Source organism: Peromyscus maniculatus, chromosome 9, assembly GCF_049852395.1.
Source record: "Peromyscus maniculatus bairdii isolate BWxNUB_F1_BW_parent chromosome 9, HU_Pman_BW_mat_3.1, whole genome shotgun sequence".
NCBI classification, from domain to species: Eukaryota; Metazoa; Chordata; class Mammalia; order Rodentia; family Cricetidae; genus Peromyscus; species Peromyscus maniculatus.
The window spans coordinates 44,871,866-44,943,954 of NC_134860.1; the positions used below are offsets into that span (position 1 = coordinate 44,871,866).

Sequence of the window (72,089 nt, forward strand, 5' to 3'; positions counted from 1 at the left end):
GCTCAAACACAAAAGGATGAATGCTTTGAGGGATTCACAATGAGAACCAGGCAAGCTCCAGCCCAGCCTCAGAACTGTGCTTAGCATGAGCTGAAGAGATAAGGTGAGCAGTGGGTCAGGGAAGAAGGACCCTAAAAATCAATCCAAACCACATGAGATCATGGCACAGGACTTATAAACAGAACCGACTTATAAACAAGAACTTTAAAATACCACAATAAATAACCATATACACAGGAGTCACTTTTATATGAAAACACACACACACAAGCGCACACACACACACACACACACACACACACACACACACACACACACACACACACACACGGGGGGGGGGGGATAAAAAAGCTCCCAAAGTAGAATTGCTAGAACAAAGTATATAAAATTACTGTTGTTTTAAATGGCATGTATACAACATATATGTATAAAGACATTTTAGACTCTGTTCTTTGTCCATACTCCATCTATAATTTCTTGATCTAAAATCTACATGACTACATGGTTAAAATTAAAGTGTATCTTCGTAAGTTAATTCCTCCAGGTTAGCTGGGGATTGACTCACCCTAAATTAAATATTTGATCAAAATACCTCTCCACTTACATTTGCTTGAGGACAGTCTTCTGCATGCCATCTACACTCTACACCACACAGGGTGACATCCTCTCTATTCCAAGTTCATTCTCCAGTCTGTTGTTTATAACTGCCTCAACTCCAATTTCTTCAGCAGAAATTTGAACTCACAACACAAGTAGATCCCCACTGACACCACTGCAGACCAGTAAGCATTCTGACCCCACAAAGGAGACAGCACTACCTACCTTACCTAGCAGAAAAAAAATATATACATATTTTCAAAACAGGGAAACTGAGCCCTGCGTCCCAGAGATGTCTTCAAACAGGGAAACTGAGACACACACATACACACAGACACACACACACACACACACACACACACACACACACACACACACACACACCGCCTCCCGGAGATGACTTAAACTTCAAGAAAATAAATTTTATTAAATGTTTTTTAAAGTATCTTTTTGAGTTAGATAAAACTCCTTTAACAATGTTAGCAAAGTTTTCCAGTTTGCTTATCCCCAGAAAACCCAGTAAGAAAATACCACTGCTGGAGGAAGCTGCGGATGTAATTTAGTCAGCAAAATCTTTTCTAGCACACACCAACCCTGAATTCAGTCCCCAGTGCCACATAAAACCAGGGAGGTGGTACACATCTACAGTCCCAGCACTCTGAAGTGAAGGCAAGAGGATCAGAAGTTCAAGGTCACCCAAAGAGAAAGAATGGAAAGAAGGAAGGGAGGGAGGGGAAGAGGGAGGGATAGTTCATGGCCTGGGAATGTCACTCACTGGTAGAACATGATCAGCAGGAGCTTAGCATGTGCTTAGTGTATACATGGCATATGTTTAGTGTGTGTGTGTGTGTGTGTGTGTGTGTGTGTGTGTGTGTGTGTGTGTGTGTCATGTGCTTAGTGTGTCTGTATAGCCTGTGCAAGGCTTTTTGATTTTAGTTTTGACCCTCAACACCAAAACCTGAAATGCACACATATTGCCTCAAGCCCACAAGCAGTGTTTCTAAAATGTGCAGCAGCTTTGTTAAAATGGAAATCCACATGCTATTGCACTTGGCAGCTTCAGTAATTTGGTTTTCACTGAAAACAATCTTTCCGAGTATTGGACAACCAGAGAGGTGGAACATCTGTCCCTTGCCTTGTAGGAGAATGGCTTCAACACACTCGGGAAGCAGAGCTGATGGTCTGTGTTCCAGAACTTTGACGTAAAAATAGACATCATCAGTATTATCTGAGGCGGGACAGGAAGACACAGAAAAATGTGAGGGCACAGGAAGGGAAGAAGCCCCTGACCATGAGTCCAGGAAACCCCTCACCTGCTGGGAATCGGGAATTCCAGCACGAAAACAATATTCGCTTAGCGGTGGTTCTCAACCTGTGGGTCACAACCCCCTTGGGGGTTTAACAACCATTTTACAGGGGTCGCATATCAGATGTCCTGCATATCAGATATTTAAATTATGATTCATAACAATAGCAAAATTACAGATATGAAATAGCAATGAAAATAATTTCATGTTTGGGGGTCACCACAACATGAGGAACTGTATTAAACGGTCGCAGCATTAGGACGATTGAAAACTACTGACTTATAGTCTTTCTCCCTTCCGGCTGGAAAGCCTATAGTCTTCTAGTAAGACTCACCTGAAACCGCATTTATGGTGAAAGGACATGCCCTAAACCCCCTTTGCAATCCTGGTGTCTCCTCCCTTAACTTATCTGATTGCTATATTAATCTCATCCAAAGTACCTCCAAAGACACACTGTAATCTCATTTCTCAAAAAGGGGGCGCGAGTGGAATTTCTTAGCAACCCTTTGAGACATACTTGAGGGCCACCAACCTGGACATGTGGCTGATGCTCGTCTCAGAGAGACGTGTGAGAGACCCATTCTTTCTTCCTGAGAGCCTTTCTATGAACCCTCATTCATAAAACCCATGTCAAAAACATCTCTAATAAACTCCAACGCTACTTCATACTAGTTCATCCCCAAATTCTTTTCTGCAGTGAGGTCATGGATCCTGTATGACCGGAGTTGAGGTTCCTAAAAGACTAAAGGAACTCCTCAGCGTTGGAGGAGAAAATACAGACTTGAGCTGGTGGCCAGCCTTCTTGACACACTGCTTCTAATAAGGAGCGTGGCACGCCATGCTCCTGCGGATTCCCAGAACACTGAATTCTGGAGTAGCTGGCCTGCTGATGATTCCGCACTGTCTCCTTTTATATATTTCTCCTGCGTGGAGACCCTGGTGGTGGAAATGCCCATTGTCCAGCCGAGGTAATGACTAGCCAATCATGGGCAGCAGGCTGCCACTATATGACAATGGGTGCTGTTCCTCAGACTGTCACCGGAGTGGCTCATCTTGGGACTCTACCGACCCACAGACACTTTGATATCATGGGGTGGGGGGTGTCTGGTAACTGTTACATTTCTAACCTGGGACAAACAGCTGAGGTGCCGATTTAACATACCAAAGCTGGACAGGGCTGCCAGGTTCTCCCAGCATCCTTCAGTTCCAACCTGTCACAGGGTATGGCTTGCATACGCTGCCATCTCCCCTGAACTAGGGGGCTAGGCTGCCCTTCCCCCAGCAGCTCTTCCCTGTATAATCCAGCCATGTTGGTTGCACGCCCCTCCCTTCCCTTTTGGACCTTTGTCCTCCTGGCCGCCACACCTGGTTCCCCTCCCTCCCTTCTGATTCTTCTCCCTGTCTCCCCACGCAACCCAGCTCAGTCTGCTCATGTCCACACTGGACTCTCCCTGACATCCCTGCCTCTGACCATGCTCTCCCACATATCTATGATAAACTTTCTCCTTGCAGGGAGGTGGCAGTGCACACCTTCAGTCCCGGCATTTGGGAGGTAGAAGCAGGCAAATCTCTGTGAGTTCGGGGCCAGCCTGATCTACAGAGCTAGTTCCAGGACAGCTAGGACTGTTACACAGAGAAACCCTGTCTCAGAGGTGGTGGGGTGGGGGGTGGGGGAGACTTTCTCCTCCACCATACCTAGGAGCGGTCATATCCTTTCCTTTTCTTTCTTTTTCTCCCCCCACCCCATTCAGTAACAAAGGTCAGCTTGCTGTGAGTGACAGCATGGACCTGTGCCTCTGCTCTGCTGCCTCTGACGTCACCCATTGCTGGGTCTCACAAGCAGTCCATATATCTAGAAATGAGCTCAACTTGGACTTCAGAAGGGTTTCTGGAGGGTTAGATAAAAGCCATCACTCCTCGGGAATTTGTGACCCAAAGGGGTCCTTTCTCTTACTTCTGGCAGAAGGGACTATGGCCACCTGTAGTGCCTATCAGCATACCAAAGCGGTAGTAGCTGGCAGGCTCCCTCAGTATCACAAGTACCTGTTACACATTTCAAAGTCCACACTAGTCTCCTGGCCTTTCCCTCCCCATAGCTACTTATCTTCCTTACAACCCACTATTTTCTATCTCTCTCTCTCTCTCTCTCTCTCTCTCTCTCTCTCTCTCTCTCTCTCTCTCTCTCTCTCTCTCTCCCTCCCTCCTTCCCTCCCCCTCCCTTCTCCTCTCCAACCTCACATCTCTCTATCTCTTGCTAGCTGGCTATCTCCACTATTGTCTCCCACTTCCCCAGGCCTGGCCAAGTCCAGTCTCTTCTTTGTCTGTGTTCTAGACTCTTCCAGATGCTTCTGGATAGTTTCTCTCTTTTATTCACAATAAGAACTTTACCCTAATAATGGAGTGGTCATGTTGACACCCCCTCGAATACATCTAGTGCCCAAACCCTTGCATACACCTTCCCAATAACATAGTACACTTTAAAACCGACACAGTCAATGCTGGTGTGTCGTGAATTTAGTAATACCTTGTCAGGAAACAATTTGAAGTATGGACCCAAAGTCTTTGAAATGTGAAGGGGCTGGTGGTGGAGTCGTGAATGAAATAGGCAACTTGGTAGGTCCCATGACTGGAACTGCTCAATATAGTCACTGTCCGTGGATATATGACTTACCCAGAGTGAGTTAATCACAGAATGTAACACACACACACACACACACACACACACACACACACACACACACACACGGGAGATACAAACAATCTCAATATTAGTGTGTTGCCCCAATAAATCTGTGTGCCATTAAAAGTTTAGCTATAAGACGGCTAAGATATATGAGAACAATTATACCATGCAAGAGCCAGAGGCAGGCAAATAGCTCATCTGAAGACATCCATTGTTGCTACTTTAGGGAGAGAGACGGATGAGTTATTTTGTTTCAAGGACTCCACACTAGAATCCTACCTTCTGGAAATAGAGGTATTCACTGTAACATTATTTGTCACAGAAAACAATTAAAAGTTTGTCATTGTGAAAATAATAGTTGCCTGTGTTATTTATACCGAGGAATTCCATGTAACTCTTTAAACAAAGCTATAAAGACAGGAGACCAAGGAAGGGGAAGGAAAGCTTCTTAGGGTCTCCAAGGCTGTAGATAGTTACATCAAAGAAGATAGGGCAGAGACCTGGGGGGATAGAGGTCAAAGTCTGACTCTAAAAGAAGTTTATTTATTTATTTATTTATTTATTTTTGTTTTGTTTTTTGAGACAGGGTTTCTCTGTGTAGCTTTGTGCCTTTCCTGGAACTCGTTTTGGAGACCAGGCTGGCCTCGAACTCAGAGATCTGCCTGCCTCTGCCTCCCAAGTGCTGGGATTAAAGGCGTGCGCCACCACCACCCGGACTTTTTGTAAAATTTTTTTTAATTTTTTTTTTTTTTTTTTTTGGCTTCTAAAAGAAGTTTAAAACCATCTGAGAAAGGCCAAGGCGGAGTCAGAATCAGATGGGAATTAATAGTATCCGTTGGGGGTGGGGTGGGGTTTGTTTAACTCTTTACTCCTTATCCATCAGTAATACATCCTGAGGTAAATATGGGTGAAATAACGTCTGGATGAAATTGCCTTAAATCACCATATATTTTTAAATATATATGTACTATTTACACAATTAATAAAATGAAAGAAAACAAATATTAACAGTTGTGACTTCCGAGGTATACAATTGAGTAACCGGTATTTTTTTTTTCCCTTACTCTGTTTTCTAAGATTTCCATGATGAATGAGGGAGTGGAAAGTATGATAGGTTCAGAAGAATTAGACCAGAGGAATAAGTTACTCACACACAGCTAATTGTGGCACTGATTGTATTAATCTGGAGACAGTCTCTCTTAAGGGGCAATTTACCTTTAGACTTATCAGCTGAGCGATTGCAGCCCTCGTGACGGCCTAAACCGGAAGCTGCAGCCCATTCTCCCACATCCGGCTCTCTGTCCAAGTTGCCCAGGCAGCAGTGTGCAAGCTTCCTGGTGGTCTAGTACCATGGGTCCAAGGAATTGTAATCTAGCTAGTAGTTCTCAACAGAAGGAGCTCACTGGAATAACCAAGGGCTTTTTTTTTTTTCCTTCCCCAAACACAATTATAGGATACTGAGTGGTTCTCCATAGGGTGCAGACATATGTATTGACAAAAGCTTCCTAGGTGATTTGGGGGAGGCACATGTGGCTGAGAATCCCTGATATAAATAAATGTGTGTGAATATGCTTGAGATCCTTTTGGAAGAATACACAAGAAAATGGGGGCGGTAGGGAAGAGGGCTGGGTGCCAGGAAGAGGGGGGATTTTTTTCTCTGTCTTTCCCGTCTTTCAGGGCTCTGTGCAAGTGTGTTATAAGATCAAATAAAGTGAAGGCAGAAGGGAACCAGGTTTCTAGAGGGTCTGCCGTGGCACTCAGTTCCCAGAGCCTCTTTCTCTTTAGCCAGGGTGTTAAAAGCTCTGCAAAGTGGCACCTCTTTTTATGCAGATAATTTTGCTTTTCCATTTTTCACAGTTAACATACACTAACCTTAGAAGAACTCCATAAAAATAGTCAGGAAGAATTTTACACTCTGATTCTTTTTTTTTTTTTTTTTTTTTCGAGACAGGGTTTCTCTGTGTAGCTTTTCCTGTGCTCCTTTCCTGGGACTCACTTGGTAGCCCAGGCTGGCCTCGAACTCACAGAGATCCACCTGGCTCTGCCTCCCGAGTGCTGGGATTAAAGGCGTGCACCACCACCGCCCGGCTGTTACACTCTGATTCTTACAGAAACCACCCCTCACTCTAGACTCACACATTCTACCGTTGGGATGTTTTGTTTTATCTGAACTTTGTGCTAAGCACAGGAACAGCCATAAAAGTAATCCTAGGACAATTTGAGAATTTAATTAAGACTAGATGAAACTACAAAGTGCTGCAACATTTTTTTTTTTTTGATGTTTTGACATAGGGGATGTCACTATACAGCCCAGGCTGGCCCAGAATGTGTCATCTCCCTGCTTCCAAAACTGTTAACACACACACACACACACACACACACACACACACACACACACTCACGACGTCACACCCCGCCCATGATTGCTTTTCAATATTAAACTAATAAAGAGATTCTGCCAGGATAGTCAACACTGCCACAGAGGTCAATCTCCTCTTCCCCCTTCAGGAAGAAAGTTATTAGGACAACTGGGCAGGAGGTACTCAGATGAGCCTTGGCTGAGGACTTTATACGCCCATGCTCTGTGCTTATTATATGCACATCAACATTCAGAAACCCAGAGGCAAGACTCTAGTGAGGAAATTTTACCTGAGATTAGCGGCCCTTGGTTGGTTAGGGGAACTTCCCAAATGACTGCCAGAAAATAACTCTGGAGTCCCTGCTACTCAGAACTGTTTTAAGCTGGGGTGTGTGTGTGGTGTGTGGTGTGGTGTGTGTGTGTGTGTGTGTGGTGTGTGTGTGTGTACACACACACAGGTTCACATGCTTGCTTGTGTGCCAAGGCCAGAGGTCAATGTCAGGTATCTTCTGCAATCACATTTCACCTTGATTTTTGAGACAGGATCTCTTACTGAACCTGGGCCTCAGCAGGACTGGCTGGCCAGCAAGCTCTGGAGAACGGGGAGGAACCACCTTCAAGAACTGGGGTTACACGGGTGTGCTATTGTGCCGGGCTATTCCATGGGTGATGGGATCTAAACTTAGGTCCTCATTCTTTTTTTCCTGTTTTTTTTTTTATTATTATTATTAAGAGATTTTCTATTCATTTTACACACCAACCACAGATCCCCCTCTCCTCCCTCCTCCTGCCCCCAGTCTCCCCCCCCCCAACCCACCCTCCATTCCCACCTCCTCCAAGGAGGGGGTCTCTCATGGGGAGTCAGCAGAGCCTGGTACATTCAGTTGAGGCAGGTCCAGGTCCCTCCTCCCTGCACCAAGGCTGTGCAAAGTGTCCCATCATGGGCAATAGGCTCCGAAAAGCCGGCTCATGCACTAGGGACAGGTCCCAGTCCCACTGCCTGGGGGCCCCCTAAACAGTTCAAGCCAAACAACTGTCTTGCCTATCCAGAGGGCCTAGTCCAGTACCATGGGGGCCCCTCATCTATTACTCCACTAGTTTGGATGGTCGTCTCTGTACATTTTCCCATCATGGTCTCAATGTCCCTTGCTCATAGAATCCCTCCTCTCTCTCATCGATTGGACTCCTGGAGCTCGGCCTGGCACCTGGCCGTGGATCTCTGCATCTGCTTCCATCCATCACTGGATGAGGGCTCTATGATGACAGTTAGGGAATTCAGTCATCTGATCACCAGAGTAGGCCCCTTCAGGCACCCTCTTGACTATTGCCAGTAGTCTAAGGTGGGGTCGTCCTTGTGGATTCCTGGGAACTTCCCTAGTACTCTGTTCCTCCCTATTCCCATGATGAAGACATTTATCATGGTCTCTCTCTCCTTGCTCTCCCACTCTGTCCCTGTTCCAGCTCAAACCTCCCACTCCCCTATGTTCTCATCCCCCATTCCTTGCCCTCCATCACCCCCCCCCCCAGTTTGCTCATGTAGATCTCATCTATTTCTCCTTCACAGGATGATCCATGCATCCTTCTGAGGTCCCCATTCTTATGCAGCAAGCACTTTATCCACAAAAGTATCTCCCCAGCCCCAGCTTTCCTCCATGCTATTCAGTGTGTCTCTGTTCTACAAGGAAAAAGCTCATCAAGAGAAAAACAAACAAAAAAGAAAAAAGAAAAGAAAGGAAAACCTCCATAAAGAAATTTACAGTCAAGACAGAACAGGCTACAAAACAAAACAAACAAACAAACAAAAAACTAGCATCATCACATGTGTAGAAAAATAAAAACACACAAAAAGACACACCAAAAACATGTCTTATTTGTCTACCTATTCAGAGTGTTTTCAAGTGTGAAGATCCAGCAAGGGGCAGGAGAGGAAGAGTCCCACCTCCTAAAAGTCAGAAAAAAATAATGAACCACCTCTGGAGGTTTTCACCAAGCCCAGGCAGGCATCACAGCACAGGATCCCCTCAGTCCAGCCTTTCCAGTGCTCACCAACCATCAAACCTGCTTCCCTGGCCAGCAGAGTCAATTCCAGAAGCTAAGGGAGTTCCCAAAAGGACATAGCTGTGCAAATGTTGCTCAAAACAAGTGGAAGACTAAAGAAAGGAAAGCAGACCATTAGGAGGACCACACATGGAGGCGGTCCAGCCCCCGTGACTCACAAGGGCGTTGTTATCTTGCCAGGGAGAGACTGGGAGAGGCTACTGCAGGGCTGGCGCTGGAGGCCATGAGTAAGAGGACACATGCACCCCGACACAGAGCAGAAAAGAGAGCCAGCAAAACCTTTTGCATCTCACTCACCCTGTGCACTTCCTGCCCTGGCCACCTTCCTTCAGCGTCTCACACAGGAGCAGTGCCTGTCCCCAGGAGGCTGCACCTGCCCCAGAGCCCCCCCCCCACACTCCCCAGTACCAGCAAGAGGCTGGAGTTAGTAACACCATCATACACCAGAGAGGAAGTATCAGAGCCTCACACTGCATAATCATGGAGATGTGGACTCTCACCCTTTACTGGATAAACAAAGCCTTCACCTTCATGATGGGTGTTTTAGCTAAACGGGACCAAAACAATCAAATTACTTGATACGCTATATTTATACTGGTGATAGAAAAAGAAGCATTCACAGGAACAAAATTATAATACTTTAATCATTTAAATAGAACCAACTTCAGGTACATACATACGCATACAGAAAATCCAAACCATGTAATTGAACAGTACATGTAAATACATCAGCGTCTTAAAAACCCCCCAGATGGACTCAGAGTCACGGATGTGAAAAGGAATTTTGAAGCACTACAGACCAGAGTGAAACAGACGAGGTTGTCACTTAGCAGGTACTGAGGAGTCTAGCCTGTGGACACGTCAGGCTCTTTGTTAACTTCTAGGGAATGAGCCAACAGAGGCGTTCTGAAGGGATAGAAATGATCACCCCAAAAAGATGTAGGTATGGCGAACAATTTCTTTGGTCCTGTAAGTCAATTCACACTAGTTTTGTTTTATTTGATATACCAAACATGAGTTGATACTTAGCATTCTACCTAGAAATGTCTGAATAGTAAGTGGGCTGACATTGTAATCAGGTTAGATTTGAAAGGGAACTCCAAATCAACCTGACTGTACTTTAGAAACCCTAAATATAGAAAGTGCCAGGCAAAGGTAGAGATAAAAAAAATAACGATAAAATAAAAAGCCAGCTCTGTCATCTTGCTTCATCATAAGCTGATGAGTGTCCAGGCGGCAGCGGTAGGGCTGCAGGGACACACTGAGAGAGCACTGTGTCAGCCAGTGGGAGAGAGACCTCGTTGTGGAACAGCTGTGCTCATGTGTGTGTGTGGGGGGGGGGAGCCAGATGCTGCGCTTTCACTTGGCCCACGCTGCTCCCATGGAGGATATTGAAAGTTAAGTGGTAAGAAGCCAAGCTTCCTGAACAGCTTCACCATCAGAACCCACTTGTTCTGAAGACAAGACACGCACGGACAAGAAAGAAACGAGACTGAAGTCCCCAGTGCATCCGCACAGACGCCAGCAGCAGCAGCAGCGTGGCTTGGCCGGTGCAGTGGGCACAGCTCCCATGCAGGCCTCCCTCGGCCCAGTCCACGCTCCTTCCAGTTCTGAGGAGCTAAGAGTCTACAGAGCAAACAGGATAGGCAGTTGCAAAAGATCCTGGAAATACTTAGAAAAAATACTTCTTAAGAGTTTTTGAAAATGCCTTGAAAGCATCTCCTTGGAATAGACAAAACAAACTCCCAAGACCTTCGAACAGGAAATCAACAACGGCTAGTTATGTGCAGAGTTGGCACTTATAAACTTATGAAGTCATGGCTTTTCCTAAAGGATGGAAAAAGTACCTACACTCCAAACGGTGCAATATTCTCCTCAAGGCACAGAGTCAGCCCTCCACATCCATGAATGCTGACTCCAGGAATGAATTCCATCTACTCCAAACTTAAAATATAGAAGGTGCCTTTTTAACTCATAGCAAAGTTAAGACAGCTATCCTGCCACCTTCCCTCAGAGACTAACGTTACAGGCAGACAGTTAATAACTTTATCAAGAGTAAAATGTCTTTTACATACACACACGATCAAAGCAGAGTGGAGTCTGTGGTCTTTGAATGCAGAGAGCAATGCTCCCTGTAAGCCACTGTCCCAGCACGTCCTTCCACATTCTACTGTGTCCACTGGAGGAGAGAAGACGGCACAGTGGCCACAGCTCCTTGAATGTCCAGTGCCCTCTGCTAATGAGTCAGCTATGGTTTTGAGCAATGCATGAGTTCTCCTCCTTGACAGCATCCTGGGGGATCTGATGCCAGTGGTCAATGTGGATAACCCATGCTCTCGGCAGCTCACTTTAAACATGGCCACGAAGGAGGTGGTAAGAAGAAAGCAGAAGGCTCACCCCTTAATTACTTTTATTGGACATATCTATAAATAATTATTAAATACAATTCATGGTGAGGAACAAAATTCGCATCTGTACCAATTGAAACTGGAATGCATGATTGAGACAGATAAGGCCGGTAGCAGTGGGGTCTGCGAACCAGGTCCTATGTGCACACCGAAGTTCAGCTCCTGATGAGCGTGAGGAACTCTTCCCGAGTCTTTGGGTCTTCCCGGAACACCCCTAGCATGGTGCTTGTAACAGTCTTGCTGTTCATTTTCTGCACGCCTCGCATTACCATACACATGTGTCTATAAAACAAAACAGGGCGGGTTGAAAGGCACAGACAGTGCTGTCTTATTTTCAGTTAATAAAAAGACTAACTCCAGTTCACCGCTATCAACCGTGTCAAAACATCCCTTCTTAGGAAAATATTAAGCATTTTCTTGAATCATTTTTATGTCATACAGCTCTTATTCCTATTTGTGGTTGAGTCTAACCAGAAGGGAAAAGCTGGATGTTCTTCCTGGGTGAAGAAGTATGAAAGTTCTAAATCAAAAGAGATTCAGAAATGCTTGATCCACCCTCAGGACCACGATGGCACCATGCCAACGACAGTGTCTGTAGTGAGCAGCCATTCCAGCTTTGATCTGGAAGTTCCAACCCCCATTGAGGCTTCGGTAACTGTCATGCCTACAAGGTGGGGCCAAGAGAGGACCCTGAAGACCTGAGATCCGGATGCATTGCCTTCTCTTGGTTCCTGGACCCTGGACGCTAGAGGTGGACCGAGCAGAGTTCTCCAGAGAACCCCGCCAGACTGTGCTACGTCTTCCCCAGACCCTGCAACCTACCTATCCCTTCATTTGTAAGTTACGCCACTAAATAAATCTCCCTTTAACTACGTGGCGTGGCCTTAATAATTTCACCAATAGTGTCTCCAGAGATAGATACTCCAGGACACTGATCTTGCCAGCAGAATGAAGGTAAAAAGTGGTCAGTGTCTAAGCAGCATGGTGAAGCTGGACAGCATAGACAGGGCTGAGCTCAGGCACTGCCATAGCATGGGGAGGACTGTCCACACAATCGAGCAATTCTCATAACTCACTCCAGCTTCAAGAGTGTCTGCAGATCCTTACGGGAGGGGACATAGAAAGCTTGCACTCCGAGGTGGGAGCTGAGAGAGTTGATCTCATGGAACAGAACAGCAACAGCGCTTCCCAGAGGCCGGAAGCACAGAGCTGGGTAGATGGGCCTGAAGTCACAGCTAAATCCAGTGAGAATCCTGACCTGCTGCCGCAGAGTCGGGTGAGTGGAGATGACAATGGTGTTTGCATTCTTTCAAAAGCAGGAGGAGGCATTTGAATTGCTTTCCTTATAGAGGGATGATGGGTGTCTGGGGAGTGAGGGGCAGTGAACCCCAATTTAAACAGTGCAGCCTTACAGCTATCAAGACACCATGCTGTAGATCATCAGCAGATTGTTTCCGTGTTTTCTAAAACCTCAGTTAACAGTTAAATTTAAAAATATAGTTCCAGGAAAGGCGCAAAGCTACGCAAAGAAACCCTGTCTCGAAAAACCAAAAAAAAAAAAAATATATATATATATAAAATATTTGTTCTTGTTTCAGTGTCTTTGGTTGCCCTTTGCATGAATTCTTACTTTTTTTTCTATTTGGCAAACATGCACTCACAAAAAAAAAAAAAAAAAAAAAAAAAAGCTAAGGAAAAAGGCAAGACACAAAAATACTTACTGCACACACAGAATTTTACAATGATACACATGACTCCCAAGAGCTCAGAAGTTCTCACAAAAGGGAAAAACAAAAACCAGGGGCTGGAGAGATGGCTCAGTGATTAAGAGAACATCAAATGACCCGAGTTTGGTTCCTAGGACCTATTTCAAGAGGCTCCCAACTACCTGTCACTCTCCCTATGGCCTCCACAAACGCCACCGGCACACACGTACACAGGATTCAAAGAAGACTAAAAACAAAACAAAAATCCCCTTTCTATCCACAGTGAGGAAGGAGAAAAGCAGCTGTGCAGGCCTGGGGGTGGGGGCCACCAGCAGCAGCAAGTGATCCTTGCTTGTCCTAGAGAAGCTGAGCGGCGCTAGAGGCAGAGGTCGCTGCTGGTACTACTGAGACATTACCAAAGGCGGTTTGGACTTACGTTGCTTCAATCACCACCCCAACGCCGGCAGGCTGCAAGGCTTCTGTGATGGCCACCGCAATTTGTTTGGTGAGGCGCTCTTGAACTGTGGAGTGTGACAGAGAGATGGGTTTAGAAGCCAGACACCAACAGCTGGAAGATTTGTGATCTTACAAAGCAGACGTTCGTGGGATTTAACATCCAAGACGTGCCAGCTTTCTCCGTGATTATTCTATCTGCTAAGTCTTGAAGAAGTCCCTGGTCTGCATGCATCCTCACAAGCACTACAGGTCCTGGGGAGATCCCTGGCCCCCCAGTACCTCTGCAGGGGAGGGACTTGAGCATCAAGTATCTCTTCCGTGTGCATCAGGAAGAACCGATACCGGCTCACAAGCATCTCTATAGATGTAGAGTGCAGTGAAGAATTAATTACGCTTCAGCAGAGTTAGTATGGAAGCTAACTGCTGGACTGTTGAAAACCAGTGTTGGGACCTAAATAATTCAATTTCTTATGCTGACAAAAACAGCTTGTCTTTGAATACATACAAAGGTGTTCTGAGAAAATCGTGCCAATGTTGGAAAACTGACAGAAATCCCCAAATGTCCACCAGGGCAGAGATTGGCTAGTGGATGAGTTCACACAGTGGAATTTGAAACAGCCACAGAAGTGAATGACATGGTTGGGGGTATGAGATGTGGAAGTTGTTCAACATGTGTTAAGTGAGAAGGAAATGGGGGGAAGTGAGGCCGATCACATAGGAGCCCATCCTTGTTCAAATGGGGACGGTCTGATTTGTTACTGTTGACGCGTGCATACACATAGTAGGAATAGAAAAGCATGACAGGACTTCCTCTACAGGCTTAAACAGACTCTCCTGTACCTCCCTCGGAGGGCTCCTTTCTGACCTTTGCATTTATTACACTTCTAACAGAGTAAGGGTCTTTGTTCTACAGGGAAAATGGTTTCCGTAACTGAGGATTGTAAATATTTACCTTGTAGTCTTCTACTGTAAATTTCTACAATCCTAGAAAAGAAAGAATCATTTCAGTTAGTCACACACTTGAAATGAATTTGGCAAACCTTCCTCGTGAGACAAAACGGGACTCTGTGGCAGCAATGGGGGAACGCAGACAGGAAGAAGAAGGGAGAGACACCTTCAGGCAGAGACCACCAGTCACACCTCGGCTCTGCTTCCTCTGTCCCGGAAGAGAGACAGGGAGAACTAGCAAGTTCTAGTGCGGCATTCGCTCAGGAAAAACGTAATTACAGGAGAGTAACAAGCCTTGAGCTCCCCGCCTGTCAACTTCAGGCTAAGTCTCGAGCGCTCTAATTAATCATATTGTCTTATCAGAGCTTAAAGTTCAAGTTAAAAATAAAAAGGCATTTGTTAATTAATAGTAGGCCAACTACTGAACCAGCTAAATCTATTACAGTAATCAGATTATAGCAGATTAGATTTCTTCAGGCATTTCTTTATGAAGGTTTATATAAGTATTTCACAGGATTAATGCTCTCCTAAATACATGAGAGGCTCCTGGCCTGACAATGAGACCTGCCAGGTGGCAGAGAGAAGAGCCCACGTGAAGGTGGTGAGTCAGACACAGACCTTTGCCTTAAAGCATTACTGATTGCTCAGGACTTGAACTCCATCTAAGAGTCACTTCTTCTATGAGACATTTTATCACACACACACACACACACACACACACACACACACACACACACACACACACACACATCTCTACCTAAGAGTCACTTCTATGAGGCATTTTCTCTCTCACACACACACATACACATATACACATACATACACATACATATACACACACACACACACACACACACACACACACACACACACACACACACACCCCTCTGGCAAATTGCTTCTTTTTAGCTATCATGGATACACTCAGTTGCAGGAATACCATCAAGTTTACCACCCAATCTGGGGACCCTTCATGGCAAGAAGCATTCTGATTCTTAGGCCCAGTAGTTTAAAATGTTGAAGAGATAGGATATTGTTTTAGTTTGAGCAAAAAGAGTGTTTTTTAAAACCAGAGACAGGAGCTACTGAGCTAAATTTTTGTATATATTACTTCTGACGGTGTTTTAGGTGATTAGTTCATCAAATAAGTAGGAGATGTCATTGATTTATAGTTAAAAGCTCTTTTAGCACTTCTTTTCCTTAAGCAGAATTGAGGATGTAATATTAGGCAAATGGTGGTAACATTGGGTGTCCATGTTCCACTCTACATTTTAACAGGACTGTCTCTGACATGTTTTAAATCACCTAAAGTGCTTGCCTATTTCTAGTGGTGAGTTGCTTTCATATTAAGAGGACCATCCATATGGCTGGATGTATAGGTCAGTGGTAGAGCATTTGCCTAGTATGTACAAGGCCTTGGATTCCATTCCCAGTGCTAGGAGGCAGAGGGTAGATCATTCATGTAGATGTTTACTGAGTACCTATGTGGTTATGTGGCAAACATGTTCCCTGTGCTCAGAGATCTTATAACTATTAATTTGTTTTTCAAGTAAGAAGTGTGTGTGCTCTTTGATTTTCCTTAACTTGATATAAATATGGATATAGCTGGGAAGAACTTGATATAAACATAGAGATGGGAAGAGAGAATCATGATTGAGAAAATGTCTCAAGTTTGGCCTGTTGGCAAGTCTATAGGGCATTTCCTTGATTAATGGTTGATGTTGGAGGGTCAGCTCATTCCGGGCAGTGCCATCTTTGGGCAGGTGGTCCAGGGTAGTAGTAAGAAAACAGATTGAGCAGGTCATGGGGAACAAGGCATTAAGCAAGGTCCTCCAGTCTCTGCTCCCGTTCCTGCTTCTAGGTGCATGCCTTGAGTCCCTGCCCTGACTTCCTTATGTGATAGGGTATGACATAAAAGTTCCAAGATGAAACAAACTCATTCCTCCCCAATTTGCTTTTAGTTATGGTGTGTTATCACAGCAGTAGTAGCCCTAAGAAAGACCAAAACTGGTCCCTGAGAGTGGACTATTACTGTGACAGACATGACCGTGTTGTCATAGGAAGCTTGTGAAGGATTTAGGAACTTTGGCCTGGAAAAGCCAGTGAGTATTCAGTGCCTCATGAGCCGTTGTGGGAACTGTGAAGACAATGTTGAGAATGATGCAGACAATGGAAGCCAAGTCTGTGAGGTTTCAGAATGAATCCGTGTCTATCGGGGCCATTCATGTGATATTTTGAATTAAGAATCTATAGTGTCTAGTAAGCTGGAGTTGAAGAATCAGCTGTGACCAACAAGAGACTAGACCCACTGAAGTGAAACCTTTTCTTTTCAGGGACAATCCACACAGGTCAGCCAGCGCTGAAGAAAATGAGTTGTGATTCAGAAGAGACCAGCGTCATTGAGGGAAATGTCCTGAGAGTGTTTCCTTAGGGTCAGCACACAGAAGCCATAATCCAGGCGGGCCCGAGGCTGCATCTCGTTCTGGCAGCCAAACTTGGTCATGTGTAGGAGCCTCCCATGTGCTACTGGTTTTGAAGGCATGAAAGGGTCTTGGAGGGCAGCTGAGGCTCGGCACTGTGAGAGGCCAGGAGAGGCCACTGATGAAGGTACAGCCTCAGTGGCAGTAGAAGCCCCAGGATTGGGGTTGAAAAGGTCATGGAGAGAAGTTGAGGCTTGGCACCCTGTAACAGGGTCAGAGTCCCTGAAAGGAGCACAGGAGGCCATTGGTGAAAGTGCAGCCCAGCCTCAACAGAGACCCCAGCATTTTGGAGATGCCAGTACCACAGGATGACCACCAAGGACAGCAGCAGCTTCGGAGTGGAGCCACAGGGCCTGTTAGACTCACATGTGTGCTGTGGAGTGGACGGATGGAGGATGGATGGAGCTGCTCAAGCCTCTGAGGTCCATTAGATGTGAGTCCCGGACACCCGACACTGAACTTCACACTGGTGCACTGTGCTTTGCTTTGATCTGAATGCCCTGCTTGTGCCCTGGTTCTTCCCTCTTAGAGTATGAAAGTATTTATCTAGTTTTTGATTTTTTTTTCCCAACCAGAGTCCACAGTTGAGAGACATTGAACTTTTAAAGAGATGTTGGATTTGTAAAGAAAACTCGGACTTTTCAAGTATTGAAATATTTAGAGACTGTGGGACAGAGCCATCTCTCCATCACCATCAACTGCACCACCTGCTTTGGGCCTTTTGAAAGCTGCCCAGGGCTTTGGGAGCATGAACCTGTGGGTGCTTCTTCCTGCTCTTCCTAATCAAGGATCACAGCCCTCCTCTGATGTGCCGTGTGGATGGACTACGGCTAGGTACTAAGTCCTACACATTCTCACTGCAGGTGACTGTGCATCCCCAAAGCACGACCGCCCAGGCACAGGGCCCGGGAGTCATCCACAACCTCATTCACCGGACCTCTGTGGGAGTGGTTGCTGATGTCAATGTAAAGCACTTACATAAGAATGAGGCTCGTGGGGTCTGACAACAGCAGTGCAACTAACATGTTAGAGTCAAGTTTCTACACTCAGAATTTGTGCAACTATATTTGTAAATGAGCTCAATCTGTAACTATTACTGAGTCTCATCAGGCTATGTTACCAGGACTAGGTGACATCCCTTTATTCAAGCAACCTTACAGGTTCTTCTATGAATTCTTCTTGGCTTTTTTGAGAGAATGTGTTTCTTTATAACCCTGCCTGCCCTGAAACTCATTACATAGATCAGGCTGGCCTTGAACTCAGAGATCTTCCTGTCTGAGTGCTGGGATTAAAGGTATGCACCTCCACACCATTCTATGAATTTATTACTACATCAGAAATGTGTGGTTATTTTGGTTAGTCAACAGGGAAGGACTGATCACAAAACTGAGCGGCTCTGACCCTCCTTTACCGAAACATTAATCTGACTTCCTCTGTCGTCATTTTCGTGTGCAGCTCTCCTGGCTTCCAATGTACTGCATCCTTACCCATCTTTGAAAACTCATTCATAATGCTTTTGAAACTCTTGTTGGACATGGTGACTGAGCCCTACAATCCCAGCACTCAGGAGGCTGATGCAGGAAGACTGCCATGAGTTCTAGGCCAGCCTGAACTACAAGTAAGACCCTGCCTCAAGAAGAACAAGAAGATTTTTGAGGCTTTTAAGGTATCTTTTTGTTACATTGCTCTCATTACTAAATATTATCATGGATATTATTATTATTTGTAACTATTACTGAGTCTCATCAGGCTATGTTATCAGGACTAGGTGACACCACTTTATTCAAGCAACCTTACAGGTTCTTCTAATAATAATAAATATTATCCTCTCAGTAAGGAATCTCTGATTCAGTATTTTCAATGATTGGACTTGTAACATCAGTTCTCTGGGAGTTTTCTCAATTATTCCAAAGATCTTGAACTTTGTCTTAAAAATCAATGGACAGTCACAAAAGGGACGGCATAATTAAATCTGCACTTGGGAAATAACATTGCAGCAGCACTCATGACCAGATTCAAGGACCCTTAGAAGAGGCAGAGTAGAGTCAGGACCTTCATAGACAATCCAGAAGGAAGAGGAGGGAGGCTCAGCAGAGGGTGGCAGAGAGGACAGCAAGCAGGAAGCCCCGTCAGGCAGAAGAGGAGCTGGAGGAGGCAAGGAGCATCCGGGAGCAATGAACGGCTTCTTTCTCATTCCTGGCCCCAAATACATCAGGGTGTAACAAAGATTTGAACATAAAATAAAGCCTGAAGCCACACAAACTAGTACAGAGCTTGTGACCAGAGAACAGTTTATAAAGTTTCTTTATGGAAAGAGAATACTGCAGAGCCAGCAAGCACAGCAGTGCAGGCCTGGAGTCTCAGCACTCCAAGGCTGATTCAGGAGGATTCCAAGTTCAAGGCCAGCCCCAGCTACACAGTGTGAGGTTAGCCTTAGTTATGCAGCAAGATCCTGTCTCAAAAACAAAAAGCAAACACCAACAAACAAAAACCTGTAAAGCAAAACCAAGAGACAGATGAAAAGCATTGACACACGTGAAAAGTTAAAGAGCCGTAGAACTCAGTGATAAAAAGGAAAACCATTGAGGAAATCTAGACCAAAACTACAAGGAGATTCCATCTTGTTCTAATCAGAATGGCTATGATCAGAAAAACAACAAGGACAAAAATAAAGCCTTAGGCAGATGTAGGGAAATGAGGACCCTTCCACAATGTCAGTGGGTATGCTGACTACTACATCCACGATGGAGGACAGAATGGAAGTCCTTCAGAAACTCCACATACACAATACGATCCAGCTAGGAAATACACCAATATACAAGAGAGATACCTCTATACCGTGTTTATCATGGAACTATGTGTAATAGCCAAGTTATGGAATAAGCCTAGGTGCCTGTTAACAGATGAACAGACATAAGCAATGTGGATATACACATGTACATATATATATACATATATATTCATATGTATACACACATATGACAGAGTATTATTCAACCTTAAAGAAGACTACAATGTTATCATTTGCAAGAAAATAGATGAAACTTGAAGTCATCATATTAAATGAAATAAATTATATACAGAAAACCAAGTGTCATGTTCTCTCCCATATGTGGAAAACAACAACATGTATGCAAACCAATGGAAAATTAGAGCCTTTCTGGAGGGGAAAAAAAAAAATCAACCATATGCAATTAAAGAAGTTCAAAATGGGCTGGGGTTAGCTCAGTGGCAGAGTGCTTGTCTAGCATGTAAAAGGCCCAAAGTGCAGTCCCCAGCATGGCAAATGGGGTGGGGGTAGAAGAAATCATAGTTTTAAAAAAAATAGATAATGCCAGGCAGTGGTGGCACACTCCTGTAAGCGCAGCACTCAGGAGGCGGAGGCAGGTGGATCCCTGTGAGTTCGAGGCCAGCCTGGTCTATGAGTTCCAACATTGCCAGGATTGTTACATAGAGAAACTTTGTCTCAAGGGAAAAAAAGTAAGAGAGAAAGAGAGAGAACATCTTTTTCTTTATCTGTTGGTACAGATTTCAAAGTGTTATGGAGGGTTTTGAGTCACCGTGTGGAGTTAGACGATACTCCCCTAATCTACTATCAGGGGATAAATTGGTGTGACCTTTTGGGGAACAATTCAGCAACACCAAAACTTCAGCTACCTCAATCCAGAAAGTTCTAGTAACTTATCTTGTTGGTAGATTAAGCGTGCAAAAATAATATATTGAAATACATCACCAAATGCTCCCTGATTTTGACGACAGTCTCAAACTGCCAAGTATACTCACCTGTGTGAAAAGCTGGACAAGTGAATGAATCAGGTCAAAGAAATGCAATGTGGCCCTGAAAAGGAAGTCGGTTTTTTTTTTTTTTTTTTTGGCAGGTTCTCACTATGTAGCCTTTGCTGGCCTAGAATTTGTTGGATAGAGCAGGCTGGCCTGAAAGTCACAGAAATCTGCCTTGCTGGGATTAAAGCCCAGTAAAGTTAGGTTTTTGGAACTAAAAGATGTCAAGGAATTTCAAAACACTTTTTAAAAAAATTCTTTAAGGAGCCAGAAAGATGGCTTAGTGGTTAAGAGCACTTGTTGGTCTTGTCGAGGACCCGGGTTTGGTTCCCAGCACCCACATGGTGGCTCAAAACCATCTGTAACTCCAGTTCTTGAAGATCTGATGCCCTCCTCTGGCATCCATGGGCACCAAGCATACATGTAATACACAGACACAAATACAGGCCCAACATTCTCAGACATAAAGTAGAAATAAAGAAGGCTTAAATGTTTTTGAAGAAAGTTGTAGTGTTGGGCACAGTGTCACAGTTTTTAATCCTTTTGTAGACAAAACCAACTTTACAGTGTCTCCGCATCACCCGTGAGTTAGATCCCCTATTTCTGTTAACGAATCTGACTGCACACACTGCAGCATGCCTCTCTCCCACTTCCTTATTTGCCTTGGTCTAGGCAATAACCACACCTTCGAAGGTCTCCCCCATTTAGGATTCTGTGCATCGCTCTGCCTCTGGCTCTCTTAGCACCGGCACACGACTGTTACCATGGTTCCTCTGAACTTAGAGTATCAAAGCAAACCTGTTTGGGGCACTTTGGATTGAACCCAGGACCCTGGGCATGAGGGTGGACATTTCTGTGGCTACAGCTACCTCGTCACATTCACTCTCCTGCTGCTTCCTTCTCTCTGGCCATGGCAGTAGCTGGCCTGGAGAGCCCTTCCACACCAGGTAACTCAATACACAAGTTAGCCAAGGCTATCCCCTGGAACTACAATTCCAAATTCAAGATTTGATTATATTCATTCAATTGTTCTAAGGTAAGAAAACAGATTTTTAGCAACAAAGCGAATTTCTATTTGATGTGAGCTTACTCTAGACTTCCCCTAGAACCAAACCAACTCACTTCTGGTGTCTTCCTGTTACTTAAGGCTTCCCTGCTTGATATTTGACTTTACAGGAATGGAAAGGTCATGCATTTAAAGGTGAGCACACAACAAACTTCACACGCAAGATTAAAATTGTTGGAACAGTAAGGTTTTGCTAAGATGTAGCTTTCTGTATTATTCCTCATTCTCCGAGCATTCTTACTTCCTAAAAGAAATGGGCAGCTGGATAAACATCTCAGTTGACTTTTCTCTTTAACAGACTCTTTCTTCCAATTTTTTACAAAACATGAAAGTAACACACACTCAACAACTTAGTTTGGTGCTCCATTTTATTCCTAAATTTTAATCCTATTAGCACAATGGCAAATCCTCATACAACAATCAGCTTCTTTGTACTGCTTCATGGAAGAATTAACTATTTAACATCTTTTCGCTGGGAAAGGACAGAATCAAGATTGTCCTCCTGTGCCTCTGACTCATCATTTATTCCATGACCCCACTGGATCGCCCTAGAAACCATTGCTCATACTGTCAGTCATGATTAGAGGATGGTCATCAAGGTCTTCAGGATTTTTGGGGGTGTGGCTCAGTGGCAGAGCCATTTACTTGCCTAGACTGAATGAAGCCCTGGGCTTGAGCCTCAGCATCCAAGAGAGGGAAATAAAAAGACCACACCTAAGCTTACAGTGCTCTGTGAAACTTCTTTTGAGTATGGAAGCTATCCCCAACTCCATCTTCGCTGTATAGACAGTCTGTTACAGTTTCAACAGTGCTGGAATTCCCACGATAAAAGCAGAGAGTTAGCATTCTTGATGGAAAAGAGAACACTAGAACATTGGACTTATGACTGTGTACAATAAGCATGCTGATGGCATTATTATTCACAGTTGATATAAATTTGTTTTTACTATTATTTGGGAGTAAGTGACTGGGGGAAGACTGCTCTTACTTTTCTGTTGCTATGATAAAACACCATCACCATGACAACTTATAAAAGGTAGGATTTGTCTGGCCTTTTGGATGCAGGGGGATAAGAATCCATCACCATCTTGGTGGGGAGGCATGGCAGCAGGCAGGCACAGAAACTGGAACTGAGAGCTCACATCTTAAACCAAAAGCCCAAAGCACAGAAACCACACTGGAAATGGCAAAGGCTTTGGAAACCTCAAAGCCCAACCCCATTAACATACTTCCTTCAGCAAGGCCAGGCATCCTAGACCCCCCCCCCAAAAAAAACAGTACCAACAATTGGGGACCAAGTGTTCAAACACATGAGCCTATTGGAAACATTGTCATTCAAACCACCACAGGTTTATGTAGATTCCAAAAATGAAATGAAAAATATGAAGGCTACCACTTCAGGACTATGGCGAATCTCACTATAACCCATCAAAGCCAACAGTCAGTCATGGAGATTTATTTGTTCCAATTGTGACTGAGGTCACTGTAACATCAATCAAGTGATTCAAACTTAGCTTTAAATGCAATGACTGCACATTCATTACCTACCTCCTCATTTGGTTCTACACACACACACACACACACACACACACACACACACACACACACACACCCCCCTCAGTATTTCTCCAGATAACCTAAGATTTGCTAACTCCATAAAACCAAATTAAAACACAAGAGGACATTTAGGGGAAATAAAACACTGATGAATAGGGCGCAGCAGAGATATATGAACACAAACCCTCACACTGACTTTCAGTTAAACACAAATTACCATATATACACATCACCTCTTCTCTCCAAATCCCAAATAAAAGTGGGAGAAAAAAAAATTTGTTATTGTTTTATTTTTTGAGACAGGGTCTTTTCTATATAGTCTTGGCTGTCCTAAAACTCACTATACAAACAAGGCTGGCCTTGAACTCACAGAGATCTACCTGCTTCTGCCTCTTGAGTGATGGGATTAAAGGTGTGCGCCACCATGCCCAGCTCAAAAATGGTTTTTTGAAGTCATGGACGTGTAAGGAAAAAAGATGAGAGTAAACAAAGTAAAGAGTGATTTGCCCTGTATCTGAGGAGGCAAATGACCGAGAAGTGAATGAAACACCAAGAAACACACAAGGCACAGATGCAAAGAAAATCAAGTGGAAGCCAGAGCCCCATGTGCAGGTTTGCTAAAAGTTTAAAAACACACAGTTCACATGCTAACAGAGCTCCCAAGTGGCTTGGCTCCCATTACTGTGAAATCTCCAAGAGTCCTGGTTACGATACCACAACACTCTAAAAGCTTGGAAATAGAAAATAATGGAAAGGCCAGAACACTGAAAATACCACAAAAACCCCAGAAGAAAGCTACGAAGAAGTGGTAGAGAGACTCAGAACATAAAAAAGTTGATCCATGCAGAGAAACCTTTACCTGATCTCCTGACCACACAGTGAACAAGAAAACTCCTCCTTATGTAAAACCATGCAGGAGCAATGAGAACACAGAGTCCCACTTGGCCATTCACCCCTCAGTATGCCTGCCCATTGGAATTCAGGTCCATGAATACCAGGAACACGGACAGAAGACATAAATGCAAGGAGGGTGAGAAACCCTCAGTTATCCTCAGTGCTTTCTGAAACATGAAATGAGTCCCACCAGACAGAAATACCATGTATCTAAGGAATGGGGGAAAACCTTCACTGGTTATAATTCTTTCAATAATGTAACAGAATTTATACTGGAGAGAAACCCTATGTGTAAGCAAAAGGGAAACCCTTCACTTGCCCCGGCTCTTTCATTCACATGAAAGGGTTCACAGTGGACAGAAATCCCATGAATGTGTTTTATGAGTAACGTCCCAGTACATAAATGAGTGTGCAGTAGAGAGAAACCATATTGTACAGCAATGTGGGAAATTCTTCACTTCGTTTTGTTTTTTCTTTTTGTACCCTTACAAACATGAATGTACTCACACTAGAAAGAAAACTTATCTGTGTCAGCAATGTTGGAAAAAGTTCAGTTCTGTTGATAACATGAAGGATTCATAATGGAGGGAAACCCCAATAAAGAATATATGAAGGCTGCATCACCACAAGCCCTTTCTAGCACCCATGAGAATGGAGAAAATTCACTAATATGAAATTTGTAGTCTCTAGTTGTTTCTGTTCAGCTCATGAGCATAAAAGAATACACCTGGCAGAAAATCTTGAACAGTGAGATAACCAAACGCCTCTGCTTGCATTCATTGAGAATCAGTGTAGAAGGCATGTGACATGTCTTCACAAGACTAGGCCTTACTGTGAGTAAAAACAAAGCCAAGGGGTTTGGGATTTAGCTCAGTGGTAGAGTGCTTGCCTAGCAAGTGCAAGGCCCTGGGTTCGGTCCTCAGTTGGGAGGGGGGAGGAGGGGGGACAGTCTTCTGGATGTGCTTTTTGCCTACATGACTTATATAAACTCAAAAGTATTTCCTACAATACACTTGACACTGTTCTCCATGTATGTAGACGCTCTTCTATTCCCTGCCCCCCAAAATATAAAGATCCGTTATCTTTATATTTTGCACATGTTTCTTCCCCTCACCATTAACTAACCTCCCTTTAAGACCCAGGGCTGGACTGGGGGTAATCTTGGATCCTTTCCAATTAGGGAAAACACTGCAGAGAAAGCTATGAGCTCCTATGTCAATGATGCTCAGTGGGAGGGAGGAACAGGCAGTGAAAGAGAAAAAGGCAGAGACATAGTGTTTCTGGTTTTGAAAATAGGGCTGTCTATGCAAGTACAGATTTTTAAGTTACAGTATTACTTTCTAAGTTAGATCCACAGAGGTAAAGGTAAGAAATCATGAGGGTCTCAGCAGATAGGAACAATTCTATTAGCTCATTCTTACCTGGCAAGTTTGCTGAGGCCAAGGACTTGCTTGTTGGGGAGGTAGCCAATGTGGACCTTCATGGAAGAGAGAAATTATCAGCTAAATGAAGAAGAGCATTTCTTTGTAACAACACAAATGGGTATAGGAAGACCATAGCATACATATATGTAATTTTATCACTGTAACAATGTATTTCTAAAACTTGTGAATCAGTTATACACATATTTTCAAATTATGAACACAGTAGAAGGAAACTATATAAGAACAGACTTGGGCTGGAGAGATGGCTCAGCGGGTAAGAGCACTGGCTGCTCTTCCAGAGGACCTGGGTTCAATTCCCAGCACCCACATGGCAGCTCACAACTGTCTGTAACTCTAGTTCCAGGGGATTTGACACCTTCACACCAATGCAGTAAAAGAAATTAAAAAAAAAAAAAAGACTTATTGCTGAAATGACAAAAGTGAAGTTGTAATGCTCCTTGATGAAGTTAGTTCTTGATTCAAATCTGAAAGTCTTTCCTCTAAGAAAGATACTCGGGGGCTGGAGAGACGGCTCAGAGGTTAAGAGCACTGACTGCTCTTCCAGAGGTCCTGAGTTCAATTCCCAGCAACCACATGGTGGCTCACAACCATCTGTAATGAGATCTGGCGCCCTCTTCTGTATATATAATAAATAATAAATAAAATCTTAAGAAAGAAAGAAAGAAAGAGAAAAAGACACTCAGTAGAGGGGAGAGACTCCTTTAGATGGCAGAAACTATATATAAGTGTCGCTATTACATGTGTCACATAGAGCCCTGCTGCCCCATTGTTTCCATGTCCTTTTACTCTTAGTTGTCCCTTCTAAGCTGCTGGAGAGCTCCACCATCTGACAGAAGAAAAAGGACACTCACCGTGTGATGACTCTTATTAAAGAACATGAACTTATGACCCAGGTTCTCTTGTCTTGTGGTTTTGTTTCTTCGAGAGAGGGTTTCCCTGTGTAGCCCTGGCTGTCCAGGAACTCACTCTGTAAACCAGACTGGCCTCAAACTCACAGAGATCCACCTGAAACACTAGCATCTTAAAATCTATCAGTGGATGGATAGCTATGGTGTAAATGTTACTGCTTCTTGAGCCAAGAATTAAAGTATGAGAAAACATACCTTTAAAAGTACTTAATAAGCCGTGCAGTGGTGGTGCACGCCTTTAATCCCAGCACTTGGGAGGCAGAGCCAGGCAGATATCTGTGAGTTTGAGGCCAGCCTGGGCTACCAAGTGAATTCCAGGAAAGGCGCAAAGCTACACAGAGAAATCTGTCTCGAAAAAAACCCAAAAAAAAAAAAAAAAGTACTAATAAAGTAAAAGGTCATTTGTTGGCAGTCGACCAAAGTTGTTCCAATACAACTGCATCCTAAATGCCAGCATGAAGCAGTTTTCACGTGTTCACTTAATATTGATCATACATTTATAGAGCCCATGTAGTAGTACTTAGCACTATGCTGTAAGAGTTTGAGAACGGTCTTCCTGATAGACAGCAGAAATAAAGCAAAGTGGTACAAACACAGGGATTATCACAGAAGGCAGCAGGATACAACAGAGAAGGGCTGAGAACAGGAGAAAGTGCCCTGAGTCTAGCCCAGCCAGGCCACTAATCCTTCCCATCATCTTGGACAACAGACTAGCTTTCTCATCTACAATAAAAGGCAAGGATGATGCCGGGCGGTGGTGGCACACGCCTTCAATCCCAGCACTCAGGAGGCAGAGCCAGGAGGATCTCTGTGAGTTCGAGGCCAGCCTGGGCTACCAAGTGAGCTCCAGGAAAGGAGCAAAGCTACACAGAGAAACCCTGTCTCGAAAAACCAAAAAAAAAATAAAAAATAAAAAATAAAAAAAAAAGGCAAGGATGAGCAAAAAGGTTCCCTCAATATTAACTGTAGATGGCCAGACATTGCATGCCTCCTGGTGTGATATAATATGAAGCCTTCAGCACTCTGAACACTACTTGGATCAGAAATGTTCAGCCTAATTAATACTACAAATCTAGTCTAATTTATAGGTAATCCAGAGGTTGCATGAACAAATCCAGAAGGTTGGACACTCTATAGAGTAACCAGCTTTGGCTCTTCAATAGGAGGATGTGGAGATACTACAAAATAAACAACACTCAGGAGACATACCAAGTGCAATGTAAAAACAGACAGGATTCTCTCGTCTTCTGTTCAATACTGAGGATTGAACATAGGCCCTTATGTATGCCAGGCAAGCATTCTACCACTGAGTCTCTACATCCCTAGCATAATGCGACTATTAGCTGGGTCCTTCTTCAGGCAGACCAACACTAAAAATTTTCTGAAAGAGCTGGAAAAACCTAGACATGGGTTACTAATGCTACTTAGGACATACTATTAATTTCTGTGGGTTTGTGAGTAAGAAAATATTTTAGAAATACATGTTAATTATTAGCATGATTTGGTACATATTTCAAAAATGCCAATTAATAATTAGTGCTATGCATAATGCATGATACATTCTTTAATATGTTGAAAGGCTAATTGATAACTTACCAAAAAATTTATCTTTTACAGAAACATAATAGAAGATATTATGGAAGAAATAAAATCTGAGATCGGACTTAATGTAGTACCATTGAGTGGCTATGTATAATATGATTGGTCTTGTATTGATAACTGCTGTTGCTGGTTGATGGGAACATGGAACTCCATAATACTAGTCTTTCTGCTATTATATATGTTCAATTTTTTTCTTTTATAAAAGTGTTCAGAGATAGATAAATAGATAGATAGATGGATGGATGGATGGATGGATGGATGGATGGATGGATGGATGGATGGAAAGTGCCAAATGCTGTTAGAATATTAAATATTGATGACTTCCACATGCTTCTGGGGAAGCAAATTGGTACAACCACTTTGCAAAGCCAAAGGTCAGCAGGGAGTAAGGTGAATATGGACACAGACACACTTATTACCAATAAAAACTCAGGAGTCAGAGATTGGGGTGAAAATCTGATAGATCAAAAAAACAGTGGAGGAGTGGCCAGCTGACCTTCTCCCTACGCTGCCCAGCTGGAAGAGGAAGTGCAAAAAGCCCATGAACCTCCAAGTCCCTCCCCATCCCTTCCTGTGCCTCTCTATCAGTATCCTGGGTCCTCAATATATTGTCTGACAGATTCTTGTCAACTAGGCCCTGGCTCTACCCTCCCGTTCAAAGTTAACATTATTAACACAGTCTCAGGGTGTCACTGTGCTATCAAATATCCTACAACACACTTACGATCCTACAGCAGCACTTCCTACATACAAAAATGATGCATATGTGCACCAAGAGAAAGTTGGCAACCATATTGTCTTTAATTGCAAGAAAAGAAACCACAAGTGTTCCCCGGGTGCTGAATTGCCGTTTGCACAATGTAATAATGTATAACAACGAAAATAAACACATCTTTGTGTGTTGTGCTACTTAATTCTGTGTTTTACAATCATAAGAAAGTAAAATAAAATATTTTAACAAAAAGGCAAAGCAGATATTAGTACTTGTTAAATTTAGAAAATGGATAAATATTGATATTATTTCCTACAAGTCTTCTGTTGGAAAATTAATAACAGAAAGTCAAAATAGAATTAAGCCATGATGATAGTAGCCTAACAGGACATTCTTTGTTCTCAAAGGTGTGTTGAATGACGACTGCATGACTATTATTATCTTGCTGGCAGTGGATTCTCTTTTCCTAATATAAAAAGGGATAGAATCCAATTAAACCCGCTCTTTGCAGTCTTTGCAGCCATCCCTGCTCATGTCATGACGTCACACTCTGCACACATGGATCTTAGATCAAACAGTTCACTCAAAATACAGCAGAACTTTTCAGAGAGGCAGCAACTACCTTTAAAGGATTAAAGTTTAACCTCGTTGTCCCAACATACTAGCACGGTGTTAAAGGTAAAAGTCTGGTTCTGGACATCTTTGGGTTTTGTTCTGTTTGTTTTTTGAGACAAGGTCTCTCTGTGTAACACAGGCTGGTCTCAAACGCCCTACCCTTCTGCTTCTCCCTCATGAGTACTGATGTCATGGGTGCGTGCCACTACACCTGGCTGGTTCTCTTTTTAAATGTCCTTAAAAAAAAGATTTTTCAAGACAAGGTTTCTCTGTGTAGCCCTGGTTGTCCTGGAACTCACAGAGATCCACCTGCCTCTGCTTCCAGAGTGCTGGGATTAAAGGCGTGCACCACCACCATCCAGCTTAAATGTCCAATTATTAGGTTAGCCAAAATTGATAAAATAAAAATATCTATGTAAACTATAAACTATATTAAGAATTGGTGGCAGTTTTAAATACAACTATATTAAAACATTTACTATACATTCTTAAATGATTAGGCAACAAGAAGAATCTTACCCTTCCCACAAATGGAACGAGGTGATGTTCACACATGGAGAACATATCTATGTCCTTCACAATCACCATCTCATCGTGATCCTCATCAAATATGGCATCATTCAGGACATCTGAAATCAGGAAAACAGAAAACCAACTTGGTAAAATACAAAAAGACAGTAAATATTTTCAAACCTTCATTCAAACATTAAGAAAATAAAAATTAAAACTAGTCAAATTTCCCTTCTAAGTGAGCAGTCTTTTTCTTTAATTGATATAAAAATCTTTGGGACAATGTTTCATGAGAAATGTAGACTTCAAAGTATATTTGTATCATGAGCTGGAAGAAGGGAGGAGAGGACCAGGTATGACAAAGTATTGGCTGCTTCTGGAGGTAGAGATGGGTCGTTCTTTCCACCATTACATTTTCTAACAGATATGCACAAAGCCACCAATGAGAAAAACATTATGCCTTAGCCCTCTGACTTCTGAGGCCAGATCTAATATGCCTATAAACTTGGCCTCTATTATAGCCAAATAATTCTCTACACTTCACAAAGTTCTTCAAAGTTATTTTGGGAAGCATTGGACTTACACTAAATGGTTGCCTTCCTAAAGAAATAAATCCTATAATCTGCACATGTATGCCTCTCTAGGGAGCAGCAGTCCTATGTAAACTGTGAACCTCAGACATAGGATCGGGGATATAAGAGACATTTCAAACAAAATGCTGTATGTTTAAAAACTGCACTTAGTAAGTGTCCCTTGCTCATTTGCAAAGGAGAAGATTGACCAGAGGGAGCACTGAACTCAACCTGTGACAGCAAGAGCATCCTGTTCTGGCTACCGAAAGATAAAGGAATATAAACCACAGCCATCACCACTGTAGCATAGCCATGCTACTGACAAACTGATTGATGGATGCCTAATATTGTACACAAACGTTTGTCATGTGTCATTGTCAACGAAGAAGAGATGCTACACAGAGGGTGTTTTCTCACTTTTATAAAACAGGTACATGCACAGGAAAACCCTGATCTCACAGCTTGGCCGACCAGAGACCACCAAGACAGCTAGTGTGTAACTCCAAGGATTCAGGGAATACCAGATCCACACAGTACAAAGAGACAAGAGTGGAGAGATGAGCATGGCTTTGAAGCTGCCCACAGCTATTTCCCCCTCAGAGAGGCAGGCTGAGTCAGAGATGTGCAAATGCCCACCCCCACTGCCTGACCTTCAGGAGCTCAGCTACTACTGAGTCATGCATAAGCCTCTGTTCTCATCAGGCTACTCGGACTCGCCTGGGATTGATTGTGTGGTAGGAGAGTCACTATGTGACCAGCAAGAATGGACGTGTGTAGGGTTTAAACACATAGAACAATAGCGATAAGAACAGGCAGGGACAAGCTCTCTGTCATCCCCTAAGTAAATATTCCTTTTCCGGCAGCAGTCTCCTATGCAGAATCCTCTACCCTAACCTTTGGTTGGATTTCTGAAGGCAGTTTAAATACAGCTCCTTGAGATTCCCAGAAGTACTCTGAATTTCTCCAAGAGTTCAATATCATGATAAGGACACGTACAGTTCACTAAAATCTTTAGTCACATGAGAAATATGACTGAGAGTGAAAACAAAACATTGTTTCTAAATGAACAAGAGAATCATGGGATGTCAGTCATTCATTTTCTCTGTCGAAGGAAATCTTGAAAGTTCTCATGACTACAGAGCGCACCGAGTCGGCCTCAAGTCAGGCTAAGGTGGAATCTGGTTCTATCACCGGCTGCCTGTTGAACCTTAGGCAAGGCACACAGTGAGGGAAAGAGCATCTTTTCAGTGGAGAAACCTGGCAGATCGGGGCAGATCGGCCATTTCTAGGACATAATGACATTGGATACCACCTGTGTAGTATTAAAGCTGAGGAATATGCTACACTATAAGATCCCTTTAAGTGGAGTTTTCTTTCTTACTTTTTTTCCTAGGGACAAGGTCTCATTAAGAGATCTAGGCTAGACTTGAACTCCTAATTCTCTCAGGTCAACTTCCCAAGTGGCTGGGATGGTAAGTGTGCCATCAGGCATGGCTCAATAGGTATTCTTTGAAAAAAGAAAATCATTAAGGTCATTAAAAAAAGAAGTTGTGAAATTGTCAGAGTTGAGATTAGTGAAATATAACAACTAAGTGCAATTAAAATTAAAGTCAGAGCCTGAATAAAGTATGTAGTTAGCAGCATTATGCCAACATTGACTTCTGAAGTGTTACAGCATATAAGGCTTTTTTTGGTAGAAGCTGGTGAAATGGTATATTCGTCATGAGTCTAAAATTACTTCAAAATTTAAGCAAAAAGATATCCAGCAACTGCGATGTATCAACAACGGAGTATGATCAGTGAAAAACACCATGAACTACAGACACATGACAATTTTTCCAGCCTCTTAGTGGCATAAAGTCACATGGAAACAGGGAAGGGCTACCCTGTGCACTGCACCGTTCAGCCAATGACAGGTCACGGATGCAGCGGTGCTCTGAGAAGACTGTGTCTCCTAGTCAGTTACGTGCAGTCTGAGGAAAGCGCATAGTGACACATGATTGTCCTAGGGATGAAATTCTAGAACAGACGAAAGTATAGCAGGAGAGAGAAGACAGATGGCTACAGGGGGCAGAGAAGTGGGAAAGGATCTGACCTCAAAGTGACAGGAAGGAACTTTTGGGGTGATAGAAAAGGCCCACATCGTCATTGCCCTTGTAGCTTGATAACTATATATATATAGTTATACACACACACACACATATATATATATATAGTTATATTTATACGCACACACATGTATATATGAAATTTTAATTATGTGTATGGGGGCAGGGTGTGTGCCCCTATGAACACAGGGGCCTGTGCAGTCCACAGGAGGGTATTGGATCCCCTGGAGCCGGAGTTAGCAATGCTTGGAACTGAACTTGAGTCCTCTGGAAGAGCAGCAAGTGCTCTTAACACTGAGCCACCTCTCCAGCCCATGTCATGTAGTTTTGACTTTGAGTTCATAAAAATGTTTATATACTCAAAAATCAAACCAGGAAGAAACCCAGTTAGTTGTCCTCCTAAGGCTTAATGCTTTGTGTAGAACTGAGACACTGGTGTGTTGCCTGTATCCCATTTCATTAAAACGAACCCAGGCTATAAACTCGACCACACCAAGTCATTTTTCTTCAATAATGAAGTTTCCCAGCTATATTTACTTATATTTTGCTCCCACATATCTGAAAGCTGCCATCTGTGGATAATAAGAACAAAGTTTTATCACAGATTGTTTTAATTTCCTGCCTGTTATCAGTAGCAAGAAGGTAACCCTGGAAACGGGGTTCACAGCACTCTCCCTTCCATGGTCTGTTAGTCACAACCACAAAGGAAGCCAGAGCAGCCTCCCGAAGTTAAGGTTTGTCCACACCACCACTGCACTTACCAGTTTGAAACAACGAAGCAACACAGCTCAGCACCCATCCCTCAAGCTTTTAGCCTGCTAGGATCCCTCCTGGAAGTACAGTAAGGCCACAGTGCAATGCTCTCTAAGCATCTTTTACAGCAGGGATTGCCAGACCCTTCCAGTGGTTGTGTTAAAACACAAATTGCTGGGTCCCATCTGCACACAGCTCTCTGTAGTTCTGGGTGGGCTTGAGAATCAATCTGCTTTCTGAAAAGGTCCCAGACCCATGATGCTAACTGGATCCACGCTCTGAGAGAGCTCCTGTTCTGAAGCTGCATTGCTACCCAGAACCCTTCACATCTCCTAGATGCTCGAATATGGACACGCATGGTTAGGACAAACAGACCTGTTTCTGCCAGGGAGGAAGGCAAAAGGGAAGGACTCTGCCCCCTAGGCAACTCCTGTCTGTGGAGCTTGTTTTTACTATTTTCATTGTGGGCATGAGCAAGGCAGGCAAGGCCAGGGTGTGATCCTCGATGCATCTTCCAGCATTCAAACCTGATGAAAGATGGCTTTGGAAACCTTCGGCATCCATCCATCCTAGGGACAGGAAGGACATTATAGGGTCTGCCAACAGAGAGAAAGGTAAGGGGCGGGGGACAATGGAGCCCAGGGATTAGGAGGGCAGCCATGCAACCCAGCGCACGGGGACTCTTTGCTCTTGTCCGGAATTCAATCATTTAAAGTCACCATCAAAGATAAGCCTATCCTGTTTGAGGGGAAAAAAAATCTGTATCACAGGCCCAACCCCCCAGTGTTACTAACATCGGAAAAACTGTCAAGGCTCACAGCACTGTGTCATTGGCCTCAGGCCTCCACAGCTACTTGTACTGAGAGTGTGGGGTTCCAGACTGCCAGAGTCAACGCTCCATCTTCACGCTTTGACGTTTCCATGGTGCCCTTGCAACACCAAGCACTGAGAAAAACTTAAACACAAGGTCCCTTCCGAATTAGCTTGGGAGTTCTCTCACACCTCACACTAACAGTTCAGACATCTAAAGCTCCCTCCCCTCCTTCAAGTACTCAGGCACTCTCCCAGGATCAGCCTTCCACTCGTAATCCACACCTTTAAATCTCTAGTCTAAAACTATTTTAAGACGCTCCCTTTACTCTGTACAAATGCAAATTCTATGTAGTCTCATCTCAGAAGCTATTCCAGATGCTTCTGCTGCATAAGCAGAAGTGTTCTACAGGTAGCTTATGAGGTCCATAGGTTCTGTAGATCAAAAATGAGACAGGACCCAGAGCAAGTGTCTGGCCGCTACTCCTCTCCACCTGGGTCTTTTACTCACATGGGCAGTGTTTCAGCCATGTCTCAACCACCAGCAAGCGGTCTCTCCACATGGTCAAGGTGTCCCCAGAGAGCAGAAGCCTTGGGGTTGTTTATATAGTGACTCAAAGCCCCGAAGTGGCTCACATTCTTTTTTTTTTTTTTTTTTTTTTTTTTTTTTTTTTTGGTTTTTCAAGACAGGGTTTCTCTGCATAGCTTTGCGCCTTTCCTGGAGCTCACTTGGTAGCCCAGGCTGGCCTCGAACTCACAGAGATCCGCCTGCCTCTGCCTCCCGAGTGCTGGGATTAAAGGCATGCGCCACCACCGCCCGGCTAATTTTTTTTTTTTTTTTTTTTGGTTTTTCGAGACAGGGTTTCTCTGTGTAGCTTTGCGCCTTTCCTGGAACTCACTTGGTAGCCCAGGTTGGCCTCGAACTCACAGAGATCCGCCTGGCTCTGCCTCCCGAGTGCTGGGATTAAAGGCGTGCGCCACCACCGCCCGGCTGTGGCTCACATTCTTAAGACACATTGTAAGCCAATATCCCATGGTTCTCTCTCATCACAAAGTGGGGAGTATATCAAGCATCCAGTGCTTTTTGCAGTTTAATTCTTCTAGGAGGTCAGGTGAAGCAGTATTGCCACCATATATAAAATGAAAAGGAGGACAAATTTATAGACATGCCAGTAATCAGACAGCTAAGGGACAGGGTCATGTGTAAGCGCTTATCTTCCTGTATTCAATAAAGTTAAACTTGGCTTTGCCTAATGATGGGGATTTTTTTTAAATAGAGTCTTGTGTAGGCCAAGTGCTGAACTAACAAGGATATGCCACTATTCCTGGTTATGATGGGGCTCTGCTCTGAGAAATGAATCATTAAGCAGTTTGTTACTGTATGAATACCATGGAACATGCTTACACAACCTGCTATCACTTAGACTCCATGCCATTAATGGTGTGTATCTGTGTGTGTGTACTTACATATTTCTGCATACATTCTATTGTTTTAAGGCCATGACAGACAAAACAGGCCATTACAGCAAGCACAGAGAAAATAATGTAATCAAGTGGTATGGTGAACGCAAGATGAAGAGGCTCTGCAGGCACAAGGCAGACTGTTGCATAGTTACGTGTTTTGAATAAGTAGGAGCACATCCTGAAATAATAATTATTAATATATTAATATAATAATAATAATACACCACCCTGGAACACGGTGGCTTGTTACTAATCACATATTGGTGCTGTACATAGCTGTATGTGCTATGCTCTTAATCTCTTGAAACAGAGGAGCTTGACACACGTCGGCAGTGGGTTGTCCTGATCCTCAGGGGGTTTGGCTCCATTAAAATCTTATGGGGTTACTTCAGTGTAGTGAGTGATGCTGACTGGGGCATCAGGAGGCACAGCACTGCATATGCATCCACTTCTCTTTAATTCCAGGGCAAGGCGTCCAGTGGTTCACATGGTCTTGCCATAATGACTGTTTAAGTAGCCAGCGGAGAGGACCGCAGCTCTTCCAGCCTTGGGTTTGAACTGGCTTAGTCAGTGTGTTTCTCACCCTGACCTGTTTCCTCACAACAGCTAGTTGGACTTTAGGTGAAACCTCAATGCATTTGTTTTGAAAATGCAACTGACTCAAAAAAAAAGAGCTGGGCTGTTGAGCCCCTCCCAGGCTGCCTGTCTGGCCCACTGCACTTAGTCCTCCCTGTCCCCCATTTGTCCTCTCTCCCAGCAGCCAACACCTGAGTCTAGACAGCCACATCACAGTCTCCTGTTGTCAATACCCACCTCTGCGCCCCCTCACATCTTCCTCATCCTCCCAACTTCATCTGAACCCCTGTGAGGAAGCTGTTCAGGCTCAGGCTCCTATAATATTGAGGAATTTTTATGAAAGCAAGAATTTTATAATTCAAATTACATTTCCTTACTCATTATCAATTCTGTTCCTTGAAACAGAACTGCTGTCAGGTGTGGTGGTACACACCCTTAGTCCTAGCACTCAGGAGGCAGAGGTAAGTGGGTCTCCATGAGTTTAAGACCAGCCCGGTCTATACGGTGAGACTCAAAAAAGAAATGATAAAAGGAAAAGAGATGCCACAGAGATGTTTTTATATATATATATATATATATATATATATATATATATATATATATATATACACACACACACACACACACACACACACACACACACACACACACAATTGAATAAAAGAATGCTTTTCCCAAAATAAAATATTTTGTGGGGGTTTGTTGTTTTTAAGTCAAGTAGTATAGAACTGGCACTCCTTGCCAGACCTGGCATTTTCCTCTTTAAATTTTGCAAAGTTGCCAGGCAGTGGTGGCGCACGCCTTTAATCCCGCACGCCTTTAATCCCAGCACTTGGGAGGCAGAGCCAGGCGGATCTCTGTGAGTTCGAGGCCAGCCTGGGCTACCAAGTGAGTCCCAGGAAAGGCGCAAAGCTACACAGAGAAACCCTGTCTCGAAAAACTAAAAAGTAATTAAATAAATAAATTTTGCAAAGTTTTCCTAATATATAAATTTTGGTGTTTAGATATTTTTCTTTGGCAAAGCATGCCATTCTATTCATGGTCCCTGATCAATTCTAACAGCTGAGCAGCATGGCACTGCTAACTGCTTCCTGGGCAGCCTCTTGAGCTTGAAGCGTTTGCAGTCTACCCATCAGCCAAGGCTCGGAGGGACTCTGGAGACTCGACCATATGACGTGGTTCCCAGTCATCAACCTCCAACAACACGCCAGTGACCTTCCCAGCAGGAGTCGGGTGTGTGGCTTTAATTAGAGAAGCAACTGTTCACCCGACTTCTGCCTTTGCTCTTGGTGGGGGACGGATGCCAACATGGAAGCCGTCCAAGGACCTTGGCCTTGTACATGAACAGCAGGCTGTTGCATGGTGACTGTGTATAAGACACTGCTGTGGACCGGGGACTCCTGCAGCATATTTTTACTGGGAAACAGTGTGAACAACAAGAACAGCCACAGCACCTGCTGGTGCAGGGCTGGACCTGCTGCCTGTGTTGTGTTAGCTACATGTGTTGACATTGTTTGTGCAGCCTGTGAGGACACTGGTCTCACAGTGCTAAATGGTGGTCTACCGGCAACCGGGTAGAGAGCACTGGAGATATATTGGAATGGATGAGCCCTGAGCAGTCCGGTGAGGGCCTGGTCTTGATTGAACAACCTGGCTCGGCAGTGTGGAGCCAAGTTTGGAGTCTGTGGGGCGGCCACCATGGAGTGACTTGAGGAGGTACTGGCTGGCAGAGGTTGATTACAGGGCTGGGCATACTTCATACACTTGCCATTTTCTACATACACTGGATAGTGAGATGAGCGTGGAGCTCTTCTTTCAACGAGCTAAAGCTACATTCCATGGCTGTCACAATGTTTTCAGTTTATTTGAAAATCCAAACATGCACTTAGAAAATTAAATGTATTAATGTACAGTTGACCCGTAAAATTGAACTGTGTTAATTTACTTATATATAGGTTGCTTAGGATATTTCTGACGGGGGGTGGGGGAGTATCAGAATCAGCTAGCTTAGCAACACTTCTAAAATTAAGGTATATATAAAATATACACTGACAGCAATCTGCTTTAATCATTTACTTCCTTGACAAGATGCACAAATCCATTTTGAAAGTAAATACTTAGGGAGGGGAAATAGCTCAGTTGGTAAGGTGCTGGCTGTACAAGCTTAGAGACCTAAGTTTAGATCCCTCAGAACCAATATTAAAAAAAAAATGAGCATGGTGGTCATAATCCTAGCACTGGGGAGGCAGAGGCAGGAGGATCCCTAGAGGCTTGCAGGCCATCTAGCCAATCAGAGAGCTGTAAATTCAGAGAGAGACACTATCCCAAAAATCAGGTGGAGGAGCAAATGACAAAGACACTCGATGTTAACCTTTGACCTCCACACACAGCCATATACATGCACACAAAGTGAAACTTCCTCCAGACGCATGTAAGTATAGCGCACATTGTGCCATTTGTAGTCAAGTGTAAATAAACATTTCAGTATTAAATCATAAGTGGAAAGGCATTAACTGGACTGGTGATAAGCTCAGTGGTGGGGCCCTTGCCTAGAAGCACAAGACCCCAGGTTCAATGCCTGACACCGCCAAACTATTAACTGTAGAACCATCATGATTTCATAGCTGCCTCCCATTGCTACTGTCATGAGTTTGTGTTGACTTATCTGCCAATCTTTTCTTGAGCAACCTTCCTCTTTCTAGCAAGTTGTATAACCTAGTAAAACTATGATCTCTCATAGTTTATAAACATTTTACTGTGTATAATACATATAACATATCACCTCTGGACTAACCTGTTTGTTATTAGTAAGGCTTCTTGTTGATAGCAGATTATCAACTTTTAGAAGATTTCAAGGTTAGACATGAACTTGTAACTCTACAGGGGTTGGTGCCCTGACACTAGCATTGCTCACCAGACAACTATGGAGTGCTATTGAGCATTTCTATCCCTGCCCTTATCCCTCAGTAATATGCAACTGCTGGTATTCAATTTCTTAACACAACATTCTGTTTCTATACACACAATTTTCACACAAAATTCAACCTCTGCACTATTTAGCTGCTGTGGGATGTTCTGTATGCTGTGAATGTGTTGCTCTGATTGGTTTATAAATAAAAAGCTGATTGGCCAGTAGCCAGGCAGGAAGTATAGACAGGATAAGTGGATAAGAAGAATTCTGGGAAGAGGAAAGCTGAGCCGGAAGACGCCATCCCGCCATCCAGGGAGCAGCATGTAATGGCACACAGGTAAGCCATGGATCACGTGGAAACATATAGATGAACAGAAATGGGCTGAGTTTAAGTGTAAGAGCTAGCTAATGGCCAAACAGTTTTAATTAATAAGCCTCTGTGTGTTTACTTGGGTCTGAGTGGCTGAGGACTGTACGGGATGCAGAAAAACTTCAGCTACACTTTAGCCATTATAAGACAATGGGTAATAAAGTCATTTCTAGATAGTAACTAACCTTGAACATACATTATGTTTTCTTATAATTTCAAGTATCAAATTTCTGTATGTTCGTCAATCCCACAAAGAATAATGTACCTATATCTAGGACTTGTGTGTTTCTCTTGTGGAGAGTGATATCAATCATATTTTCTGGGGTTTTAGGAGCCCTTTGGATTTCCTTTACTAAGAACCTTCTCTTGACATGCTTTGGCAATTTCCAGTTGTGTGGCTCACCCTTCTCCCGTCACTATCAGCCCACTGTCCAGGACAGGGGTGCTAAATGTCTCCTCACAGTTCATCACTTGACTCCATTTGTACTGGTATTTAACATATGAAAATTCCTAATTTTTATGATGTCAGTCATTTTATGGCTTCTAGATTGAAGCCATAATTAAGTAGCTTTCTATTACAGAATTAAATGCATTAAAAAATTACAACTTTTTTATGTTTTTTTTTTTTTCTTTTTTTTGTGATATATATTTTTTATTTTACAATACCATTCAGTTCTACATATCAGCCATGGGTTCCCCTATTCTCCCCCCTCCCACGCCCTCCCCTTACCCCCAGCCCACCCTCCATTCCCACCTCCTCCAGGACAAGTCCTCCCCCGAGGACTGTGATCAACTTGGTAGACTCAGTCCAGGGAGGTCCAGTCCCTTCCTCCCAGACTGAGCCAAGTGTCCCTGCATAAGTTCCTGGTTTCAAACAGCCAACTCATGGAATGAGCACAGGACTTGGTCCCACTGCCTAAATGCCTCCCAAACTGATCAAGCCAATCAACTGTCTCACCTATTCAGAGGGCCTGATCCAGCTGGGAGCCCCTCAGTCTTTGGTTCATAGTTCATGTGTTTCCATTCATTTGGCTATTTTTTTTCAATAATTGAGTAAAACTGAAATTTATTATATGCCACAGTCGTCCTACGGACCTCCATGCTATATATATATAGCCTCTATGGTTCTATGGGTTGTGGTCTGATTGTTCATTTTATATCTAGAATCCACCAATGAGTGAGTACATACCATAACTGTCTTTCTGGGTTTGGGTTACCTCACTCAGGATGATATTTTCTAGTTCCATCCATTTGCCTGCAAATTTCATGCTTTCATTGTTTTTCTCTGCTGAGTAGTACTCCATTGTGTATATGTACCACATTTTTTTCATCCATTCTTCCGTTGATGGGCATCTAGGTTGTTTCCAGGTTCTGGCTATTACAAATAGTGCTGCTATGAACATAGCTGAGCATGTATCTTTATGGTATGTATCAGCATTCTTTGGGTATATGCCCAAGAGTGGGATGGCTGGGTCTTGAGGTAGTTTGATTTCTAATTTTCTGAGAAACCGCCATACTGATTTCCATAGTGGTTGTACAAGTTTACATTCCCACCAACAGTGGAGGAGTGTTCCCTTTGCTCCACATTCTCTCCAACATTGGTTGTCATTGGTGTTTTTGATCTTAGCCATTCTAACAGGTGTAAGGTGGTATCTCAGAGTCGTTTTGATTTGCATTTCTCTGATGATTAAGGATGTTGAGCATTTCTTTAAATGTCTTTCAGCCATTTGTAGTTCTTGTTTTGTGAATTCTCTGTTTAGCTCTTTAGCCCATTTTTTAATTGGACTGTTCAGTGCTTTGATGTCTAGTTTCTTGAGTTCTTTATATATTGTGGAGATCAATCCTCTGTCAGATGTGGGGTTGGTGAAGATCTTTTCCCAATCTGTTGGCTGTCTTTTTGTCTTATTGACTGTGTCTTTTGCCCTGCAAAAGCTTCTCAGTTTTGAGAGGTCCCATTTATTAATGGTTGTGCTCAGGGTCTGTGCTGTCGGTGTTTTATTTAGGAAATGGTCTCCAGTGCCAATGCGTTCAAGAGTGCTTCCTATCTTCTTTTCTATTAAGTTTAGTGTAACTGGATTTATGTTTAGGTCTTTGATCCACTTGGACTTGAGTTTTGTGCATGGTGACAGATATGGATCTATTTGTAATCTTTTACATATTGACATCCAGTTATGCCAGCACCATTTGTTGAAGATACTTTCTTTGTTCCATTGTATAGTTTTGGCTCCTTTGTCAAAAACCAGGTGTTCATATGTGCATGGATTAATGTCAGGGTCTTCAATTCGATTCCATTGGTCCGTATGTCGGTTTTTATACCAGTACCAAGCTGTTTTTATTACTATAGCTCTATAGTAGAGTTTGAGGTCCGGGATGGTGATGCCTCCAAGGGTTGCTTTATCGTATAGGATTCTTTTAGCTATCCTGGGTCTTTTGTTTTTCCATATAAAGTTGAGTATTTTTCTTTCCAAGTCTGTGAAGAATTGTGTTGGGATTTTGATGGGGATTGCATTGAATCTGTAGATTGCTTTTGGTAAGATTGCCATTTTTACTATGTTAATCCTACCTATCCATGAGCATGGGAGATCCTTCCATTTTCTGATATCTTCTTCAATTTCTTTCTTTAGAGATTTAAAGTTCTTATCAAAAAGGTCTTTCACTTGTTTAGTTAGTGTTATCCCAAGGTATTTTATATTATTTGTGGCTATTGTAAAGGGTGATGTTTCTCTGACTTCTTTCTCAGCCCTTTTATCATTTGTGTATAGGAGGGCTACTGATTTTTTTGAGTTGATCTTGTATCCTGCCACTTTACTGAAGGAGTTTATCAGCTGTAGAAGTTCCCTGGTAGAGTTTTTGGGGTCACTTATGTATACTATCATATCATCTGCAAATAGTGAAAGTTTGACTTCTTCCTTGCCAATTTGTATCCCTTTGATCTCCTTTTGTTGTCTTATTGCTCTAGCTAGAACTTCTAGTACTATATTGAATAAATATGGGGAGAGTGGACAGCCTTGTCTTGTTCCTGAATTTAGTGGTATCGCTTTGAGTTTCTCTCCATTTAATTTGATGTTTGCTGTTGGCTTGCTATAAATTGCTTTTATTATGTTTAGAAATGTTTTAAGCTTCAGATACTTTAAAACTTGTTATATTCTTTGAGTTATATCCCTTTATAAAGGGACACAAGAGTCCTGTTATACCTTTAGAGAATTCCAACTAATAAATTTAAAATGAATTAAATGACCAAAGATCATTAGTCTGTCACTTCTAATAATTGCCAGGTCTAGGTAGTCACCAATAGCTCCTAAAGCAGTAGGTGAAAAGCTGGTTGGGAAACTCTGTCATTGACAAGTTCGACTGAGACCCTTCAGGCTGATCAAGCTTAATGTCAGAAAAGGAAGATATTTGGCTCCTCTGGACAGAATTGTATGCTTCCTTCTATGAATCAGTCTTGCCTAACCTTAAAAGTGTTGGTTTTAAGAGATAGTAAGTATCTCAATCTGATAACTACTGTGTATGCAATACAAGAAATAAAGGTTCATGTTAGACCAACTCAGGAATAAAATAAACAAAGCCTACAATGTGGGAAATCCTGCATGACAAATGGCCCATTTCTTCAGCCACTTACTAGAGTCTAAGAATCAATGTGGGTGACTTATAAAAACCTTAAGGAGTGATGGCACATCCCTTTAATCCCAGTACTAAGAGGTAGAGGCAGACAGATCTGAGTTTGGTGCCAGTCTGGTCTACATAATGAGTTCCAGGACAGCCAGGGCTGTTACACGAAAGACCTTGTCTCATAAACAACAACAAAAGGACCATGTGGTGATATATGTCACAATATATCACCACAGGAGCACCAGGAGAGTTTCCCAATATAATGTGGGAGTTTTGTTTTAATCAAGATCAGTTTATACAAAGAAACCTGTGAGAGAATCATAACTGCAAACATTTGCTAGGTACTTGATACTAGGGAGCTATGGTCAGCTTCACATGTGAGCATACGTTATTGTTCTTCAAGTCCTTACATTTTAGAGATCAGTAGACTGTTTACCAATGAAATGTCACATCAGGGACTTGCTTGAAGATGACTCAGTGAAGAAGGGTTGTGAGGCCAGGAGGGACGAAGCAGGACAGACCTATATTCGTGTTGACAGTAACAGAGGCTGCATGATGGGACACAGCCTATTCTCATGCACACTGAAACCGTTCTACAAGAAAAGATTTAAAATTTCTAATTCTGGGCTGGAGAGACGGCTCAGCAGAGTACAAGCTGCTTTTCCAGAGGACTAGGGTTAGGTTTCCCGGCACCCACATGGTGGCTCACGACCATCTGTAACACCAGCTCCAGAGGATCCAATGCCCTCTTCTGGCCTCCATGGGCACTACACACACACAGTGCACAGACATACAAGCAGACAAAACACCCACAAAATAAAAATAAGAGTCTTTTAAAAATAATTTTTAAATCCACAATCCTAACAAGACAAAGCACCAAATATTCTCTCTTTCAAAAACAAATCCAACATCCACTAAGTCCATCACTTGTGAGGGACAAGTTGCTGAGAATTCAAAGAGGAATGCCTACAGTCCCTTCTTTTCTGAACACATTCTACTGTAAAAGAAAATTCTAGGAAATCAGTATCTTCAGCCTTGAGCATAACAGATTCCTCAGATAGTTCAGATACTCTCAATTAACTCACTCTAGCTTATCCCTGAGTATAACTGCCAGAGACTCAATAGAGAATCGATGGCTTCACATAGCCTGGAATTAGGGTCTCTGCAATCCAACATTCCTAATCCAGAAATCAGGATTCAGACATCAGCCCTCTCCTGGTACATTTTGGTACTGCAGTCTTATTCACCCAAACACTGAACCAAAGGATGCTGCAAACGCAGACCTGGGGAGATGCCAGGATGTGGAGGAGTTTCCAGAGCCAGACAAAGCAAACGGCAGAAAAAACACAAAGAAGAAGGGAGCCAAGTTAATTAGTAAAACACTGTCATCAAGGAAAGCCATGTACCATGATGCGCATTATCCTCTCAGCTCTGCCGCTTTCCGGCCACCACCTGGAGCTAGCCCTCCCTGGGCCTCCGTTTCCTTATTTATAACATGGGAATATTGCATGCCCTATAGGGCTATTATGACGATAGAGCAAGGTGACACCTTTCAAGGACTCAGGGAGGGCTCCAAGCCAGTGACCACAGATACCAGGCAGCCCCAGCATGGCTGTACCTTCCATGCGGCCATCTCCCAGCACGAGTCAAGTGCCTTTGCTAAATGCTCACAGAGCCATGTGGTTCTTGTCACATTTCTCCTTCCTCTGACTGGCTAATGTTTCTTTCCTCTAAAAGACTGAGTGTTTCTGTGAGGGCAAGAACCACATTCAGCTTCACCCATTCTGTTCTCAGTATACAGCACAATTCCTGGAACACAGTTTTAAAAAAAAAAAAAAAAAAAAAAAAGAGCCGGGCGGTGGTGGTGCACTCCTTTAATCCCAGCACTCGGGAGGCAGAGCCAGGTGGATCTCTGTGAGTTCGAGGCCAGCCTGGCCTACCAAGTGAGTCCCAGGAAAGGCGCAAAGCTACACAGAGAAACCCTGTCTCGAAAAACCAAAAAAAAAAAAAAAAGAAAGAAAGAAAGAAAGAAAGAAAGAAAAAAGAAAATTAAGTGACTCTAGGCCTGGTGGTATAAACCCTTAAATCTCAGCACTCATGGGGCAGAGGCTGGTGGATTTCTGTGAGTTCAAGGCCAGCCTACCTAGAGAGACCCTGTCTCAAAATAAACAAACAAAAATAAAAATTAAGTGAAACACTGGTAAAATTCCCTGGTGATATTATGAAGACATAATATTCATAATTGCTTGGATTGAACCCTACAAAGAAAATCATGCTGAAGTCCTGGGTGCCTCTGAACATGATTCTGTTGGATACGGTGCTGCTACAGGTGTAGCTCAGTCAATTCAGATGAGACATACTAGAATATGAATCTACCATCACCAGTGTCCTCAAGAGAAAAAAATGTGGACATTGACCGAGTCAGAGATGGGAGTGATGGATGCAAACCAGGAAACAGGGATTGAATTTCACAACCTGAAACTAGGATGAGACATGGAAGGTCTGTCTCCAGTACAGTTTCAGAGGGTTTGCTGGTTCCTCATTTTCAGACTTAGCCTCGAGGGCTGTAAAATCTGATGGTTGCTGCTGAAATCCCTAGTTGTGGTGTCTCTCTACGGCAGCCCTGAGACACTGGTACCAGTACCAATGCTGTGGTAGTGGCTTGAATGAGCCTGGCCCCCAGAGGCTCATGTTTAGATGCTTGGTCCCCATTTGGTAGAACCATTTGGGAAGGATTAGGAGGCTTTGAGGTTTCAGGAGCCCACGCCAAGCCCAGACCCCTGCCTCCAACCTGAGGATAAGTAAGCTTTCAGGTACTGCTCCAGCCCCATGCCAGCCTGCCTGCCACTACCGCTGCCGCCATGATGGTCACGGACGCACCCTCTGAAACTATACGAAAGCCCCCACTGACATGATTTCTTTTATAAGTTGCCTTGGTCATGGTGTCTCCTCACAGCAATAGAAAAGTAACTGGGGCAAGTGCCATGCTTGTCATTCCAAAGTTGTGTGTGGTGCCTTTAAATGCCTATTCCTGGCTTTTCTCCTGTGTTCTCAACAGCTCTGATCTACATAAACTACTCTATCAACGGCTTTTTTTTTTTCTTTCTTTCTTTTTTTTTTTTTTTTGGTTTTTCGAGACAGGGTTTCTCTGTGTAGCTTTGCACCTTTCCCGGAGCTCACTTGGTAGCCCAGGCTGGCCTCGAACTCACAGAGATCCGCCTGCCTCTGCCTCCCAAGTGCTGGGATTAAAGGCGTGCGCCACCACGCCCGGCCTTTCTTTTTTTTTGTTTTGTTTTATTTTGCTTTTTTGAGACAGGGTTTCTCTGTGTAGCTTTGCGCCTTTCGCCTTTCCTGGGACTTACTTGGTAGACCAGGTTGGCCTCGAACTCACAGAGATCCACCTGGCTCTGCCTCCCGAGTGCTGGGATTAAAGGCGTGCGCCACCACCGCCCGGCTCAACGGCTTTCTAATTTTCTCCTTTACTCATAGTTCTCTTTCTGGCAACAAATACGCTCTATTTAATAATTCTCTAACCAAATTAACAACAGAAAGTATTGGTGAGTCAAGATTGAAATGAGTTACACATTCATATTGGATCCGTTTCAACATTTCAGCCCTTAATAAAATGAACAGTTTTCTCTCTCTCCTCTCTCTCTCTCTCTCTCTCTCTCTCTCTCTCTCTCTCTCTCTCTCTCTCACACACACACACACACACACACACACACACTCCTACATATAATTAAAAAGTAAAATAAATCTTAAGAATTTTTTTTTTGTCTATCTTGATACTTCAGAGCTGTCAGTTTTTAGTTCACCAATACAACCTGATTTAATAAATCAGATACATTTGTGATTTCAGAAGAAAAATATTTCATAATTGCTAAATTTTCTCTTGAAGTAGTGAAGACTCTGTTTTTATTAAAAAAAAAAAAACAAAAACAAAAAACAAACAAAAAAAAAAGTATCCCATTGTCAGGATACACTCTTCAGGGAGCAGGAACAACAGTGCTATTACCTCATGCTGGATTATCCATATGCTTCCTGAAATCCGGGACACTATTCACATGATCATGAAAACCCTTGGCAGTCCAGGAAGGACAAATGAAAACATGCTCGTGAAGAAATGGACAGAAGAGTTAAGACTTTCGGATTTCCATAAACTCAGAAAAGGCTCATCTGATGATGGGATTGGATATAGCACTTAACCTTTGGTGGCTAATGACAACAAGAGGGTTGTCACTATTCATACTTGGGAGAAGATAACACAGAGAAAAGGCCAATCCAAAGGGCCTCGGGGAATGGAGTAGTGGACCTTCCAACTTAACTAAGGTTCTGAACAAAAGAACTGTAGGCAAAGTGGTTGTGATGCATGCCTGTAATGTAACTCCAGCACTGGTGGGGGGAGGGGGAGGAGAGAAGGCGCCTTGCTAGAAGAACTCACCAAGGTTAAAACCTTACGTCTGGGCCGGGCGGTGGTGGCGCACGCCTTTAATCCCAGCACTTTAATCCCAGCACTTTAATCCCAGCACTTTAATCCCAGCACTTTAATCCCAGCACTTTAATCCCAGCACTCGGGAGGCAGAGGCAGGAGGATCTCTGTGAGTTCAAGGCCAGCCTGGTCTCCAAAGCAAGTTCCAGGAAAGGCGCAAAGCTACACAGAGAAACCCTGTCTCGAAAAAAACAAACAAACAAACAAACAAACAAAAAACCTTACGTCTATAAGAGAAGAGGAGTGTGGTTAAACTGGAAGGAGACAGAAATCGAGAATGGGAACTCTTTGGTCTAAGTCTGGTGCTAGATTCAAAGGGCAGCCAGCCCTGGCCGAGGTGCTGTCTTCTCCTCCACCCTGCCTCCTGGCCCACAAGGTACATCCCAGGAGTGATAGCCACAGGGAGACTTGGTAACCCTGACACACCCAGCCCTGTCATGGATGGCCACAGTCACTCCCAAGGAAAGGGGGATACTGGAAAGAGAGGAAAGGTGTGACAGAGAAGGGTGGTGGAAAAATGACCAACTCCCCAGAGCCAAGATGAACTGAAAAGAAACTGGAAGAGAATGGGAAAGGGGAGGATATGAAATACATAATGTCTGACAGAAGACAACAAGGAATTAATAGAGCACCAGACATACAAAAGATATAAATCCCTGCAGGCTGCAGACAGAGGCAGACATCTCTGCGAGTTCTAGACCAGCCTGGCCTACATATCCAGTACCAGGCCAGCCAAGGATACATAATATTTTTTTTTTAACTCAATGAATAGCTATCAATAATCTTAAATAGTCTGTGATCTTTTTTTATTCCGGTAAAATATCTATAAAATTCTTCATGTTAGCCATTTGAAAAGTGTGCTGTTCGGTAGTAGTATTCAAAATTTGTGCAGCCACCACCTCCGTCTAGCTCCTGAACATTTCTGTCACTGGAAAAGGAAACTCCGTGTTAGGCTGTCACTCTCTAGCCCTCTGTCTTCCTCAGCTGATGGATGCCAATCTTCTGTCTCCAGGCCAGTGGACTTTTTATTAATAAATTGGAATGAAGGGTGCTTTGGAGTCCTGACGCCTCTGTAGCTGAATCTCAGCTTATGAGACAAGCCTGTGACAACAGATCTCAAATAACAGGCCAGTCTCTTTAGAGAACTGTGTGCCGTGTACCAGGGCTAGAGATTCCTCTCCCTTGGAGTGATGAGATCTAGAGGTGAGGACCACCTTTTACATCTACAAGAGGCAGATGTAAGATCAGATGCAACTTGTTACATCCTGGACTACCAAACACACTAACACTCTCAGACACTGAACCCACAGGAAATCCAATGACTGTTCATTAGTCTTTGCGTTTTCACACTCTGCTTTCGAGATCCAAACTTGCACCATCAAACAATGAAACCCAGACTCAGAACTAGATCTAGGTCGGCTTCCTAGCATTAGGAAGGGTTCCGTTTCCTTTGGGGCCCCACCCTTCTCAGGCTCTGATTTCCCTCCCACCCTTCCTTTGAGGTGGGGGAAGGTTTGGCAGAAATAATTGTTCTTTCTGGGACGGGTTCTCAGTCTCTCAACACCTTCAGGAAAATGGCAAGGTGGACTACCTCTCAAAGCAGCACTGTTTTTTGTTTGTTCTTGTTTTTGTTTTTTTTCCAGGAGAAATCGGTGGAAGCCAAGAACCACGTCAGAGATCCACCGATGTAAACTGAGCATGAGGCCTTTGAGCTCGGCCGAAAGAACCAGCAGCTTTTTGTGTTAAAATAAAGACCAACACTGCTTACCAAACAGGCAGCATAGGTCCTCGTCATCTTCCACTTCCTCTTCACCCTGCCTCTGTACCCTACCCACACCAACTGCTTCCCCATCACTGGGTGGGAAAGACTGCTACCTGCAAGCTCAGACTGCTGATTTTAGGCTGGGGGGGACGGAGTCCCAGGTCCACTGAACCTCGACTCTCAGAGCAGCAGCAAGGGGGTCCCTCTATTTCTTTTGAGAGAGCAAGTGTTCAAGTCCTTCAGTAACAATATTAGCCCAAGAAAATCTCACATCTCAAACCGCGGAAGCCCGAACCCAGAATTGTGCCGAATTCCGGCAAAGTCCTAAACTGGAGTAAACTTGAGATGGTAGGATAAGAATTACAAGTCTGTGAAGATGTCCCCCACGCCCATCACAAGTACCTAACTTTGCTCAATAACAGGCTCATTGGATGTACAGGAAGCCTGGCTTCACCCAAAAGCCCTGCATCTCAGACTGACTGACAGAAGAAGCGTCCCTTTCAACAAGTGTCCAGGAAGGTGGTGGGTACTGCACCTGCTTCGTCAGGCTCTGAGAACTCGGGTGAGAGGGTCCCGCATTTCCTCCCGCCCCGGAGCTCAGTGTCAGTGGCGAGGCCCACACGAGCCCCATCTCCCCAAGGCCCCTGGGTGCCAGCCACACGACCCAGGAAGGGAACTCGCCTCGTTTACGCGGAGGCTCCGGGGCTGGGGCTGGGGCTGGGAGGTGACAGCTTAGCTCCCAATGCCAAAAGTGAAGCAACTCGGGAAAGTTCCCGGAGCTGCCCCCACTTCCTGAAGCCGCCTCCCCACTCCCCACACTCCCTCCGGCGGCCGCACGAACCTGAGATGGTCTCCTGGTATCCCTTGGTGAAGAACTGCATGGCGGTGGCCGCTCTCCAGGGCGTCTTGAGCAGCCCCTGCCGCTGGGGGTCCTCGCCCAGCGAGCGCAGGATGGACGAGTAGGCGGCCGCCAGGTTAGGGAGGTTCAGCTCGTTATCCTCCTCGCTGCGGGGCCGCCCTGCCTTCCAGGCATCGGCGGGCTGTGGCCCCTTGGCCTCGGGCGGCCGGGACTTCTCGGCAGGCCGGCTGGCCCCGGGCCGCGGCAGCTCCCGCTCGGGGAACCCATTGGTGCACCTGGCTCCCCTCAGCTTCTCCACCGGTAGCGGGCCCTTCTCCATGGACCCGGCGCGACTGCTCCCGAGACACCCACGGGTGCTGCAAGCGCTGCGGCTCCGCTTCGCCGGCGGCCGGGACCTGTGGCCGTCACGGGGACCCGGGATCAGCCTGGAGATAGACACTCGGAGTGAAGGGCAGCTGCCAGCTGGGGAGCCCTGCCGCGCCTCTCTTTTTATGCCCGGGCGACTCTGCCGGCGCCGCGGGGTGTTCCCATTGGCCCGAACCTCTTGCGTCACGGCTCTCGCCCCGCCCCTTCGCCCCGCCCTCCCGATCCGCCCCTAAGCCCCGCGGTTGCACAAGACTAGCTTCAGGTTGGACCCCCCAGGCTTACGATGGGAAGAACCGAGTCAGCAAAGCGACAGGAGTCCAGGGAGCTGGAACCTCAGCGAACAGAGACGTCCGGTCCACTTCGCTTTCACAAAGGGGGCGTGATCGCAAAAAAAAAAAAAAAATCGCTGTGGTCTGGTTGCCCTGTGAAAGATGAGCTAACAGGTGACCTTGCTGGGGCAGGCAGGGTGGGGCAAATTAGCTGGTGATAAGCCACTCCAGTGCTCTTTAAAAAACATTTTTTTTTTTTTTACTTTTTAGTTATTTTTTGGAGATTATAATTAACTTCATTTCTGCTTTCCTTTTCCTCCCTCCAAACCTCCCCATATACCTGTCCCCTCCTCACCGTGCCTTTTCAAATTCACAGCCTCTTTTTCTTTAATAGTTGTTACATCTGTGTGTGTTCCTAAATGTGTAAATACAACCTGCTCAGTCTGTATAATATCACTTGTATGTATATATTTTCAGAGCTGACCATCTGATACTGGTGTGCTCTTCCTGGGGAAGACTCTCCCCGTCTCAACATTTCTTGGTTGCCTGTCCTTCTTCAGCTAGGGCTAAGGGCCTCATGAAGTCATCCCATTCACCGTCATCACCCAGTCCATGTTCACATGTCCATTGGTGTCATCCTTGTTTTATTTTTTTGAAACAAAGTCTCACTATATAGCTCTGTCTGGCCTGGAATTTGGTATGTAGACCACCAGGAAGGTCTTTAATTCACAGTGATCTGCCTGCCTCAGACGGGATTAAAGACATGTGCCCAGCCTCTCTGGTGCTTTTAAAGGCTAGAGAAGTTGTGACTTGAAACTTGTTCAATGACTTCAAATGTACACAACACATTTGGCACTCTAGAGAACCCTCTGGCCACCACCAAGGCATGAGTTAGAGTCAATGGCAGTCCTGGGAGTCCCTCTGCCTAGGAAGGTACGGTGTTTGTAAACTGCCAGATCTCTGCTCCACTGTTTTAACCTCCCCTGACCTTGTCTTTCACAATGATTAGGGAAGCTTGTTTTCTTTCATTACCCTGGATCTGGTGATCAGCAAGAGGACTGGAACAGCCAGCTACATCCTCCAGTCTGACAGTGTGTAGTGTGTCAGGAACTGCTCCTTGGCAAATTAATCGGTGACAGGAGTAGACAAGAGGGGCTGGAGTGATGGCTCAGCGGTTAAGAGCACTTGGTGCTCTTCCAGAGGACTCGAGTTCAGTTCCCACCACCTTCATCAGGCAGCTCACAACCATCTGTAACTCTAGCTCCAGAATATCTAATCCCTCTGCCCTCCAGGGGCATTAGCAATCACATGCACAAACCCCCACACAGATACATACACATAATAAAAATGATAAAAAATAAATCTTTTAAAAACCGAGTAGATGAGCTGAGAATTGGCTGGGCGGTGGTGGCGCACGCCTTTAATCCCAGCACTCGGGAGGCAGAGCCAGGTGAATCTCTGTGAGTTCAAGGCCAGCCTGGGCTACCAAGTGAGTCCTAGGAAAGGCGCAAAGCTACACAGAGAAACCCTGTCTTGAAAAACCAAAAAAAATTAAAAAATAAAAAATAAAAAAAATGAGTAGATGAAGAAGCAGGCAACTATGTTCTTGAGATTTGCATAACTGAAAACCATCTTCTGACCAGCAATTAGCATTAGTTTAGTTGTGAGTCCTTTGGCCACAAACCTCCAGGCATGAGAAGGCACTCACCAGTCTACAATCATCCATCTCCTGCATAAACTGCCTCCCTAACAGCTTTTTCAAGAATGTTTCTGTAGACCTGGCTGACCTTGAACTCAGAGATCTGCCTGCCTCTGCCTCCCAAGTGCTGGGATCAAAGGCGTGTGCCACCACCGCCCTCAGGCCTAAGACTGTCTTCACTTTAGAGCAGAAGCCCTTCCTCTCTCCATCAGCTGAGTCTACCCCTGAGTTTAACACTGCCTCGCTTGCTTGCTTTTCGGGTGAGCTGCCTGCCTGTGGTAAGCCTCCTGCTGGCTAACATTTGTGGTGGCCAGAACTTTGACCCTGGAAAAATTGATTTGCAAGTAAAAAAAGTTAGTGCTTTCATTTAAAACACACGTGTGTCTTGTGGGGAAATAGGAGGTTGATCAATTTTAAGTACAAAGATCCATTTCCCAGATGTTGGTACAAACTGAAATGTTATTGATCAACTGGGTCTTCTTCTTCTCCTCCTCCTCCTCCTCCTCCTCCTCCTCCTCCTCCTCCTTAGACATTTTCTCTATGTAGTCCTAGCCATCCTGGAACTCACCCTGTAGACCAGGCTGGCCCCAAACTCAGAGATCTACCTGTCTCTGCCTCCAGAGTGCTGGGACTAAAGGCATGTGCCACCACCACCCAGCTTGACTGGACTCTTTTGTTTGTTTGTTTATTTTGTTTTGTTTTGCTTTGTTTTTTGAGACAGGGTTTCTCTGTGTAACCACTCTGGTTGTCCTGGAACTCTCTCTGTAAACCAGGGGCCAGCCACCCAGCTACACAGCAAGCCACAGAGTAAGAGTAAGATTTACAGAAGTAAGAGAATGGGAAAAGCCCAGAGGCAAAAGGTAGATGGGATAAGTTAAAATTAAGGAAAGCTAGCAAAAAAAAACAAGCCAAGCAAAGGCCAGACACTTATAAGTAAAAATAAGCCTCTGTGTGTGATTTACTTTGGAGCTGGGTGGCAGCACCACCACCACCACCACCACCACCACCACCACCACCACCCCACCCCCCACCCCCCACCCCCACCTCAAAAAGAGCCAAAAGACCAAAGACCAACCAACAACAGAGGGTTGCTGCTGATTGACTTGCTCCTCAGGGCTTGCTTGACCTGCTTTCTTATAGAATCCAGACTCTTCTGCAAGGGGTGGCACTACCACATGGGTCCTCCCACATCAATCTTTAATCAAGAAAACGCACCACAGGCCAATCTGGTGGGGCATTTTCTCACCTGAGGCTCCTGTTCCCCAAGTGACTCTAGTTTGTGTTACGTTGACATAAAACTAGCCAGCCCAAGACCTTTCCACCGTGACCCAGAGTCTCCCCAAAAGCTTGACTCTCAAATATAGAGCCTTTAGCAAGTTTACCTGAAGACATCTGCATGTTTCTAACCAGCATTGCTCAATATCTAATGCCACTTCATCTGTTGTTCTTGGCAACTGACGAGGTTGTCTCCCTAGTCTGGCAGCAATCAGTCTCTGACACCATGTGTCTCTCTTATCTACCTCTTTTTCTGCCCCATGCCCTAGAAATGATAGGATTAAAAAAAAAAAAGTTCCTTGGCCTTTCGGAAGAAAGAAATTACTAGACTGGGTACAACCTGCTGCTGAGTCTCTTACTGGGTTAGAAATATGTCATTACAATTCCCATACATAATGCTTATAATTTGGTGCACTGGACAGGCAGGTTTTAGAAAAGTGGGGGAAACCTGCCTATACCCCTCAGATAGACCTGACTGCATTCTTATCCCTTTGGTTGGTGAGGAACCAGTGATGTTTGTGAACATTCCAAAAGATGTAAATCTCATTGTTAGGGTTTTAATTGCTGTGAAGAGACACCATGACCATGGTAATTCTTTTTTTTTTTTTTTTTTTTTTTTTTTTGGTTTTGGTTTTTCAAGACAGGGTTTCTCTGTGTAGCTTTACGCCTTTCCTGGAACTCACTTTGTAGACAAGGCTGGCCTCGAACTCACAGAGATCCGTCTGCCTCTGTCTCCCGAGTGCTGGGATTAAAGGCGTGCACCACCACCGCCCGGCTGACCATGGTAATTCTTAAAAAAGAAAACATGTAATTGGGTGGCCTTCATTTTCAGAGGTTCAGTCCTTTGTCATGGTGAGACATGGTGGTGTGCAGCCAGACACGGTGCTGAAGAAATAGCTGAGAGTAGCTGAGAGTCCTACCTCTTGACCTGCAGGCAATAGGAAGTGGTCTGTCTCACTAGGAGCAGCTTGAGCATAGGAGACCGCAGAGCCCACCCCCACAGTGACACACTTCCTCCAACAAGGTCACATCTATTCCAAAAGCCACACTTCCTAATAGTGCCACTCTCTTTGGGGGCCATTTTCTTTCAAACCACCAGAGTACCTAATAGTCACAAAGGTGTTAGGTCATTTATAGAGAAAGGCAATAAATGTCTATTAAGAGCGTTAAAGATGGCCCAAGACAATTTGGCTCTGGATTGGAACATCCCCAACTTCCCACAATCTTGAAGTTTTGTATAAGTCAGTCCTGCAGACGGCTCAGCATAATGGGCAGTTCTTTATAGGAACTCTCTCTCATTCCCAGACTGAACCTCCTAAAAGAATGAACAAAATCAGTCTTTCCCCCTTTACCTTATTCTCTCAGGTACTTTTCTCAGAACGATGCAATGTATGATTCATGAAACGTGTGATGGGTGGCTTGCAATAACAATACACAGCTGATTTTTCAGGAACTTAAAGGAAGTTCAAAATGGTTAAAATCACTAACACTTCACCTGCCAATGGCTAGTGGATAACTTCGTACCCTCAGGGCACACTAATGCCACTATTTCTGAGCATGCACCCTATGAAGAACTATGCAGTTTGATTATGTATGTAGAACATCAGTCATTTCCGGCTTCCTTTCCTCTGACACCCTTCCCCACAACTCAGTTGCATAGACACGCCAGTCTTCAGGGAGGTGGATCTGAGACTTGAGGCTACCTCTCTCTCTCTCTCTCTCTCTCTCTCTCTCTCTCTCTCTCTCTCTCTCTCTCTCTCTCTCTCACACACACACACACACACACACACACACACACACACTCTCTCTCTCTCTCTCTCTCTCTCTCTCACACACACACACACACACACACACACACACACACACACGCACACGCACACGCACACGCACACACACGCACACACACACATTTGGCACCTCATGTATAAACTCTCCTTTGCAAAACCGGTCGTTGCAGTGATTGGCATACTGTTAGATTTCTAAAGCAGCTTAAAGAGACAGGAGACAGAAAAGAGACCTGAGACTGACTTCAACAGACTTGACTGCATTTCAAACAGTGAAGGACAGACACTCTCCCATGGGAAAGGAGTGTCTGTGAAAGAAATTGGGGAGGTGGGTACTTGGAGTTTTTATAGATTTGGGGAATACAACTGCTGAGGGCTCCTCCTCCTCTTTCATTCCTTGATCTCAGATTTCTCCTTCTGTTTATCCTCTCTGCCTACCAGCCCCTCCTGTTTCTCTCTCCTGCCTCACTATTGGCTGTTCAGCTCTCTATTAGACCATCAGGTGTTTTAGACAGGCAGAGTAACACAGCTTCACAGAGTTAAACAAATGCAACATAAACAAAAGTAACACACCTTCATATAATATTCCTCAACACCCCTCCGTGGTTTCTGCCAACATATTCCTGCCTTGACTTCCCTGAATAATGGACTATAAGATGTGGGGTGAAATAAACCCTTTCCTCCCCAAGTTGCCTTTGATCATGGTGTTTTACCACAGCAGTAGAAATCCTAAGGTAGGTACACATGAAAGCTGTCCTTATTTCACCTTGATGCTAGAAGCAGGACTGTGGAGTCAACAGGATCCTAAAATGCTGCTAATCCAGCATTACATGGAGAATTTAACTGAAGCCATATTCTCTTTTGAAGGGGAATGGAATAACTCTTGGGGAGAATGTTAAAAAAAAAAATGAAAGCTCTTAGTTAAAACTCATGGGCTCCATAAGAGTCAGGAGTCCATAAGAAGACTAAAGGCCCCTCATGAGGAAAGAGTTAGACAGAATCCAAACCATTGGCTGCTCCAGTAGAAGTACTTCGACATCTTAAAAGGATGATTAGCAACATGGATGCTATCTTTGGACTCTACCATGGCTAAACTCTGTCCTAACCTTCATAATCCCTCATGGAAGAAAGGTCATTAATGCAAACTCTTCAAGCTCTGAACTATAGCAGAGCCAGGGAGTAGGGATGGGAAATGTGAAGATGTCACTTCCAATAACATCAAGGAAATCGAGGGTCTATAAGTAGTTAGCCAAACATGGACATAAGACAGAAAAACAGCAAGACAGCAGAATAAACATCTAAGAGCCAAACAAAGCCAAACTATACTAAGAGGAGGTGGTGGTCTTATTTAACTAACTGAGTGTCTTAGGTTTCTGTTGCTGGGATAAAGCACCGTGATTAAAGCAACTTGGGGAAGAATGGGTTTACTTATCTTAAAGCTCTCAGGTCACACTCCACCCTGGAGCAAAGTCAGGGCAGGAACCCAAGGCCGGTGCCTGCAGGCAAACACTGAGGCAGCCGCTGTGGAGGAGTGGTGCTTACTGGCTTGCTCCTAGCGGCTTACTCAGCCTACCTTCTTTTTTTTTTTTTTTTTTTTTTTTTTTTTCTTTTTTTGGTTTTTCGAGACAGGGTTTCTCTGTGTAGCTTTGCGCCTTTCCTGGAACTCACTTGGTAGCCCAGGCTGGCCTCGAACTCACAGAGATCTGCCTGGCTGGGATTAAAGGCGTATGCCACCAACGCCCGGCTCAACCTACCTTCTTATACAAGTCAGAACCACTTGCTCAGGGTTGGCACCACCCTCAGTGACCTGGGCCCCCTCACATCAATCATTAACCAAGAAAATGCCCAACAGGCTTGCCTACAGGCTATTTTGATGGAAGTGTTTTCCTCAGTTGAACCCCTTTTCCCAAAGCACTCTAGCCTGTGTCAAGTTGACGTAAGACTAAACAACACAGCTGACCCCTTGTCAGTGCGACACACAAACAGATCATTATTGTACCATAAACTTTCCTTCCTTGTTGATCCCCAAGACCTCAAGCTAATACTGAGATCATATCATCATGTTAAGCACAGTCAAACTTTTCTCTCAACTGTGAGCTACTATAAGATCAAACACAGGGGCCGGAGAGAGGGCTCAGGGGTTAAATGTTAGGATCCTGCTCTCACTCTTCCAGGTCTAATGTCTCACATCATCAGGGGTCATCATTGCATGGTCGCGCAATCTCCGCCTTAAAAAGACGCACACGGGTGGTGGCGCACGCCTTTAATCCCAGCACTCGGGAGGCAGAGCCAGGCGGATCTCTGTGAGTTCGAGGCCAGCCTGGGCTACCAAGTGAGCTCCAGGAAAGGCGCAAAGCTACACAGAGAAACCCTGTCTCGAAAAACCAAACCAAAAAAAAAAAAAAAAAAAAAAAAAGCCGCACACGGACCCCCACCCTCTCTTTCTGTTTCCTCTCTGCTCAGCCCCGCTTCCCTTCCCTGCCAAGCCTGGCTCTCCCCCCCCCCCCCCATTAAAGCTCTAAAAACTAATATTGGGTTTTGCCGTGGCCGTGACTCTTCGCCGACCCACCAGCGCCATTCATCCTTTCATTAAGAGCACCGGCTGTTCTTCCAGAGGACCTGGGTTCGATTCCCCAGCACCCACATGGCAGCTCACAACTGTCTGTAACACTAGTTCCAGGGGATCTGACACTTTCACACCAATGTTTGTAAAATAAAGTTAAATTAAAAAAAATCAAAAACCTATTAAATACTTCCTTATTCCAATAGGAAAAAACCCAGGGCACAGTCACAATCAAGACAAAGCAAAATGTCAACACTGTAAAAAGTTCAGTGCTCGGCTTCTGGGCCCCACACACGATCCCACGGGCTCCAAAGGGCCTGGGCATCTTCTCTTGTTCTGCCATGCACAGCATCCACAGCCTGCCTCGGACGCTCAGCCTGCCTCTACTCCACAGCTGCTGCTGTCCTTGGTGGTCATTCCCTGATACTAGTGTCTCCAAAATGCTGGGCTCTTCACTGCAGCTAAGGTTTTACTGCCACCAATGACCTCCCCCTGCCTCTCTTCAGGGACTCTGATCCTGCCACATGGTGCCAAGTCTCAGTTTCTCCTCACGATTCTTTTAATGCTAAAACTTCTACTACAGTTGAGGCTGAACACTCAACAACCGTCTTCCCTGGACTCTCAGAGTACTGAGCCCCGACTGCTCTCCATGAGCCATTCATTCCTTCAAAACCTGGGAAATGTTTACACGTTACCAAGTCCAGCTGCCAGCAGGAGGCACAACCTTGGGCCCCTCTGGATGAGAGGTTTTGTATGCTAACCCTGAGGAAACCCGTCCCAGAAGCTTTCACCTCAATAAAGCCGTTCTTAATCAAGCTGACTCTTCAGCCCTGGCTGACTCATACTCAACCTTTGCCTCAGCAAAGAAAAGGTTTCACTTCAGTAGTGTTGATCTCTTGTTAATCACAACTGATTCTTCATCTTCGGATGACCAGAAACCACAGGTTCTTTTGGTTTGGTTTGGTTTTTTTGAGGCAGGATTTCTCTGGGTAGCCCTGGCTGTCCTGGAACTGGTTCCGTAGACCATGCTGGCCTCAAACTCATAGAGATCCACCTGCCTCTGCCTCCTGAGTGCTGGGATTAAAGGTGTGCACCACTACTGCCTGGATAAATCACAGATTCTTAACACACACACACAAAAAAAAAAAATCACATGAGTGGCCCTCTGAAACTTTACAAACCACACCTCCATCACCTACATTTCTCTCAACACTCTCATCTTCCAGGCTCCCATAGGCCTTGAATACTTGTGGAGTATTATTTTTTTACTAGACAAAGAAGTTACATTTGTTTATGCTGCAGAATATTACCTTAACTATTGGAAGGTGTGTTACATTTGTTTCTGCTGCCTTTGTTAATGATGTAAAGATGTGTTACATTTGATTGGGCTGCATTTGTTTAGTTAAGTAAAGATGTGTTGCGTTTGTTTCACCTTATATGCCTAAGATACCTGATTGGTCTAATTAAAAGCTGAATGGCCAATAGCTAGGCAGGAGAGGGATAGGCGGGGCTGTCGAGGCAGAGAGAATAAATAGGAAGAGAAATCTAGGCTCAAGTGGGAAGGAGAACAAGGGAGAAAGAGAGGGATACCCAGGGCCAGAAGCCAGGCAGCTGCCAGCCAGTCAGACATGAGAAACAGTGAAAGGAAGATGTACAGAAGGAAAGAAAAGTAAAGAGCCCTGAGGCAAAACAGAGATGAAGAGAAGAGATTAAGTTATAACAGCTTGTGGGACAAGCATAAGATAAGACCAGGCATTCATAACCAATAAGAAATCTCCAAGTCATGATTTGGGAGCTGGTTCACGGCCTAAAAGAAAGCCTGTTGCTGGGCGGTGGTGGCACACGCCTTTAATCCCAGCACTTGGGAGGCAGAGCCAGGTGCATCTCTGAGAGTTCAAGGCCAGCCTGGTCTATAGGGCGAGTTCCAGGACAGGCACCAAAACTACACAGAGAAACCGTGTCTCGAAAAACCAAAAAAAGAAAAAAAGAAAAAAGAAAGAAAGCCTGTTATAAATATTCAATGTTTTCTCCAGCCCAAAGTTCCAAACACTTCCACAGTCCTCCACAAATCAATATGGTCAGGACTGTCACAGCAATACCCCCATGATCCTGGCACCAATGTCTGTCTTAGGTTTCTATTGCTGTGATAAAACACCATGATCAAAAGCAACTGGAAGAAAGGGTTTAGTTCAGCTCACAACTCTCAGGTCACACTCGTTCTCTGGCAGAAGTCAGGATAGGAACTCAAGGCAGAACTGAAGCAGAGACCATCAAGGTTACTGACTTGTTTCTCATGGTTTGTTCAGCCTACGTACGTTCTTAGGCTACTCAAGACCACATGCCCAGATTTGGCACCACCTGCAATGGCTTGGGTCCTCCCACGTCAATCATTATCAAGAAAATGCCCAACAGACTTGCCTACAAGCTAGCCTTATGGAGGTATTTTCTCAATTGAGTCCCTTTTCCCAAGTGACTCTAGCTTATGTCAAGTTGACATAAAATTAAGCACCATATTAAGTATCCTTCATTATCTGCAATAATTAAGGCCAGAGGTGTTTCATATTTCAGAGGTTTGGGGACTAGAAATATCTGCATGAGCTTTTCTGAGTCCTATGTAAAAATCTGAAATCTGAATGGTTGTAAAATCAAAAGCTGGTGCTCAGAAAGTCTCACAGCACCTTGGTCTTCTGAAAGATGAAACTGGACTCTAAGAACCGTGAGTTTGGTTCTGTTTGTTTGTTTTTCACTTAGTAAGATACCTGATTGTAGAAATAGGGAATTATATCTCAGAAGGTATAAATACATTTCACTGAATAATACCGACAACTGAATGTCCATACACTACATTCCCAGGCATTGTGCAATGTAACAATTGAACAAGAAAGCTTGGCTAGCTTACGTTTGATTAGAACAGTGGGAGGCTCTCACCTGGGATGCAACGATCAAGACATAGACGAACACCCACCTTTGACGTAAAAAGTGACGTCAACTAACCGCCGTCTGAGAGTGAGGCCACACACATCCGACCTGTGTCTTCTGCCTGATCTGTCACTTAGATGGTGGCTGTCTGTGGAGAATCTCTGGTTTACCAAGAATGGAAGATTTGTTTTCTAGTCAACAAATGCTTTCAAGTAGTAATTTAACTGTCAATGAAAAATAAAAAGGTGCTGCAGAATTTTAGTGATTCTTGGAAGCTCTCTTGTTATTGAATGAATCTTCCTCCTAGTTGCCTGGGGAACTGCATTTTAATGTCACACATCAAGCAGTTCTTCCCTGGATATAATTGTAGTTTATCTGATGCCTTGTTTAAAGCTGTTCAAATGTTTGGCTTCTGGTAAGTATTTTCTGGCATCACTCATGACAGTGATGAATCTGAAGTAATTTTAATACATTTTTTTCCTAAATCCTACTAATTTGTTGAATAACCAGAGGAAGAAGCTTATATAAATTGAAAATATCTTTATAACCAGAAGAGCCAAGAAAGACCCATAGAAAACTGTGGTAATCCAATAGTTTTTGCAGGAAAGCATCTTTTTTTTTTTTTTTTTTCAGAACTGAGGACTGACCCCAGGGCCTTGCACTTGCTAGGCAAGCGCTCTACCACTGAGCTAAATCCCCAACCCCTTGGGAAAGCATCTTAATGGCCAACTCAATGATGTCTCACCAGTGGACGCTGAATAGTAAGATGAAGCCATGTACCAATGGGCCTCTGCTTTATGGAAGTCAGTGCTAGATACCCAGTCAAATATTTTAAAATCTTTTCTTTTATTAAAAGATTTTCAATTTTGCTTAAAGAAATCATGCTCCTGGACTTGACTAAGAAAACAAATACCAACAACAAACCACACATTTTCTCAAATTCTTACAGCTACGGTGGCCATGTGCATAGTTTATCCAATAAGTTATTACTGTTGCCAGATGGCATTTGAGTCTTTAAAGAGGACAGATAGGCCGGGCGGTGGTGGCACACGCCTTTAATCCCAGCACTTGGGAGGCAGAAGCAGGCAGATCTCTGTGAGTTTGAGGCCAGCCTGGGCTACAGAGTTCCAGGAAAGGCGCAAAGCAACACAGAGAAACCCTGTCTCGAAAAACTAACTAACTAACTAACTAACTAACTAACTAAATAAATAAATAAATAAATAAATAAATAAATAAATAAATACTGAGCTGATAAATCCAATTACAACCACATAGTCTTTCCCTCCACAAGAGTGCAAAGCTATACTAGAAGTATATTAGCCTTCCTGTGTTCAGGAGACCCCAAGCCCAAGTTCAGGATTACTGAAAAGAAAGACAGGGAGATCCCAGTCCTCAAAAACAACAGCCCTGCACATCTACCTTAGAGGATTCCCATGACTTCAGAAATAGAAAACAGTTTATTGAGTTGGTGGTGTTTGGGCCCTTACCTTCATGATGCAGATGGTAAGGACAACATAATGACTTTGTTATCAACTAGAAACTTCACCCTGGAATAAACCTTGTGATTACCATGTCTGTGAAGTAGCCGTTGGTCACTAAACCCTTGTGAAAAACATCACATCAGTCTGTACCTGTGTGCCATGTCAATATCAGGATTATAAATGTAATAAATGTGATGAGGCCTTTAGATGGTCTAGCTCTCTCAAAAACATGAAAACTCACACCAGGGAGAAGTCCTAAAAGTATAAACCATGTGGGAAAGTCTTCTGCTGTCTCCAATGTGTTGAGAGACATCTAACGCACAGTAGAGATAGACCTTACAGAGCCTTTGAAATCACGACACCACTCACCCTGGGGAGAACAGATGGGGGTGTGTAAGCAGAGGAGTAAAAGCTTCATTTATCACCACTGTGCTCAACTGCACACAAAGGCTAGCAGTTTCTTTCCCTAACTCCTTTCATTTCCTGCAGCAACTCACATGGTAGAAAAACACTACAAATGCAATGCTCTGCTCAAGTTTGTAAGCCTTCTGTTCCTGTTTAAAATCAAGAAGCCATTCATACTGCAGAGACATCTAATAAGTGTTGGCATATCCCTAATGCCCCAGCCTGACTCAGCCCGGATGGTCATGTACTTTTCACCCCAAAGTGATGTTTTGCTTAACAAAGGTGTGTCTCTCCTCTAAGAATACTGTATTAACGCAAATGAATGAATCCTCTCTGCTATACTACCTCAAAATCTCAAAGCTTCTTTATCTACTGTTAATCCCACCCATCAATAACCAGACGACTACCACTCCCATTTAAAGCCAAATTCGAAGCAAGCTTTAATTAAATAACAACCAGGTGGATGGGCTCTGGCCATGCCCATACCCAGGTTCCTGGGAAATGGCCCCAAGTCATGGTTTGCAGCAGCTTAAGAAGGAAAACCTATAATTCATTGCGTTTCCCATCAGGTCCAATCAGGGGCAAGCACACATCTTGAGGTACCTCCGGCCTACATCCAATCAGGGGCAAGCACACATCTTGAGGTACCTCCGGCTTACATCAGGGGCAAGCATACATCTTGATATATTTCCTGCCTGTGAACCTCCTGCCTACATGTGATCAAGTACATCTGGTGCAGTTGGGTCAAACAAACTTGTTTAGGGGAGTGGAAACATGTGACTTGTTATCTCCCATAAACAACAGCCTCCAGCATTTCAGGAACTGTCTGTCCTTGGGCAAGGGGCTTGCAGATCAGAGGCATTTTTGTTTTATGGATCTCTTAGGCATAGTAATTAAAACTTAAAATGTAACTTTGGCTCTCAAAGTACCTCTTAGCTAAAGTTCTGTCCTTTAACATCTGTGGAAAAGTTTGACCCACAAAGGAAACTCCTACCAAAAATGTGTAGATTGAGTTGATCCAAAGCCCCAACAGTTTCTCTGTGTCTAACTACAAAGCACATACTGTTTTCCTGAGTGTAAGGAATATGCTAATTTATGTGCGATACGTATTTGTTTATAGTCCTCTTGTTTCTGGAATGTGCAGGACTGCTCAAACACCTAATTCAATTTTTCAAAAAGACAAAGTATTTGATTTCTGAGATGACAGTCATTTCTGGCTCCATGCTGAGAACCCTGGAAAGGGCCACCCTGAACCGAGTGTCTTGCAGCCATGGATCTCAAACACCCAGCTGAAGTGTTGACCAAGCTGCATGGGAGGTGACCCGGCTGCTGCAGCTATTGCATGCAGCAACAAGCTTGGGGTTGGCTGTCTACTCCCTAAGGACACTGTTTCTGTAGCCAGGCTTGCCCCCACCCCCACCCCCACCCCCACCCCACTCCCCAGTGCCTCTGATGGTACAGATGCCCTACGGAGGTGCAAGTGCCACACAGGTTGAGCACGTATCTGTTGCTATTGCAAGGCCATCCTGGAAAAATGTTAGACCTAAGTTCTGTGATGGCAGGATTGATAGGCCCACCATGTGGTCTGTGTCCAGCTGTGTTTGGGTGAAGAGCTGAACCTGTGACTTGTAGAACTCATGTTATGCCCATGTCATGAGCCCCGCCCCCCCAGAGACCACCAGGAGGCGGAGTTCATATGCAAAAGCTAAGAGCCTTTATTGCAAGCTCGAGCTTGGGGCTCCCTTCCATTCAGACACAGTGGTTGGATCAGGGAGAGCTCTGAGCTCAATTGAGGCAGGGATTTTAAGGAGTAAAGGATAGCAGGTAGGGGAATTCCAGATTCGGATGGGGGTTAAACTCCTGACTGGGCAGGAGTGGGGCAACAGAAGTCTTGTCAAACAGGAATTGGTGCTGGCATTGCTGCAAGGAACTTGGCAACTTATATATATCAGTGATGTGAGCTCTCCTTAATGTTCTGGAGCATCTAGTACTTGTTTGTCTCCATTCTGATTTGTGCCCCACAGGGTACAGTTTGTGGCTCTTCCTGGTGATTGTAAGGGTGAGGCCCAGTCTTAGTATTGTTAGTCTGCAGCGTGTTGTGGCTGCACTACTAATGTTAAGTTAGGTCTCTTCACTTACACAGGTCCATGCCTGGAGCTCTGGATGTGCAGGGAGCGTCTGTTCACACTGCAAGGGTCTCTGAAGGTGAGCTTCAGAGACTGTCACGATGTGCCTGTGTCCCTGGTTGCTGTCCCGCTGGGAGGTCAGGGCCACACACTTGGTTTGTTGGCTGAAATAGGTGTTGGGTCTAGCCAGGCTGGGTGGTACAACCTTGTCTTACCTGCTCCTGAGCCCTCCTCCCTTCTATTCTTCCTACATCTCCCATTGTTGGAAGACAAGCTGCAAGCAGGGTACCTGCAGGGGCCTGTGTGCTCTCTGGGTGCTTCCTTTTCATCCGACCACCTGCAGCTGTGGTGACGGGCAAGAGCCTAGACTGAGCCTATGATGTCCATGGTATGTGGGGCCAGCTGTGTCTTCTTGGGGAATGCCCCTCAAAGTCCCTGTTTGACAAGCTGACTGCCTGAATACAATAAAGACTCTGTGGGTTTAAAAACATTTATTTATAATATTTATTTATGCCTGGAAGGGTGGTGCATGCCTTTAATTCCAGCACTCAGGAGGCAGACGCAGGTGGATCTCTGAGTTTCAGGCCAGCTTGGTCTACTGAGTGAGTTTTAGGACTGTCAGGGCTATACAGAGAAACTCTGTCTTGAAAAACCAAAATAATAATAATAACAATGTTTATCACACACACATAATTATATTCTGTGACCTCTGAACAGAGGTGCCTTTGGCTTCCTTGTAGAATGAGGTACCCCTCTGGTTCTAGCAGGGTAGTCTGCTTCTAAATCCACTGAGGTGTGAGCAAGCTGCCTTGTACTTCTGCTCATGCAGAGCTGGAGGCACTGTGCATCCCCTGCCATGGCGGGCTGGATCTCTGTAACCATGAGCTAGGAGAAACCCTTCCCCGTTGAGGTGATTGACAGGTGTTTGTCACAGATGAAAATAACTGGCACGCAAGCAATCTCATTTTCTTGCTCTAACTCTCTAACTCTAGTGAACCTGCTTCCTCTTTCCTCTTCTACAATGTCAAAATCGGTTTTTACCCTTTTATGACATGCACAGTATTAATTATATTGAAAGAAATAAAAGACAGGGCTGGAGAGATAGTTCAGCAGTCAAGAGTGAATACTAACTAATATTACAGAGGATCAAAATCCAACTCCCAAAACCCATGTTGGCTGATTCATAATCCCCTGTTACCTCAGCTCCAGGGGAATCCAATGCCTCTGGCCTCCATGGGTACAATAGGAGGCCTCACATACATGTGTCCAAACATAGACACACACTTATACATATAATTTAAAATATTTTTTTAAAAAGAAGGTGTGTCCACTTAGAATCGAGAAGAATGAAGTTTAACTTTAAAACTCTCTGTAAGGATTGGTGCTTTGGTGTGGGGCTTGGAGGGAGGGGTTACCGTCTGAAGATCAATGGCAGGCTTGCATCTCCTAACAGTGCAGAGAAGAGTGATGAGAAGTGTTGGCCCTTAACAAGACATCTACCGTCACCCCCTCCAAGACTCTGGGGACATCCAGAAAGGGGGCCTGGGGGAATGTAAGAGTCAGACATTGGGGACCAGTGAAACGGTGCCGTGGTCAGTTCATTCACAAACTGGCTGCCGCTGTGGTTAGTTATCAATGCAAGGCTTTCACCACACCCGTCACTGTTTAACCATCACAAGGGATCACGGGCGGTTAGTGGATGCTGTGAGAAGGTGGGCCATTTTTTCCAGTGGTATAGCCATGGATAACTTGTCCATGCTCCAACTAATAACCCCCAATTTGTGCTCATTCAAGCAATCACAATTGAACTCAGTGAGAAGGGGGGGAGCATCAAATAGTAGGGGGCTGATTAGGAAAAGGTTTTCAGCAGGAGAGAGGGGGTGATAGGAGAGGGTAAGAGGGGTGAAAACTCATTATATTGATGTATAAAACCGTCAAAGAATAAAACATTGAAAATCTCTGTCTTCCTCCTCCTTTCCCTCTCATTTTCTCCCTCTCTCTGAAACCACAGTGTGTTGCCAAGTAACCGACCTGCCATGCATATGGAAACCTGCCCTGGACTGGAAGAGTCTCTCTGGGTCACAGAGGCACTTGGTCTATAAGGCTGACTAAGAGTTCAAGTTCAGAGGGCACATGGAAGTGCTTGCCTTGAGGGAGCTGGCTGGCTTGGCCAACGAGCATCTCTCTGGCAAACAGGTGGACTGAACGGCAAAGACCTTCCTGTGTCCCATTCACCCCAAAGCAGGCCCCTAACTCCCCATTCTGGTAACACACACACACACATACACACACAGATTTGACAAATGGGATTGGGGTCAGGCTAAACTTGATTCAGAAACAGTGTGGCTCTTATCCCAAGGTTGTAGAAATCCAGATCTCGCAGATATGTCTGCAATCTAGATGTCGTAATCCTTACACAAAGATTAAGTTCCGTCAGCCTGGGAGGATGCCTCAAGGTCATATTCCTACTAAGTGGCAATTGACTGTTCCCATCTTAGGAGTGTCCACACTTCCCCCCTTCACACTGGGTTAAGAACACGTAATTGAAGGATGCTGTCCTCACACTTGAAACCTGAGACCATAAATATTTCCCATAAAACGTATCAGATAAACTCCAGGAAACAAACAAAAAAAAAAAACCCTGAAATTCAAAGCCATGATCAACTTCCTTCTGCCCCAAAGAGAATTTTCTCGTATTTTATTTGAAAGTTTTATTTGAAAACATGTTCTTCTGGCTGAGGGTGCAGCTTAGTTGCTTGACAGGGATGACACACTGTGTTCAATCTCCAGTACTACAAAAAAAAAATTGTTTTTTCCTCTGACCACAAAAATATGAACATTTGGCCACTGTGATAAGGAGCCCAAAACAAGGCAAAGAGCTCAGACTGAAGCCCTGCAGACTGGGATTCCCGAGTCCTCATTTACTCTGTGGCCTTGGAGAAATGTTTCGTCTCTCTGCACTGCAATGTTCTCACTGGAAGGAAATAAAAACTATTTGTAAAATAAGAAGTAGCGTGTACAAAAAGGCTCTGGCAAATGTCCCTAAGCAGTAGCTGTTAGGATGCCCATAGCCAAGACACATCTCTTATCCTCCTCATTCCTCTGTGTCTTCTATCAGCTCTGCTGCAGAACAGCAGAAAGCCTTTCATCTAAGACTTAGAAAACAAAAGCCTAACTGCTGTCTGTGTGGCTGCACCTGTCCACACACTTACTTAGCGTCACCATATCCTGGAAATCAATTCGGTTATTTGCCTCTGGACACAGTATCCCAGCAACACACATTTGAACCGATTCAGGCTCCTCCATCAAGTGGCTCTTTGCAAGCTCCCATAAATATTAGTATTATACCTGCTTAAGGGAAATGAGCAAATGTTATGTTTATCCACTGTCTTTCTCCTGGGATTTTATAGTGCTGAGCCAAGAGTCCTTACTGAGCTGCCACAGACCCTTAGAAGCGCAATAGTTCGCACCACGTAAATAGAGCAGATGTTCAATTTTTTCACCCCTGGGTCTTCTGATCCTAAGGAAAAGATATAGTCCTTCTTTGAACCCTCAAAATCATTTGTTAATAGACACAAAGGACCTGGGAAATATTCTGGCTTCCCCACAAAGGGTCTACCCTGACATTTTCTCTCTTCCCATTGGGACAGGCTGGCATGCAACTTTAAGATAAAATAACACTCAGGTTATTGCCAAGACATTTAGCAAACAGTGTATAAATTTTCCATGTTTTAGTGTAAATATTCTTCACTTTTAAATCCCTTTATCCTTTCCACATCTGATTTAAAAGGAAAGCAAACCTGTACTGCTTGAATCCCTACAGACAGGACATTTACTCTGCTATCCATTAAGTAGGGTTTTTATTTGTGATTGATAAACAAGCTTATCATATTTTAATAATGAGATAGTAAGGATGAGAGAGGGAGAGAGAGAGAGAGAGAGAGAGAGAGAGAGAGAGAGAGAGAGAGAGAGAGAGAGAGAGAGAGAGAGAAGAGTATATTGGTTCTCTCCTTCTCCTGTGTGGACTCCAGGGACTGAATTCTTCATCAGGTTCAGTGGTAGGCACCCATACCAGCTGAGCCATTTCCCTGGCCCCAATAAGACATTGTTATTGGAAAAATAACAATTATCTTAAAATGATTTAAACCTCCCATAATTTCACCTTTTATAGTCATTTTCTTGTACTTCTATATTTTTCTATTCGCTTTTTTAAGTTATTTAATTTTTTACTGTGTGTTCACATGTGACCCGAGGAAGAGGGGCACATGTTCCAAAGTGCACATGTGAAGGTCTAGAACAGCTTTGTGGGGTCAGCTCTTGCCTTCCGCCTTACATGGGTTCAGGACATTGAACTGAGGTCATCAGGCAGCAGGTGCCTTTACCCTGAGTGCTCAGCCATTTGCCAGCCTCGTTTGGGGATTTTTGTTGGATGGTTGTTGATTGGTTCTGGCTTGATTTGTTCAAGACAGGGTCTTCCTACGTTGCCCAGGCTGGCCTTGAACTCCCCATATCACAGCCTCATTCCGCTGAGTACTGCCATTACAGGTGTGTGCCACAGCCCACCATGCCTAGCTCGCTGTGTTTCTTTTGAATGTTTTCCTTTATCCAAACATTTTCTTCACCTTTACTTTATTACCTTCCCTTAATCATCTACATTTTATTTCGCCATTTTTCTACATTTTTCCATACTACAGCAAAACTTTCTGTTGTGTTTCTATTTTACTTTTATTTTTGTAAATATTTCATAAGGCAGCCACTTTGCATTTACATATTGTTCTTTTGGCTGGTTTGTTTGTTTGTTCGTTTGTTCATTTGTTTGTTTTTGGAGACAGGGTCTCACTATGTAGTTCTGGCTGTCCTGGAACTCACTGTGTAGACCAGACTGGCTTCAAACTCACAGAGAACCACTTGCCTCTGCCTCCCAAAGGTCAGCATTCAGATGCACTTCTTGGAATCCTGCCCAATAAGCAGATAATACCCTGGCCCACCCAGCGTCCTGGCGTCATCCTACAGTCCCTTTAAAAAAAGACTCCTTCCCCTTGCCCCCCTCTCTCTCCCCCATCTCTCCAGAGGTAATACTACCTCCCTCTTTCCCTCTCTCCTTCCCTCCCTCCCTCCCTCCCTCTCTCTCTCTGTCTCTCTCTGTCTCTCTCTGTCTCTCTCTCTCTCTCTCTCTCTCTCTCTCTCTCTCTCTCTCTCCTCCCTCCCTCTCTCTGTCTCTGTCTCTGTCTCTCTCTTCTCCCCTCTCCCTTTAATAATAAAACTTTCTACTTGGATGTCACATCTGCGTAGGGTGTGACCTTCCGCCGCATCTGCATGGCACGCCTCACCCAGGACCACCTTGGCCTAAACCTGCCAAGGCCTCTCAAGAGTGCTATTTTACAACAGCAAGTGCTGGGATTAAAAGACCTCCACCACTATGCCTGGTCTTGTTATTCAATTTTCAATAAATTAAATTTATCCTCCAATATATAAAAACAAAATTTGTGCATATCCAAAAAGTAAAATGTTTTAATACATGTCCGCATAGCGTAATGTTTAAAGCATGCAAACCAGCTGTCTTCAAATATTTACTATTTCCTCTCCTTAGACATGTATTATTTCTCTGCCTCCCGAGTACCGGGATTAAAGGTGTGCACTGCCGCCCGGCTTCCCGCCCATCCAGCTCAGTCTCACTGAGTGCGGTCATACTGCTTCATAAACCAGCCCATTTTTCTGGAAAAAAAAAAAAAAAAAAGCTGTTTCTTTTCTTTTCTGATCACACTTTCCCTAACACTTTGGGCTTTATTCCTCCCTCACCTTGTGACCTCCATGCTGGTTTAACTCAGGAGATGGCCTTTTCCTTCTCTTCTCTCTTCTCTTTCAGGCAGCTGCTGAGGTTTACAGCCTGCCTGCTCTGGGGCTTTTCTTTTAAGCCCTAACAGAGCTGTTCTCTTTGAAGAAACCTTGATTTTGTTGGACTCTCAAACTTTTTCTGCCCTTTAATTGTCCAATCAGTTGAGAAAACGAACCTATTCCTGTATCCATAAGATAACATCATAACTTCATACCTCTAAGGCTACCTTTCCCTAAATCTCCCTCCCCTCCTCTGCCTGGCCTCTAGGAACCACCATTTTACTCTCAACTCCTAGGAGATCACTTTAAAATTCCATATACTAGTGTCTTAGTTATTTGTCAATTACTCTGATAAGATGCCATGACCAAGGAAACTTATAAAAGAAAGCTCATTAATTTGGGCTCATGGTTCTAGAGCGTTAACTGAGTCTATAACTATTGATAAGGTGCCAGAAAGGAATGCCCACTGAGACAAAATAGCCCTACCTTGCCTTGGGCAAACACTTTCTGAAGGAAAAATTGCAGGAGAGACATGTAGCCCCCTAGAGCTGGAACAAGTTCCTCCTTTCCAAGTCCCTCCCCTGTCCCTATAAAAGGTCCCAGTCGGCTTTTTCCCCTGGCAGACCCCTCCATTCCTCATGGGAGAGAGGCTGCCCCTCGATGCATGTGCTAATAATCAACAGTCTCATCAGTTGAGGCCAGACTCCAGTCTCTTTCTGTCTTCTGTCTCAGTGTGCTGCCTCAGAAATCTGTCAGCTGTCACGGCAGGGAGCATGGCACTGGAACAGTAGCTCAGAGCTTAGATCCTCAGAGAAGAGGCAGAGAGAGAGCCAACTGGAAATAGCCGGTGCCTCAAAGCCTGCCTCCAGTGACACACGTCCTCCAATGCCGCACCTCCTAATTCTTCCCAAACAGTTCCAGTTGGGGACCAACTATTCAAAGATATGAGCCTCTGAGGGACCATTCTCATTCAAACTGCCACAATGAGTG

The 72,089-nt window shown here is 44.2% G+C and overlaps 1 protein-coding gene across 1 annotated transcript; it reads right to left on the reverse strand.

Moving 5' to 3' along the window:
• Nucleotides 1-9,629: 9,629 nt before the first annotated feature.
• Nucleotides 9,630-50,878, reverse strand: Gch1 (GTP cyclohydrolase 1). The gene is made up of 6 exons (XM_006987507.4): nucleotides 50,360-50,878; nucleotides 30,101-30,210; nucleotides 25,721-25,776; nucleotides 14,527-14,558; nucleotides 13,555-13,639; nucleotides 9,630-11,694 (listed from the first exon to the last, which is right to left on the reverse strand). The coding sequence occupies exons 1-6, from the start codon at nucleotides 50,694-50,696 to the stop codon at nucleotides 11,568-11,570; spliced, it is 747 nt and encodes a 248-aa protein (XP_006987569.1). The 5' UTR covers nucleotides 50,697-50,878; the 3' UTR covers nucleotides 9,630-11,567.
• Nucleotides 50,879-72,089: the final 21,211 nt, after the last annotated feature.

Coding starts and splice junctions, on each gene's coding strand:
- Gch1 (XM_006987507.4), bottom strand. CDS start 50,696: ATGGAGAAGGGCCCGCTACCGGTGGAGAAGCTGAGGGGAGCCAGGTGC. Junction 25,777..30,100: donor TCGTTCCATTTGTGGGAAGG/GTAAGATTCTTC, acceptor TCTTCCATGAAG/GTCCACATTGGCTACCTCCC. Junction 14,559..25,720: donor GGCCTCAGCAAACTTGCCAG/GTAAGAATGAGC, acceptor TTTCTTTTCTAG/GATTGTAGAAATTTACAGTA.